General features: G+C 46.8%; 1 long non-coding RNA gene across 2 annotated transcripts; it reads left to right on the top strand.

Moving 5' to 3' along the window:
- Positions 1 to 23,525: 23,525 nt before the first annotated feature.
- On the top strand, positions 23,526 to 58,321 carry LOC111141407. Of its 2 annotated transcripts, none has more exons than XR_002640199.1 (4): positions 23,526 to 23,796; positions 24,450 to 24,570; positions 31,376 to 31,447; positions 58,046 to 58,321. It is a non-coding gene; the product is annotated as an uncharacterized LOC111141407 (long non-coding RNA). The 2 variants fall into 2 exon arrangements; XR_002640200.1 differs by lacking the exons at positions 23,526 to 23,796; positions 24,450 to 24,570 and adding exons at positions 26,838 to 26,920; positions 31,113 to 31,207.
- The last annotated feature ends 13,768 nt before the right edge of the window (positions 58,322 to 72,089 follow it).

Below are 72,089 nucleotides of genomic sequence, written 5' to 3'. Positions count from 1 at the left end.
AGGTGACTGTGTCTTTCATCTGCTAATCTCCCCAGCAGTGACAGAGCGTGGAGCAGGCCTGACCCAGTGCAGGCACGGAGACTCCTAGAGAAGGAGCTCCTGATGTTAGCCTGGCTCCTGGATTTAATAGGCCGGGTAGCCAACAGTCTATGGCCACAGAGTGGGAGACAAGTTGCCCTGTCCACCCAGGGTTGGCTGGCTCAAGCCAGGTCTTGCAAGTAAGGCTAGAGAGAGGGGGTGTGGAGCAGACATTCAGGGTTCTGAGGGCCTGGCTGGGGTCTTCATCTCAAGCCACCTGGGCTTGACTCCTCCCTTTACCCCACCTAGCGCTGTTCCCCGTAGCTGGAAAAGGACGGTTTTCCTGGTTCGGGTAGCCCTGTGGATGTGTTCTGGGCTCTAGGCTGGGCTGTATTTCAGAAGAGTTGCTGCAAGGGAAACTTAGCCTGTAAGTCAAGCACTTTAGCTCTCCAGGCATGAAAAACAACACTCTTTATCTCTGGCCATGCCTGGCTTTGTGAGCTATGTCTAACGGCCGTGGGGGAAATATACCACAACACTGGCAGCCTGGTCCCCAGACTCCTGTTAGCAGGAGGCCCCCTGTCCCAAGGTGCAAAAAGTGCTAGAGTCAGACCTGACCTGTAATATATTTGTCTTGAAACAAATGTCTTTTTTTAAAAATAATATATATTTTTAAAGATTTTATTTATTTATTTGACAGACAGAGATCACAAGTAGGCAGAGAGTCAGGCAGAGAGAGAAGGAGGCAGGCTCCCTGCTGAACAGAGAGCCCGATGTGGGGCTCGATCCCAGGATCCTGAGATCATGACCTGAGCCGAAGGCAGAGGCTTTAACCCACTGAGCCACCCAGGCGCCCCTTGAAGCAAATGTCTTAAAAAAAATGTCATCCAATATTAAATAAAACAGGAAGCAAACAAATAAACAAGCAACAACAACAAAAGGAAAGAAAACCAAAACAAATCACTATTGGATTTGGGGGCAGGATTAAATCATAGACTTAGAATCATGCTCACTCCATGCTAAGGGTTCAACAGATATTAGTTGCTGGTCTTATTATAATGATAATGATTTTGCCATATATGTATTTCAGCTCTGTGCTTCCCAGCCCGTGCCGGTCCAAGTCCATAGACCTGGATCTGCCCCGGTCCATTTTTCTTTGCTGCTTAGAACGGGAACCCCCCCACCCCAAGCCCTCTCCTCCGCCCTGTTTGGGCCATGCTACCAAAAGCAGATAACCCAGACCTGTGCCGCTACAGTGAAGGTCTGAATATCACCAAAGGAAAAGTGTCGCCCAGCTGATGCTTATCTATGCTCTCAGCCTGAGCTTAAGCTTCACTTCCTCCAAGAAGCCTTCCTGAGAAGCATCCTCCTTTCTGCTCCAAGCCTTTTTTTTTTTTTTTTAAAGCCCCAGTGTATAGAACATCATATTTTCGAAAGAGGGCGGCAACAATATTTTCCATCTTGTATGCCCCTTTACAATGTGACTTTGTCCCTCTCCCCAGAGAGTGGTGGGGGCTCTGTCCACTATTCTTGAACCTGGGTGGGCTTTCGTGATGGTCTTGGCCGATAGGAGACTGTGGAAGTGATACCGCCTGCTTGCTGAGGCTGGGTCATAAAAAGGCCAGGCAGCGCCCGCCTTGGTGTCTTGGGACGCAGCCACCTTGCTGAGAGGGAACCTGGATCAGCTCCAGCTGAGAGGCCACATGGAGAAGTCCCCTTCCTGTTCCAGTTGACAGCCCAGCAGGTGTCCAAAAGGCTAGTCAGTATCAATTGCCTGTCATGAGGAGGATGTGCCTGCAAACCAGGGGGTTGGCAAAGGATTTCTGTGAAAGGCCAGACAGTAAGTGGTTTTGGTTTGTCAGGCCACACAGTTTCTGCTGTGGCTACTCGAGTGTGCCATTGTTGTTCAGAAACAGTGTGGCCAGACTTGGCTCTCGGACTGTTGTTTACCAGTCCATGCCCTAGGTGATTCCTACCCTGGCCACGGAGTCACTCTCATCCTTCCATCATCCCAGTTGAGCTCCTGTCTGAATTCCTGACCCACAGAAGCCATGAGCATCATAGTTCGTACACAGCAATAGTACTGGATCAGTGCCTGTCTGTAGTGCTTTATGATTACCTGTCAGTGGGCTTGTGTCTCCTTTTAGTTTGCAAGCCCTACAGGGATGGGCACTGGATCTTTGTCCTCTTCCTTCTCTTCAGCAGATCTGGTTCTGAGCGCCAGGTGTTGTGTGAAATGCTTCACTCGAGTTTTTGTCTTCCGTCTTCCATACCGTTTCTGTATCTCGATTGTACAGATAAACAGGGTTAGTGAATTACACAAGGTCACTCAGAACTGTGATCTCCTTGATTCCAGGGCCCAGGATCTTAACCATAATGCCATCTGGTCTCAGGGCTCATTGTATGAAGTTGAGGTGAGGGAGTTTGAGGAACATCAGTTAGATTATAAGGAACTTGGTATAAGATGCCATGCTTGTCTAGGCTCTATTCTCCACATCCAGTGCCTCACAGAGTTCCTGGGGTCTCGTGATTACACAGTCATTTCTGGTTGGACAGGGAAATGAATGAATGGGTGACTTGCACACGTTAGGTTTCCCCGCTGGCTGATATCTTACCCAGCTGGGCTAATAGTGGTAGACCATTTACTCTAGTGAATGAGTTTTGTGTAGATATGATTGGTTCCCTGTCAGTACGTCCTTGATCTTCTCCAGCTTCCTGTTTCTGCTGGAGGAGTTCCCTGTCTGAGGGCATGGCTTAGCCTACAAATGGGACTGAAGTATGGGGGAGTTAATGCCCCAGGAGCAGTCCTCAACCAATGGAGAGTGGGTGGGAGTTGGTGGAGAATAGCCCAGCTCTGAGCTGTGCTCCCAACAGCATCTCTAAGGAGCCCCAGCGGGACTGAGCCCCATTTCTGTTGCTTGTTAACATAGCCTTCTTCTGCTTTTCTCCCTCTCTGTCTCTTGCTCAACCCTCAGTATTTTTTGAAATCACCTCTCAAACTTGTACCCAAGACCATTTTAGTCTTAAGCTTTGCTTAAAAGCAATCCTAAGGGATTTTCCTAAAGGGAGAGTGAAACAAGGAAAAGTATGTGCTGGGAACGGTGTAAACAGGGGTCTGCCTTCTAGGAGACACGTGCATGGGACAGATCTGCATCAAAAAGTCTGACTGAGTGAAGAAACATCATTATTGATGATATTTTCGTGGGTGTAGTTTCCTTAACTTTGAGTATATATAGTAACTGGAATCAGGCCAACCAAGATTTGCTTATTATTTTAATCAATAAATAGGAACGATTTGTAATCAGCATATCAATTGCATTTAAGTAATTGGTGCCTTCTGAAATACTTGAGGGAGATTCAGAATGGTGCTATCTTGGGTGGTTTTAATCATCTTTCCCCAGTCTTGCTGGCTCTTTAAATTTCTATCAAACCTCTTCTGCATGGATCCAGCAAGATGCACTGCCATCTAGGCCTGACCTGGCTCTGTCAATTCCTTGCTGGCTAGGGGGAAGGAGGGACACATCCTGGGTGAGTTCGTGTTAGTTGGAGCTTCTGGCCTCACATGTGGGGAGTCCAAGTGTTGTCCTAGGGATCCTGTTGGGAAATTATTTTGGGAGAATATTTGTGGACTGGACTGTAGGCACATCACTCCAGAGAATATCTGTGTATGATTTGGGCTCATCTCAAGGGGCTATGTGGGGTCACCATGCACTAAATTTATGGCTTATGGTTTCTTTTGGGACCACTGGGAGCTTTACTTCGAGCTGCATGGTCGCTGGGGGTCTGGCTTGTGGTAGCACTGTTTTAGAACTCTAACCAGTCTTGCTCTGCTCAGTGTTGAGTGACTTTTCATTCAGATCTTCTGGGGGATGTGGGGGATTGGTATTTGCCTTTTTATGGACAGTCTTGACCTTTGAGGCATAAATGTGATGAAGGAGGGTCTCCATATAGACTCACAACCTTGAGTGAGCTTGGGCTTTGTCTTTTGTCCCCTACATTCCATGAGGCTGTGAAAATGGAAATTTAAATGGTCCAGGTTTGGCAAATACCCTCAGGGTAAAAGCTTCTTCTGCATTCCACACTTCTTAGGGTCCAACCTTCCCTTAAATTTTGGTCTGATAATTCCCATCATGGTTTTAGGAAGATTTACAAAATATATTTGACTTAGTATTTTTAGTAGTTAGAAAGGAGTCTCACTCCAATACTTATTCTGCCTTATTATAGGAGCTGGGGTTTTGCCCCAGGGATCTTCCATAGAAGCCCTCATGGCTGAGCTTTGGGCAGAAACCACTATTTGGAGATGAATCTTGAATTTAAGTGTTGGGAGGTCTCTAAAACATACCTCACCAGTCATAGCTTTAGACGTTAGTCTGAGGATGACCCTGTTTACATGCAACCAGGAAAAGACCAATCAGTTGGGGAATCATATACCATTGCCTTGGGGACCAACAGGGGTTGGAACAAGTTTGATCTGTCTCATAACAGAGGGCTGAAGTCCTGATTCGGTGCAAATATTCTGCTCTGGCTCCCTGAACATTGCTACTGGTTAGCCTTGACTTCCTTACTCTGGAAACAAAAGAGTTCTAATTCTTTCTTGAACTTTAGATAGGTCTGGTATGGAAAATTCTACCTTGTCTCCCAAGGGTTGACTGGAACCTTTTCTAGTCTACTTGTCTTTAAGAAGATTCCCATAGACAACCTAGCCACACCCAGTTCATTCATGCAGCCATTCATTCACCCATTATCTGGCAAATGGGTATAGTAGAAGCCTGCTCTGAGACATGCTTACAGAGGAGAGTGGAAGGGGGCAGTTCACAGGCATTAACAAGACTCCCCTGAAGGATTCGAGGTAGCAGGATGCCCCCCTCACAAACTTCTCCCTAGGCAAAGTGTTGGACCTAACATCTTGTCGTTATCACAAACAAACTGTTGCTAAATTTTGTATAAAAACAAGGGTGAGAGACAAGATCATGTGACAAGAAGAGAAGGATATTGAAATAGGTAATTCTGGCCATAGCTAATTTTGTAGTATTCTAATGGGAAAAGACCCCTTTCCCCCCTCTCATATTTCTTTGTGTTCTCCACTGGAGCAAGAGGTGTGAGAATAATGTCCTTCAGGAGAGAGAGCCTGCTCGAGGAGGCTGTGTAGCTGTGACAAGTAAAATCCCGATCTCAGGGGTGCACTGGACTACAAGTTTATTTCTCACTTATACAAAGTCCAGTGATGGAGTTCCTGGTATTTGTCTTTGACTCTGGGACTCAGGATCCTCCTATTCTGGGATGCTACCATTCTTAACACTATCAAGCATTTTGAACCCATCGACCTTTATTTGTAGAATACTCCCTCCAGCAATAGCAGAAATCACATTCTTTTCAAGTGCACCTGGAACATTTACCAAGATAGACTATATTCTGGGCCATCAAATGGATATAAAATCTTGATAAATTTAAAAGGATTCGAGTCATACATACTATCTTTTCTGACCACAATGGAATTAAATTAGAAAGCTGTAACAGAAAGATCTCTGGAAAATGCCCAAATATTTGGAAACTAAATAACCACACTTCTAAATAAACCATGGGTCAAAGAAGGAAGTAAGAAAGTATTTTTAACAAAGTAAAAATTGAAACAATATACATAAATTTGTAAGATGAGGCTAAAGCAGTACTTAGGGGGATACTTAAAGTACAAAGTGTCTATATTTGAAAAGAAGAAATGTCTAAAGGGGCACCTGAGTGGCTCAGTGGGTTAAAGCCTCTGCCTTTGGCTCAGGTCATGGTCTCATGGTGCTGGGATAGAGCCCCGCATCAGGCTCTCTGCTCAGCGGGGAGCCTGCTTCCCCCTCTCTCTCTCTGCCTGCCTCTCTGCCTACTTGTGATCTCTGTCTGTCAAATAAGTAAATAAAATCTTAAAAAAAGAAAAGGAAGAAACATCTCAAATTAGAGACCTCAGTTTCAACCTGAAGAAACTAGGGGAAAAAAGGGCAAATTTAACCCAAAATAATCAGATGAGAGGAAATAATGAAGTTCAGAGTGGAAATCAATGAAATTAAAAAGTAGAAAAACAATAGAGAAAAATCAATGAAATTTTAATAGCCCATATCTATTCAAGAAGACATTGCATTTGTAGTTAAAAATTTCCACAAAGACTCCAGGCCCAGATGGTTTCACTGGTGAATTTAATCAAGCATTTAAGGAGGAAGTAATACCAGTTCCACATAAACTCTTCCAGAAAAGTTAGGAAGATTCCCAGGTATAACTTTTTCACACTGAGCTCATTCACTCATCTATCACCTAACAAATGGCCCATAGTAGAAGCACAAGAGAGTCAGATGTTTCCCCTGAGAGTCAAACCACTCATTAAAGTCTACTCCACATTGTGCTGTGGGTTCTTGACAGTGCAGTTTGGCAAGAAAGAATCGAAGGAATCTGATTGGAAAAGAGGGAGTAAAACTATCTTTATTCACAGATGACATGTTGTTTATATAGAAAACCCCATGGAATCTATAAAAAAAACTATGAGAGTTAACAAGTAAGTTTAGTAAGGTTGGGATACAAGCTATGAAACACTGGGGACATGTGATAATGGTTTATATATTGATATAAAAATCAGCTGCATATATATTAACAACTGAATAAGTATAAATTGAAATTAACAAGGCAATAGCATCTACAACAGAATAAAAACTATGAAATACTTGTGGATACATATGATAAATGGTGTGAAAGATCTATACATTGAACTATAAAATATTGCTAAAAGAAATAAAAGAAAAATCTAAATGAAGTGATAGACCTTGTTCATGGGTCAGAGGTCTCAATATTGCTAAGAAGTTAGTTTTTACCCATGTGGTCTATAGATTTAACAGAATTCTGATCAAAATGGACACACTGATTCTAAAATTCATATGGAAATGCAAAGGATCTAGTGTAGCCAAAGTACCCTTGAAAGGAAGAACAATATTTGAAGGTTTATACTACCTGATTTTAAGATGCATTATAAAGCTACAGTAATTAAGCTGGTAAGTATTGGCATCAAGATAGATAAATAGAGGACGAGAGGAGTCAAGATGGCGGAGAAGTAGCAGGCTGAGACTACTTCAGGTAGCGGGAGATCAGCTAGATAGCTTATCTAAAGATTGCAAACACCTACAAATCCAACGGGAGATCGAAGAGAAGAAGAACAGCAACTCTAGAAACAGAAAATCAACCACTTTCGGAAAGGTAGGACTGGCGGAGAAGTGAATCCAAAGCGACGGGAAGATAGACCGCGGGGGGAGGGGCCGGCTCCCGGCAAGCGGCGGAGCAACGGAGCACAAAATCAGGACTTTTAAAAGTCTGTTCCGCTGAGGGACATCGCTCCAGAGGCTTAACCGGGGTGAAGCCCACGCAGGGTCAGCGCGGCCTCAGGTCCCGCAGGGTCACAGAAGGATCGGGGGTGTTGGAGTGTCGCAGAGCTTACAGGTATTAGAATGGGGAAGCCGGCTACAGAGACAGAGCCGAGGAGTAAGCTCTAATCTTGGGGTTACCTTGAACCGGTCGCAGCCTCGGTCAGCTCGGAGCGCGGCCGGAGGCCAGGGTGACGGGAGTAATTGGGCGCTGTTCTCTGAGGGCGCACTGAGGAGTGGGGCCCCGGGCTCTCGGCTCCTCCGGGCCGGAGACCGGGAGGCCGCCATCTTCATTCCTGCCCTCCAGAACTCTACGGAAAGCGCTCAGGGAGCAAAAGCTCCCGAAAGCAAACCCGAGCGGATTACTCAGACCGGGCCCCGGGTAAGGGCAGTGCAACTCCGCCCGGGGCAAAGACACTTGAAATTACTACAACAGGCCCCTCCCCCAGAAGATCAACAAGAAACCCAGCCAGGACCAAGTTCACCTACCAAGGAGTGTAGTTTCAATACCAAGGAGAGCAGCGGAATTCCAGAGGAGGAGAAAGCAAAGCACGGAACTCATGGCTTTCTCCCCATGATTCTTTAGCCTTGCAGTTAATTTAATTTTTTTTTTCTTTTTCAATTTTTTTTTCTTCTTCTGCTAAAATTTTTTAACTTTTACCCTTTTCTTTTTTAACATTTTTAAACTAGTTTATCTAATATATATATATATATATATATATATATATATATATATATATTTGCTTTTTATATTTTTCTTTATTGGTTTTGTTTTTAATTGTTTTTTTTTTTTTCTTTCTGAACCTCTTTTTATCCCCTTTCTCCCCCCTCACGATTTGGGATCTCTTCTGATTTGGCTAAAGCATATTTTCCTGGGGTTGTTGCCACCCTTTTAGTATTTTACTTGCTCCTTCATATACTCTTATCTGGACAAAATGACAAGGTGGAAAAATTCACCACAAAAAAAAGAACAAGAGGCAGTACCAAAGGCTAGGGACCTAATCAATACAGACATTGGTAATATGTCAGATCCAGAGTTCAGAATGACATTCTCAAGGTTCTAGCCGGGCTCGAAAAAGACATGGGAGATATTAGAGAAACCCTCTCGGGAGATATAAAAGCCCTTTCTGGAGAAATAAAAGAACTAAAATCTAACCAAGTTGAAATTAAAAAAGCTATTAATGAGGTGCAAACAAAAATGGAGGCTCTGACTGCTAGGATAAATGAGTCAGAAGAAAGAATTAGCGATATAGAAGACCAAATGACAGAGAATAAAGAAGCTGAGCAAAAGAGGGACAAACAGCTACTGGACCACGAGGGGAGAATTCGAGAGCTAAGTGACACCATAAGACGAAACAACATTAGAATAATTGGGATTCCAGAAGAAGAGGAAACAGAGAGGGGAGCAGAAGGTATATTGGAGAGAATTATTGGAGAGAATTTCCCCAATATGGCAAAGGGAACAAGCATCAAAATCCAGGAGGTTCAGAGAACCCCCCTCAAAATCAATAAGAATAGGTCCACACCCTGTCACCTAATAGTAAAATTTACAAGTCTTAGTGACAACAAGAAGATCCTGAAAGCAGCCCGGGAAAAGAAGTCTGTAACGTACAATGGTAAAAATATTAGATTGGCAGCAGACTTATCCACAGAGACCTGGCAGGCCAGAAGGAGCTGGCATGATATATTCAGAGTACTAAATGAGAAAAACATGCAGCCAAGAATAATATATCCAGCTAGGCTATCATTGAAAATAGAAGGAGAGATTAAAAGCTTCCAGGACAAACAAAAACTGAAAGAATTTGCAAATACCAAACCAGCTCTACAGGAAATATTGAAAGGGGTCCTCTAAGCAAAGAGAGACCCTAAAAGTAGTAGATCAGAAAGGAACAGAGACAATATACAATAACAGTCACCTTACAGGCAATACAATGGCACTAAATTCATATCTCTCAATAGTTACCCTGAATGTTAATGGGCTAAATGCCCCAATCCAAAGACACAGGGTATCAGAATGGATAAAAAAACAAAACCCATCTATATGTTGCCTACAAGAAACTCATCTTAAACCCGAAGACACCTCCAGATTTAAAGTGAGGGGGTAGAAAAGAATTTACCATGCTAATGGACATCAGAAGAAAGCAGGAGTGGCAATCCTTATATCAGATCAATTAGATTTTAAGCCAAAGACTATAATAAGAGATGAGGAAGGACACTATATCATGCTCAAAGGAACTATCCAGCAAGAAGATCTAACAATTTTAAATATCTATGCCCCTAACGTGGGAGCAGCCAACTATATAAACCAATTAATAACAAAATCAAAGAAACACATCAAAAATAATACAATAATAGTAGGGGACTTTAACACTCCCCTCACTGAAATGGACAGATCATCCAAGCAAAAGATCAACAAGGAAATCAAGGCCTTAAATGACACACTGGACCAGATGGACATCACAGATATATTCAGAACATTTCATCCCAAAGTAACAGAATACACATTCTTCTCTAGTGCACATGGAACATTCTCCAGAATAGATCACATTCTTGGTCCTAAATCAGGTCTCAACCATTATCAAAAGATTGGAATCATTCCCTGCATATTTTCAGACCACAATGCTCCGAAGCTAGAACTCAATCACAAGAGGAAATTTGGAAAGAACCCAAATACATGGAGACTAAACAGCATCCTTCTAAAGAATGAATGGGTCAACCAGGAAATTAAAGAAGAATTGAAAAAATTCATGGAAACAAATGATAATGAAAACACAACGGTTCAAAATGTGTGGGACACAACAAAGGCAGTCCTGAGAGGAAAATATATAGCGGTACAAGCCTTTCTCAAGAAACAAGAAAGGTCTCAGGTACACAACCTAACCCTACACCTAAAGGAGCTGGAGAAAGAACAAGAAAGAAACCCTAAACCCAGCAGGAGAAGAGAAATCATAAAGATCAGAGCAGAAATCAATGAAATAGAAACCAAAAAAACAATAGAACAAATCAACGAAACTAGGAGCTGGTTCTTTGAAAGAATTAATAAGATCGATAAACCCCTGGCCAGACTTATCAAAAAGAAAAGAGAAAGGACCCAAATAAATAAAATCATGAATGAAAGAGGAGAGATCACAACGAACACCAAAGAAATACAGAAAATTATAAGAACATACTATGAGCAATTCTACGCCAACAAATTTGACAATCTGGAAGAAATGGATGCATTCCTAGAGACATATAAACTACCACAACTGAACCAGGAAGAAATAGAAAGCCTGAACAGACCCATAACCAGTAAGGAGATTGAAACAGTCATCAAAAATCTCCAAACAAACAAAAGCCCAGGGCCAGACGGCTTCCCGGGGGAATTCTACCAAACATTTAAAGAAGAACTAATTCCTATTCTCCTGAAACTGTTCCAAAAAATAGAAATGGAAGGAAAACTTCCAAACTCTTTTTATGAGGCCAGCATCACCTTGATCCCAAAACCAGATAAGGATCCCATCAAAAAAGAGAACTACAGACCAATATCCTTGATGAACACAGATGCAAAAATTCTGGCCAAAATACTAGCCAATAGGATTCAACAGTACATTAAAAGGATTATTCACCACGACCAAGTGGGATTTATTCCAGGGCTGCAAGGTTGGTTCAACATCCGCAAATCAATCAATGTGATACAACACATTAATAAAAGAAAGAACAAGAACCATATGATACTCTCCATAGATGCTGAAAAAGCATTTGACAAAGTACAGCATCCCTTCCTGATCAAAACTCTTCAAAGTGTAGGGATAGAGGGCACATACCTCAATATTATCAAAGCCATGTATGAAAAACCCACCGCAAATATCATTCTCAATGGAGAAAAACTGAAAGCTTTTCCGCTAAGGTCAGGAACACGGCAGGGATGTCCGTTATCACCACTGCTATTCAACATAGTACTAGAAGTCCTAGCCTCAGCAATCAGACAACAAAAGGAAATTAAATGCATCCAAATCGGCAAAGAAGAAGTCAAACTATCACTCTTCGCAGATGATATGATACTATATGTGGAAAACCCAAAAGACTCCACTCCAAAACTGCTAGAACTTGTACAGGAATTCAGTAAAGTGTCAGGATATAAAATCAATGCACAGAAATCAGTTGCATTTCTCTACACCAGCAACAAGACAGAAGAAAGAGAAATTAAGGAGTCAATCCCATTTACAATTGCACCCAAAACTATAAGATACCTAGGAATAAACCTAACCAAAGAGACTAAGAATCTATACACAGAAAACTATAAAGTACTCATGAAAGAAATTGAGGAAGACACAAAGAAATGGAAAAATGTTCCATGCTCCTGGATTGGAAGAATAAATATTGTGAAAATGTCTATGCTACCTAAAGCAATCTACACATTTAATGCAATTCCTATCAAAGTACCATCCATTTTTTTCAAAGAAATGGAACAAATAATCCTAAAATTTATATGGAACCAGAAAAGACCTCGAATAGCCAAAGCAATATTGAAAAAGAAAGCCAAAGTTGGTGGCATCACAATTCCGGACTTCAAGCTCTATTACAAAGCTGTCATCATCAAGACAGCATGGTACTGGCACAAAAACAGACACATAGATCAATGGAACAGAATAGAGAGCCCAGAAATAGACCCTCAACTTTATGGTCAACTCATCTTCGACAAAGCAGGAAAGAATGTCCAATGGAAAAAAGACAGCCTCTTCAATAAATGGTGTTGGGAAAATTGGACAGCCACATGCAGAAAAATGAAATTGGATCATTTCCTTACACCACACACGAAAATAGACTCAAAATGGATGAAGGATCTCATTGTGAGAATGGAATCCATCAAAATCCTTGAGGAGACCACAGGCAGCAACCTCTTCGACCTCAGCTGCAGCAACATCATCCTAGGAACATCGCCAAAAGCAAGGGAAGCAAGGGCAAACATGAACTATTGGGATTATATCAAGGTCAAAAACTTTTGCACAGCAAAGAAACAGTTAACACAACCAGAAGACAACTGACAGAATGGGAGAAGATATTTGCAAATGACATATCAGATAAAGGGCTAGTGTCCAAAATCTATAAAGAACTTAGCAAACTCAACACCCAAAGAACAAATAATCCAATCAAGAAATGGGCAGAGGACATGAACAGACATTTCTGCAAAGAAGACATCCAGATGGCCAACAGACACATGAAAAAGTGCTCCACATCACTCGGCATCAGGGAAATACAAATCAAAACCACAATGAGATATCACCTCACACCAGTCAGAATGGCTAGAATTAACAAGTCAGGAAATGACAGATGCTGGCAAGGATGCGGAGAAAGGGGAACCCTCCTACACTGTTGGTGGGAATGCAAGCTGGTGCAACCACTCTGGAAAACAGCATGGAGGTTCCTCAAAATGTTGAAAATAGAACTACCCTATGACCCAGCAATTGCACTGCTGGGTATTTACCCTAAAGATACAAACGTAGTGATCCGAAGGGGCACGTGCACCCGAATGTTTATAGCAGCAATGTCTACAATAGCCAAACTATGGAAAGAACCTAGATGTCCATCAACAGACGAATGGATAAAGAAGATATGGCATATATATACAATGGAATACTATGCAGCCATCAAAAGAAATGAAATCTTGCCATTTGCGATGACATGGATGGAACTAGAGGGTATCATGCTTAGCGAAATAAGTAAATCGGAGAAAGAGAACTATCATATGATCTCCCTGATATGAGGGAGAGGAGATGCAACATGGGGGGTTAAGGGGGTAGGAGAAGAGTAAATGAAACAAGATGGGATTGGGAGGGAGACAAACCATAAGTGACTCTTAATCTCACAAAAGAAACTGAGGGTTGATGGGGGGAGGGGGGTTGGGAGGGGGGGTGGGGTTATGGACATTGGGGAGGGTATGTGCTATGGTGAGTGCTGTGAAGTGTGTAAACCTGGCGATTCACAGACCTGTATCCCTGGGGATAAAAATATATGTTTATAAAAATAAATAAATAAATTAATTTTAAAAAAAGTATATAATAAAAAAAAAAAGATAGATAAATAGATAATGGTAACAGGACTGAAGAGTCCTGGTGTGGATTCATGCATATATGGACAACTGATTTTTGACAAAAGTATAGGTAATTTTATGGAGAAAGGATAGTTTTTCTAATAAATGGTGTTAGAGCATTTGGATATCCATATACAAAAAAAATAATGATTCATAACTTATCACATAGAAAATTTTTATTTTTTTATATATTTTATTTATTTATTTGAGAGAGAGAGTGAGAGAGAGCATGAGAGCTGAGAAGGTCAGAGGGAGAAGCGGACTCCCCACAGAGCTGGGAGCCTGATGCGGGACTCGATCCCGGGACTCTGAGATCATGACCTGAGCCAATGGCAGTCACTTAACCAACTGAGCCACCCAGGTACCCTAGAACATTTTTATTAAAGTGGATCATGGATCTAAATTTAAAACATGAAACTATAAAACTTCTAGAAGGAAACAGGAGAAGATATTTTTGACCTTGGATTGGGTGATTGTTTCTTAGATAAGACACCAAAAGCATGATCCATAAAAGAAACAAACGAATAAATTAACTTCAAAATTTAAAATATTTCATCTTCAAAAGACACTGTCAAGAGAATGAAAAGACAAGCTTCAAATGAAGAGGAAAGCTTGCAAATTATGTATCTGCTAAAGGACTAGTATCCAGAATATAGAAGGAACTCTCAAAACTCTACATGAAGGGAACAAACACCCAGCAGAAAATTAGCAAAAGATTTGAACAGAGACTCTATCAAGAAAGATCAATGGGTTGCAAGTAACTACATGTATACGCTCACGTGTCAAAAGTTAACAAATTGTACCCTTTAAATACGGATATGTGGGGTTTATCGTATGTCAGTTATCCCTCAATAAAGCCAGCAAATACAGGCTCTTTGGCTGTGTGGTTGAGAAGAAACTGTGTGGGAGCCTATTCGGAGGCCAGGAGTGTAGTAGTCCAGGTGACAGATGATGGTGGTACAGCCAAAGTTGACAGGAGGCAACAGGATCCCAGATACATTGGATAGGGGCTGCCCGAGTCAAAGGCCTCAAGGCTTGGGCTGCTGCTGAAGACGACTTTGGAGTCATCTTTCCCCAGTCCTGCTGCCAACCAGGGGCTGGGCCAGGAGTGAAGCTGGGATCAGCCAGGGTCCATGGAGGTCCTGGAGAGTGAGGGTTCCACCCATTTTCTCTGTGTGGTTCCTGAGGCGAGGGGAGATAGCGAGTGGGTTCCAGACCCTGCCTGAGGGGTGGAGGCATGTGCATGGGCTGCTTGGGTGCTGGTGACGGTGTGACAGGCAGAGGCCCAGCTTTCCAGGAGTAGGTAGGGATCTGGGAGATTCATCCTGTCTTTTGAGCTCAATGATGGGTGAATCTGGGGCGCGAGGTTCCTGCCTCCTTAAAGTGCGTGGGCCCTGTGGCCCCACTTCATGCCAAGCTTCCTTGAATCCTGGGGGGAGGGAAGATGAGCCAGGGCAGGTCAGGAGGAGGGCAGAGCAGATGAACCAATAAGGTGGACTCAGGACAGCCCTGACACATTGAAGGTGGAGGATGAAGGCCCCACTTCTCCCTGTCTCCAACCTCAAACCCTGCTACACCCAGTGCACCCGAGCTTTGTGAGCCGCCAAGCACCTGTGGGTGTGGGCGTGGTACCCCAGAGTTTCTGGGTGTGTGCCTATGTGTAGACTGACCAACTCAGGCTGGTTTTCCTGGAGCCATCTAGGTCTTAACCCTGAAAGTCTATGTCCCATGAAACCTCTCAGTCCTGGAAAATGGGGGTGGGGTGGTTGGTCACCCTTCCTGTATGTGTGAGTGTGTGTGTGCGTGCGTGTGTGTGTGTGTGTGTGTGTGTAGTGTGTGGGTTCTTGGGTCTGTACAAGTGGGTAGATCTAATTGCATGATACATAGTTACATGAAAAAGGACGGTCAGGGAGTGTGTGCCCATGCAAGGGTGTCACTGGGACTTTGTGTATATCTAAATGCAGGTTTCTTTATCTCTTCCCTTATCCCCTCCTGCCTTTCCAGAAAGGATCTGAGGTGGTTCTCTGTGATGGTTTGTCTGTAAGGAGGTCTTGCTTTCAGGGGTCGAGAGGCTGAATTTAGAGTTGGCTGGATCTGGGGCCAAATGCTGCCTCAGCCTGGGTTGGCTGTGTGACCTTGGGCAGATGAATTTGCCAAGGTTTTATGGAGTGTTTTTGTTGGTGTGAAATGGATATAGGAACCCTTTATCAGGAACATAAAGGAGCCAGGGCTTCTGGAGGGCCTGCCACTGGTAGTTGTTACTGTTATTTTCCTTGTAAGTCTGGTGAGTGTGGCTAAAGGCACTCTTACGGTGTGCATATGTGTGTGAATGTGCATGTGTATTACTGTGTGAGTGGGAGTGTATGTATAAGTGTGCATGTGTGTGACTGTGCATGTGCATGTATATTACTGTGTGGCAGGTAGTGTGTGTATAAGTGTGCATGTGTTTGACCGCATGTGTGTGCATTACTGTGTGTGTGGGAGTGTGTGTATAAGTGTGCATGTGCATGGTTGTGCATGTGCATGTGTATTACTGTGTGCCTGTAAGTGTGTATATGAGTGCATGTGTGTGACCTTGCATATGTGTGCATTACTGTGTGCGTGGGAGTGTGTAAGTGTGCATGTGTGTGCTATGCATGTGAGTGTGCACAAATGCATGAAGTTCTACATGTATGCATATGAGTGTGTCAGTATGCAGGCATGCATGTGGGTGTGAGTGCACACATGTGTGCGAGGCTCCTCAGCCGTGGGTGGGTGGGTGGGGGAGTCCAGGGTGTGGGGAAAAGAGGTTCCCAAACCATCACGTTTCTCTGCCCCCAGCTGTGGTGACTGTAGATCCCTCAAGCGCTTTGCCTCAGTTCTCAGCCATGTGCTTTGTGTAGAGTTGAGTTCTGTATTGTACAACCTGCCTTATTAAAATATATATTGTGCTTCTATGAATCTTTAATGTGAAGCACTCAGTGAGGAGTCCATAATCCCTTCAATTGAGCTATTTAAAGGAGGCCATTGGGGAGATGAACACTTTCCACAGAGGCTGCAGTGAGGAGGGGCTGCTGGGGGTGGGGATGGAAGGTTCCCACAGATGAGGGAGGAAGTTCCCACAGATAGGGGGAGGAGGCTCCCACAGACAGACAGCAGGTTTCCACAGACTGGGAGGAAGCTTCCATTGACAGAAGGAGGATGTTCCCACAGCTGGAAGAAGGTTCCTGCAGTTAGGGAGGAGACTTTCACAGACAGAGGGAGGAGGTTCCCTCAAAGAGGGAGGAGGCTCCCACAGACAGGGAGAAGTTTCTTACAGACAGAGAGGTGGCTCCCACCAACAGGGAGGAAGCTTCCATAGACAGAGGGAGGAGGTTCCCATAGACAGAGGGAGGAGGTTCCTATAGACAGGGAGAAGATTCTTAAAGACAAAGAGGAGGCTTCCACAGGGAGGAAGCTTCCATAGACAGAGGGAGGAGGTTCCCACAGATAGGCAGAAAGCTTCCATAGACAGGAGGTTCCTGTAGCCAGAGGGCTGTGGTTCCCACAGGACCATAGAGAGTACATGGTTAAGAGCCGTCAAGAGTCTGATTCCAGTTTAGCTCTTGGAGGGAGGTTGACTCTAAAAAGGGAGAGGATCCTTGTATTTTACTGGCATCTGGTCAAGCTGGCAGGAGGGTGAGGATGGCCTGGTAGGTGTGATGCACTAGGACTAGAGGGTCTCTTCTTGGAGCCAAAGGCCAGTGTCTTTTCTGACTCAAGCTATAGATGGCTGCAAGCCCGCCAGAAGGCTCTCCCCCATTGGCTGCCCATGGCGCGCACAGATAGCTCCATTCTTCTTTCAGGTCATATTGCCTGGACTGAGCGGCATGTGCTAAAACCTGTTTGTCAGTTGTCAGCTGAGAAGACACTTGGGTCCCCTCTCAAGAATTCAACTTGGAGATGTAGAGACAGGAGTTGATGGTGCCAGGCACTCAGGCTGAGAGTTCCTGTCCAGTTGGGGCTAAGTTGGTGTCTTGACAACTTAATTTATTTGAATTATTGCATGGCAGGTGGGAGGTTGGTGGGCAGACACATACAGTGGAGGAAGCCAGTCTGAAGGAGGAGGATAAAGCAGATTGCAAAGAAAAGTGGAGGTCAAGGAACAGAGACAGAGAAAGAGCAGGATAAAGATTTCCTTCTTCTCTTACCTGGAGTGGGTTTGAATGATTTCAAGGCCCTCCCAGTGTTGAGCCCCTGGGTCTTGTGTGCCGAGTCCTTTCCAAGGCAGGCATGGGATGGACGTCCTCCTACTGGATCCTCCCCAAGGCCCTGTGCTGTGGTTCCAATTACAATTGAGGAGACAGAGGCTCTGATTGATGACCAGTACCTGGGGTTCACACTGGAAGAACACAGAGGCAAGACTGAAACTGCTCTCCCAGAGGCCCCCCCACCATAGTCACACTGGTTAGTGACACCCTATCCCACCTTGGAATCCCAGGACTTGCTGTCCCTTTGCTGTGACTCTTTTTCCTGACATCCATGTGGCTGGTTGTTTCTGAACCTTCAGCCCTCAGCTTAGTGTCACCTTGAGGAGGTCTCCTGGTCACACTGCCTGCAGGACCTCCCCCCCATTATCTCATAGTGGAGCCCTCAGGGGTTCTGTCACCATTATTTATGCATGGATTAGTTTTTGTCCTCATTGCATTTATCACAATTTGTCACTTTCTTATTTGTGCAATGGTTTGATAATTTGTGCCTTTCTTCTCATATCTACTGTAAGCTCTGTGAAGACAGGAAATGGCCTGTATTTTCCCCGTGAAATGTCCATGCCTTGCTTGGCACTCGGCATATAGATGGTGTTCAGTAAATGCTTGTTGAAGGCCTGGTGGCCTCCCTATTTAACTATAAAGAAATGGAAGCACGGAAAGAGTAAGAAATTGCCCAGGTCTCTGCAAAGACAAGTAGCCATGGCTGGGGTTGAACCGGTTAGATCCAACTCAAGTCTATACTCTTCCTTAACTCTCATGCTGGGAAATTCTCCATGTTCGATTACTCCTTTGTGAAACGTGCCTTTCCACTGGGCTGGAAGCTGTGGCAGAAAAGGCTGCTTCCTTCCAACCTGAGCAGTGGGCTTGTGCCTGCCATTCTGTCATTCTCTGACATGAGCCACCATACAGGGAACCAACGGGGTCAGGACAACTGGCTTTAAGACCCAGTGCTGCCCTAATTTGCCCTGGGAACTTAGGTAGATCAGTTTCCTATGTGTGTCTTACCTCCCTGTGTGTTGGTTAATTTTATGTGTCAACTTGGAAGGGGTTTTTGGATGAGATAAACATTTGATTGACTGATTGATTGATTGGGATTGGGATAAACATTTATATAGGTGAACTTTCAGTAAACCAGATAGCTCTCCATAATGTGGGTGGGTCTCACCCCATCAGTCAAAGGCCTGACTAGTACAAAACGACTGGCCTCTGTGATCAAGGGGGAATTCCCCAGCGGACAGCCTTTGACTTCATCTACACCGTTGGCTCCTGGGTCTTGCTGGCTCACACTACAGATCTGGACTTGTGATCCTCCTTAATTGTGTAAGGCAATTCCTTTGTCTGTCTATCTATCTATCTATCTATCTATCTATCTATCTATCTATCTACCTACCTATTTTTCTTTCTATCATCTATCTATTTATCATCTATTTTCTATATCCTATCAGCTGAGTTTCTCTGGAGAACACTGCCAGCCACGGGATTGAGGTTCCAGGATATCCTGTGCTGACTTCAGATAGAGGTACTGTGCAGGGGGTATCGAGGAGCTTGGTATGTGTCAGTCTCCTCATGCCCTACCCCTTCCCCTGCCAGATTTCACTGTCATAGCTATCAAGCTTCCTTGTTGCCTCCAAACAGGCAGGTTGGAGTTCCTGGGGGTAACGGGAGGGAGGGATATCAAGGTTTGAAAGGCTTTGCCTTTCAATGAGGACGCTGCTGGCCATATGCACTCTGAGAGGGGGTTGGGGGTTGCTTATACTCTCAGAGGCAAGAGGCCAGGCACTGGTGTGGGGAGTGAGGGGTGGGAAGGGTTGCGGCGGTGGAAGGAGAGAGCTCTCAGTGTCTGGACATGGAGGGGGGATCCGACCTCCCTGTCGCTGCTGCCCAAAGCCAGAGGGGCGCACTGTGGCTGCTCCCGGGCTCTGACTCCCTGAACGTCGGCTCAGCCATGGTGCAGGAGGCCCCTGAGAGGGGGCTGGAAGGCTGTCCTGCTGTGTGTGCCTCCCCCGAAGCTGCTCTAGCACACGCAATTATAAGACAGTGGGCAGATGACAGAGTTAGTTAATGTAACAAGCCCTTTAAGCATTTAGCCACATTCGAGTGTTTAATCAGCTGTGTAAAGTGCAATATCTATCTTTCAATTTTATGCCATTAGGGGAGACAAGATTTTGATTAGGTACTTAATCTGTGCACGGAAAAAACAGGCCCACAGCAAGCCCGTGACGGGGAGGGAAGGGGACATTGGGCGCGGGATTCGATAAAGGGGAAAGACAGAAATTTAACATAAAAGAGAATTAGTGCGGCTCCTTTCAATTTAGTGCCCAGGCTTTATGGCCTAATCAATTAGAGGCCTGGCCAGGGCTGCTGGGAAGCCGCTCGGCTGGGCTGGAGGCTCGGCCATATTAATTCCCTTCATTATGTGGGGGTCAGGCGGAGGGCTTTGCGGGGGCCCTGCAAGGAGTGGGTCACTTCTCGGGCATCAGTTCAGGCACCAGGGAAGAGATAGAAGGGTGCCAGTCTAGATAGGAGTGGTTCTGGGGGCCATGGGGAGGCTGGGCTACCACGGGGGTGGGTCTAGGTGGCCCCTTGGAGGGTGTCAGTCCACAGAGCAGTGGAGAGCAGTGGCTTAGCCCTCCGGGTCTAGAGTAAGAGAGGCCTGGGTTTGCACGCTGGCTTTGACCTACTGGCTGTGTGATCTTGGCACATTGCAATTTCCTATAGAACCGCAGCTAAGGCTACCCCAAAATGTGGCCACCAAGAGAAAAAGAGAAAGTGGTCTGCAAAGAACTTGGCGTAGTGTGTGGCATTGAGTGGAGGTACAATAGCTGTTGTTATCACAATTATTATCTTTATTTCTGATCTTCTATGTGTCGCTGAAGGTCAATTATGATAGAGGCACCCACTTTAACCGTCTCCCTACATTTACTCAGTGCTTACTCTGGGCACCGGGCATCGAGCTAGGTGCTGTCTCTGCTATGATCAGTCATTTCTTTAGGCCGATGCTGTTACCTGCAGAAGGGGGAAACTGAGGCACAGTGAGATTAAATAGTTTGCCCAATGTCACACAGTATTGGAGGCTCCAGAATCAGCTCTTAGGCCTTCCCTGGCATGGGGGAAAGGGGGTCATCCCCTGCCCCATGGCAGAGTGATGTGGTGCTGAAGTCCGTGGAGGCGGAGGTCACTGGGAGAAAGCTGTCATCTCTAGACGTTCTCAGAGGACTCTGGATCTCAATAAATCACATTCTGGTTCCTGAGGAAACTCTAGAAATGTACCCAAGGCTGGGCCAGTGGTCTTCCCAGAAGACTCAGGAAAGGAGTTGCTATCCTATAGGTTTTCTGAGAGGTGAAGAGATGGGGGGAAAGACGGAAATGAGTACCTGGCTTCTCCTTTTTGTCCCACTGCATCCCCAGATGTCTGAGCAGGAGCCGAGGGCCTAGAGAACCCAGCTTGAAACTGCCGGTGCTGACAGGGAGCTACCTATGTGGTCTGGTGAGGTTCTCTAGTGGGTTATGGAAGGAAGGCTCTTGGAGAAGCAGGGACCATTGTGACCAACAGGTGTGTTCACTGAAGGGAGTGTTCTTCTTCAACAGATACGGGGGGTGGAGAGGGAGCAAGCCAAGACTTATTGGACCCTTGGTGGCTGACTTCTTGCTTCACAGCTATGGGACTTTGAGTATGTTAGTCAATCTTTCTCTGCTAGTTTTCTCAGCTGTACGCCGGGGGTGATCACAGTTCTGGCCTCACAGGCTGGCTTGTGAGCATTGGGAGGTACCGAGAACTATACAGAACTATATGACCAGGTATTTGATAAATATTAGCCATTATTGCCTCTGGCTGTTCTCTTGGCACTTTCTACCAGGTCCAGGCCCAGTCCTGGGGACTCTCTGAGCTCAGTCTCATGGAATCCCTGTGGCTTTGGTGTGGATTGCTGGTACAGCACACAGGCAAGAAGTTTAAATTCAGTGAGATTAAGTGACTTGTCTGAGGTCATAGAGCTGTTAGACAATAGGGATGAGACCACCTCTTTGACTTCCCGTGGCTTCTAAAGGCCCTTCTGGAACACAGTGCTGCATTGACAGGCAAACGGCATGGCCAAGTGAATCTAAATTCCAGCAGGATGTTAGGGAAGTAAGTTCACTCAATATATATTTGTTGAGCGCCTATTATGTGCCATGTACAACAAGCCCCGTGAAGGCGGGAATCGCATCTGTGGTGAGCACTCCTACTGTGTAATCCCATAACATATGTTTAACATACATTTATGTACCGAAGGAATGAGTGAACAAATGAATGTTTCTGAGCCAGATCCTTAGTATCCTTGAGGGTAAAGTGGAGAAATGTGAGGGATATGATCCTCCTGTTAGATGAAGTCATCATCATCTGAGTGGGAAGCAACGTAATAGAAGGGAAAGAAAGGACAAACTCCGGGTTGGAACTTTCATTCCGAGTTGCTTTCATTCACCATAGTATACTAGGTGATCAGCAAATGTAGGTCAAATGACTAAATGGCCAGATGAGTGACAGAGATGGCCTTGCTGTCCTGTGATGGATGGACGCAGATGGACAGGACAGGGTCTACTGTGTGACAATGACGGGACTTCCAAAGCTCTCGTCAAGGGGTAGTGACAGCTTGAGTCTTCCAGAATAAAATTTTGGGTAAAAACGACAGCCCTTGTGCTTTGGTCCTGAGAGCCAGTTACTCAAACACAAGGCTGATAGAGAAAGACAATATGCCTTGGTCTCTTTTAATGTTATTGTCATTTGGAACACAGGTCAGCACCATTTTTTTGTAAAATGCCACATTTGTAAAATGTGACAAACATTAGTTTTGGAGGACCCCACAGTTTTTGTTGCAACTACTCAATGGCATCACTATAAAGTAAAAGTAGTTGTAGACACCATGTAAGCAAATGAGCGTGGCCGTGTTTCAATAAAACTTTATTTATAAAAAGCATCAGCCCATGGATGTGGTCAGTTTCTATTTCAGAAGGCATATCCCTGGGAAGTAATCTTTCTGTGTGCAGGTTCACGTTCATTTTATGAATGTCGATTCTCAGGAACTGTTGTCCCTATTTTATAGAGGAGAAGCCTGAGTTGTAGGCAGGCAGAGAGTCTGCGATAGAGCTGGTCTGGGCAGGCAGTTGTTCCAGACATGGCAAAAAATATCGGCTACTGCTTATGGAACCCTTCTTAGATGTTGCACACTTACTATGCATCATTCCGTGAAGCATTCTCAGCAACCCGGGGATGTAGCGCCTGTGATGTTTTGCCCACTGGACTACTTGAATAAACTGAGGCTCAAGGAGGTTAAGTTTTAAGAAGACTTACTGAGCATCTACTCTCTCCTAGACACTTTCATGCGGCTGGGGATACAGTGGACCCCTGTGCATTTAAGAAGACTTACTGAGCATCTACTCTCTCCTAGACACTTTCATGCGGCTGGGGATACAGTGGACCCCTGTGCATCCTGTGCTTACGTTGTACTCGGGGAAGGTAGATGATAAACGTGCTCAGGGAATAAACAATATAGGATGCCAGAAGGGGATAAGGGCCTGTCGGTCAGGACAGGTTCAAAGCAACAAACCTTCATGACTTAAAACAAGGTTCAGCAAACCATGGGCCGTGGTCCAAATCCGGCCCGTCTCGGGTTCAGTCAGGCCCCCCTGTCCCTGCCTACTTTTCTGCTACACTCGCAGGGCCAAGCAGTGGCAACAGAAACCATCTGGCTCTCAAAGCCCCAAAAGCTATGTGACTGTTTTCTGAAACCAACCAAGGTTTGTTGCTAGCTCAGGCTTTGTGTCCTTGCAGGTTGGCCTGGAAGAAGCTGCTCATCCGTCATTCCAGGACCCAGGTCTGTGGGCTGCCCACCATCTTGACTGTTTATAAGGAAGAGAAGGATTCTGAAGAGTCTCCTGTGGATGGTGACAGGCCTGACCCAGAAGTGACATGTGTCATTTCTGCTTAGAATTTATTGGCCCCGCCCACTGGAAGGGCCCCAGCTTGGCTGCAGGCTGGGGTGATGGAGAGGGCCAGAGCCACTTGGTGAGCTGCTGTGATGACCCCAAGCACTCTGGGAAATGAGCAGTCAGGGTAAGTTGCTGGGGATGCCAGGGCCTTTGTACTTTGTACCTAATGCAGCCAGGGAGGGTATGGAGGAGAGCTCAGCTGGGGTTCGAGCTCTGTTCACCTTGAAAGAATGCCCTCTCAACCTCTCTGCTATGCTCCTGCACTCATAGAAAGTAGGTGCTGGGAAGGTCATTGCATGGTCAAATAAGGGGAGATTCTCCCCTGTGAACTCCTGCCAGGGGTCCCACCAGCTCTGTCCCCAATGTCCTTACTCCAGCCTGGCATTTGTGCCTCTCCCAGGTCACACTCCACAGCGGTCACAGCCAGACAGACTTGCTGGCCAGCCCTGGAAGAGATGGGCCGGGGAGGAGGGTGTAAGGCCTGTTCTGTGAGGCTGTGACTTCACGAGGCACTACATTAACGTTATTAATAACCCTCTCAGCCTTTATTGAAAAGATGCTCTCTGCGTCTGAATTTGCCACTATGGCAACCCATTTATTAAGGCTGTAAGAGCTGGAGTTGCTTCAGACCATATTTATTGCCATGATTTGCTGAGGGAAGGCTCTGGTCCCAGGGCTGGGGCAACTGGAGGAGAGTTTGTGTTGTTGCTTGCAGGGAAGGCCTGGGCTCACCTTGCCAGGTCAGTGAGAGATGTACTTTCTGTCTCTTCCACTTAGGTTATATTCAAATTGCATGTGTGGAGTTTGGGGCTGACTGTAGTGATGACCCTTTCCCTGTGTGTGCGGGGTGCTAACCAGTGCACCTGATGTCCTCCCCAGGAGGATCCCAGTGGGGCAGGTGAGGCATGCATCCTTGGCCTTAATGCATACGTGAAGACAGTAAGTAGAACTCAGAGTAGCCATCAGAGTCACCAGGGTCACAGAGCTAGTGGCCAAGTGGGCCATCGTGGTGGCCCCAGGGCCCTGGGCTTGTTTTTCTATAAAAATCTGAACAAGTGCTCTTGGCTCTGTCTTTCTCTCTTGAGCATCAGAAAACAAAACAGCATGCGGTGATAGCACCACCGCCACCACCCCCTAACTCACTAAGCACGGAGCTAAGAGATTGATTCAAAGAGTCATTAAGCTCTTTGAATCCTCACCACGTTCCCGTCTTGGTATTAGTACTGCCTTCATGTTGTAGGTGCGCTGAGGTGACTTGTCTGAAGTCACACAGCAGGTCAGTGGCGGAGCTGGGACTCGCGGCCACTCTGTCTGATTGCAGAGTGCGTGTTCCTGTCCCTGAGGCCACACCACCTCCTTTCTTCCCTTTGCCCCATTTTCAGGGGCTGGAGGAGTGGCAAGCCCATGCACGTGGATCCCTTCTTCTCCAGTAACTGTTCCTTTGGGCCCAGGCTTTGCGTGTCTCCGACCCCTTCCTCTGGGATCTTCTCAACAGTACACTTGGCCAACTGGCTGGGATTTGGATTCGTCTGCTAGGGCTGCAGAACCAAGTACCACAGAACGGGGAGCTTCAAAGACAGAAACTCATTTTTATCACAGCTCTGGAGGCTGGAAGTCCTAGATCAAGGTGTTGGCAGGGTTGGTTTCTTCTGGGGTCTCTCTCCTTGGGTGCAGGTAGCCACCTTCTCTTCATATCTTCATGTGTTCCTCCCTTTGTGTGTATCTCTCCTAACTTCCCCTTCTTATGAGGACGCTGTTATATGGGATTAGGACTAATGATCTCATTTATCCTATTAAAGACTTAATCAAGTCTTTAAAGACCCTCTCAACAGAGACGGTCACGCTCTGAGGAACTGGGGATGAGCATTTCGACATAGGAATTTTGAGCAAACACAATTCGGCCCCTACCAGGATTCAAACAAGGTCAATTTCCTGGTCCCTGAAGTTCTCTGGGGTCAGCCTAGGTCACTGGAGTGGCTCTGTAATGGAGGTATCACCAGGAATGGGCTTCTGTTGTCACTGAGGATGACCTATTGCCAAGACTCCCCTGCTGGAGTGCACTTTGGGACCACCCTTTCAGGCACGCTCCGGTGGCCCAGATCCCCAAGGCCTGGAGCTTTTGCTCCCATGGTGGCTGCTTCCTTCACAGCCATCCTGCTGTTGTCCATTTCAGATGAGCTGGAATCTTCCAGCCTTAGAAGCCTGCTCGTCCCATAGCACATGGTTTTGCTTTTCATCTCCTTCAGCCCTTCCCATGACTAACTATATCCTTCCTTCTGTCCATCTGTATTTTTTTTCCTTCCTATTTCCTTCTCTCTTTCTCTCCCTTCTTCTCTTTTCCTTGCTCCTCCTTGTCTGTATGCCTGCTCCATGCTGGACACAGTGGGGCTGCTGGGAAGACACCAAATGTCTGTGGCAAACGTCGATGCCAAGTGGGCGCCTCTTTGAGGTAGACCCTGTCCTCATGCATATTTCCCAGTGACAGTGTCTCACAGAGCTATAGTACAGCGATCCATTGAAACCAGGAAACTGACATTGGTATGTTACTATCAGCTACACTACAGACCTTATTTGCTTTCCACCAACTGACATACCCGTGTCTGTATGTTGTGTGTAGTTCCAAATTAATGACTTTAAGTTTTGGAAGGTGTAAGACAGAAGAGTTTAGGAAACACTGCCGCCAAACTAGCCTCCTCCATCCAAGTACACAAGAGTTTCTTGGATGGAGGGAAAATTAGGGAGAAATCCTCAGAGTTAGAGGTGAACGCTTTGCTCCAAACAGGACAGCATAAAGCACATGGAAAGCTGTCACGGGGAATATGAACAGACATTCAAATGAACGAGAAAGAGCTGCTAGCATTGCTTCGATTTTGCAATCGAGCTAACAGGACAGTTCAGCGCCCTGATGCGTGCCAGCAGCAAGCAGGCTGAGGAGCCAGGCGTCCTTCCCACCTTCTCCCCCCGACTCTGCCTGCTGCTCTTGGCCTCTCTGTCTCCTACTCCTGGGGCTCTTAGGACAATAAGTACAAACCCATAAAGCTCCCTTCAGTGCATCTTGCTTACCCGCTCTTATCAGAACAGAGGAGAACTGAAAGGGCTTTCAAAAGAGCCATCTGTTAGTTTTCATAAAGACATTATCTGCTTCCCATCACAGGGCTTTTGCTGTCTCTGACATGTGTCTGCCCTCCCTCCGATGTCTGCGAGAGCAGGAGCGCACTCTCCACTCCGTCTGCGCCTGGCTGCTGGAGGTGGGTTGCAGACAGAGTATTTATCTAAAAGTGAAGAGATCTGACTTATAAGCAAGCCCGATATTAAATGTATAAATAATGCATCCTGTGGCATTATTTATAATGCAATAACATCCCTATAATGTAATAAAAGTATGCAGGTTCCCAGCACTTTTCTTAACCCCTTCGTGTCTTGGAGGATGCTGCAGGTTGACTAGCCCCTGAGTCCTCCAGGACTTTGGAATGGGATGCTATCTAGCAAGCCCTGTCTGCCACCCAGCTTCTGCCCAGCTGAGTCTTGGGACAACCCCCAGCAGGAGAAGGTTGGCCCTGTGGAGTAGTGATTTTCAAACTTTGCTGTGAGTCTGAGTGCAGGTTTCCCATCTTTAATCTACTGATCTGGAATCTTTAAGCACTGGGTGGGGGAATTTGTATGCTTAACCAGCTCTCTGGTAGATTCTAAGACAGGTAAATGAGCGCTTTTGGGTTAGCCCTGACTTGGAGCAGGATAGACCATTAAGCTTCCCAGCTCATCGCTCTGGGACTCAGAGTCATGTCAGCCTTTGAGGACTGTGGCGCTGGCCTTGTGCCTTGGTTCCAGGTCTTGTTTACCTGTCCAGCAGCCATGTCCTTCCTTCCATTGGCTGCCAGCTGTATGTCTGGGCCCTTATGACCTCCTTGGTACAATCTGGCACCTACCTGATCATCTGAGTCTAACTGGCTCCTGTATCTCCTCATTTATCCAATGGCAGAAAATTCTGGTAGACCACCAGAGACCAGTGATTGCTTGGTTGCTTGGGCTGGGTGCTTTGCAAATTCCTGGTCTCCAGCCTGTCCTGGGCTCTCCATGCTGCCGAGAAATCTGCCTCTCTGTCTCTCTCCTTTTCTCCCAAGTGTCCATGTCCTTGGTATCTGATGTCTTTCAGATGTCCAATCTCTTCTTCTTCTTTTTTTTTAAGATTTTTATTTATTTATTTGACAGATCACAAGTAGGCAGAGAGGCAGGCAGAGAGAGAGAGGATGAAGCAGGCTCCCCACTGAGCAGAGAGCCCAACTTGGGGCTCAATCCCAGGCCCCTGGGATCATGACCCGAGCCGAAGGCAGAGGCTTTAACCCACTGAGCCACCCAGGTGCCCCTGTCCAATCTCTTCTTCACCATGAACAGGCAACCTCATATACTGGGTCACTGAAAGACCAATTACAATCGAGTCAGAGGAAGGATGTGCTGTGAACTTCCTGCCTGCCCACCTGTGAGCGTAGCTCTGCCTGCAGCCATGTGTCTTCCTGCCCTAGTAGAAGAGGTTGACTGCCTCCAACATGAGACTGATCCTCCCGTTTATGCTCTCGGAAACCCCAGGTTTCCCAGGTAACCCTCTCCATCAACTTGTCACTGAATCTCCGAACGTTTTTCCTACTGATTTTCCAGCAGCTCCTAAATAGGTTCAGCATCTTTCGGCCATCCACCCTCACTTTGTCCAGTGCTGCTTCTAGCTCCTACCCTGTCTCCTTCCCCATGTCAACCATATTTCCTAATAATTGTGCTGTGCCTACAGGGACTCTTGTCAGAAGAGTGACAATACATAGTGAATGTGCTAACTTGCTTAGTACTAGTAATCCTTGCAATAACCCGGGGATACATTAATACTGGGTGAGTCGACAGCTAATTAAAGCAGAGGGAAATTGGGTAATGTGTCCAGAGGCACACAGTACTGTGGGATCTGGTCTCAGGCTTACTTCAGAGCATCTACCCTTGCTGACACTGTTCCTGCCCCCGCAGTGACTCCTCCACAATTTGGTCCCTTCTCCCAGGTCAGCTTGACCTCTGTTTTGTTACATCCAGTGGAAATTTTGGGACTTGATTTCACCTGGCAGAGTGCCAGATGGCATTGACCTCTGTGTGCAGTTTTGGAAATTCCCATTTTTCTTGATTCTTAGGGCCCCGCACTCTGTTCTCCTTTTACCTTTCGGGTCTCTTTTCAGTCACATTTTTAGGCTTCTTCTCTCTGGGCCCAAGACCTTCTATTTTGGGGAATGCCCCAAATGTATATCCACCCTAAGCGTTGTCCCTGCTAGATCCCGAGAACCACCAAGTCTTGGTTCTGATCACTAGATAAGGTCTAGTCTATTGGCCTAATTCCTGAAACAGACATATTTCTCACTTAAGTGATTATTTGCCCAAGTCTGTCCCTCCCTTCCTCCTTCCCCGCTTAGTCAATGGCTACCACCCAGTGGTTCATCCAGTTCCCTAGCTGAAACTCACATGGCGTTTTGGTCTTTCTTTCTCTTTCCTGCATTATCTAACCAGTCTCTGGTCTCTCTTGATCTTACCTGCTAAATTGCCCCACTACTTCCTCAACTCTGTCCACTTCACACACAGCTCCTGAGACCATCTCAGTCTGTGTGCTCCTGTCACCTCCTCCCCATGTCCCTACAACTGATTCCTAACTGGCCTCCTGACTTGAATCTTGTGGCCTCTGATACATCTTTTCATTTAAAAAAATTATGAATATTTAATATAGAAAATGACAGACAATGACAGAACACACATCCATTTATCTACCACTGAGATTTAACAAACATTAGTATTTTGCCATATTTGGATGAATTCGATGGAAGATAAGATGTCACAATACAGTTAAAGAAGTGGGCACCCCGTTCTTTTCTCCTCCACCTCCTAACCCAGAGTTAATCATCCAACTGAAGTTGGTATAGAGTCTTTTCATGTTTTAAAAATTGACTTGTATAATCTGTATCTACCAGTGGCATAGTGTTTTGAATATTTAAAATTTATATAAATCATATCGTATAATGTTGAAAAGTTTTAACGAACGTCATATCTTTGAGATGTATCAATGTTGATACACAGAGGTCTAAGTCCTCTGTTTGCTCTTCTTTTTAAAAATTTTTATTTTTTTATTACATTATGTTAGTCACCATACAGTGCCTCATTCGTTTTTGATGTAGTGTTCCGTGATCCATTGTTTGTGTATAACACCCAGTGCTCCACGCAATTTGTGTCCTTCTTAATACCCATCACTGGGCTGACCCATCCCCCCCAACCCCTTCCTCTCTAAAACCCTCAGTTTGACTCCCAGAGTCCATAGTCTCTCATGGTTCATCTCCCCCTCTGATTTCCCCCCCTTCATTTTTCCCTTCCTTCTCCTAATGTCCTCCAGGCCATTCCTTATGTCCCACAAATAAGTGAAATCTTCTACACGGAACTGTAGCTATATTCTGTCCTTTCCTTGTTCATTCCTCTGAACTTGGTTGTGTCCAGGGTTTCACTATTATAAAAAGTGCTGCAGGGGTGCCTGCGTGGCTCAGTGGGTTAAGCCTCTGCCTTCGGCTTGGGTCATGATCTCAGGGTCCTGGGATCGAGCCCCGCGTCGGGCTCTCTGCTCAGCGGGGAGCCTGCTTCCTCCTCTCTCTCTGCCTGCCTCTCTGCCTACTTGTGATTTCTCTCTGTCAAATAAATAAATAAAACCTTTAAAAAAAAAAGTGCTGCAAAGAGTCTCTATATTCACGGGTCCCTGCATGTTGTGTTTTTTTCTCCTCTGCAAGATGCAGATCTACAATGGGAATAGCTGAGCCTTCTGGGGTAAGCATCTTTACCAGATACCGGCAGATTTTTTTCACAATGGTTATATCAACTTATACTTCCTCCAAGAGTTTATCAGAATTTTCATTTCCTCACATCCTTGCTGCAAACTCATAAATACTTAAAATATGAAGAGTGAGAAGTGGTGCCTCATTGTTTTAATTTGTATTTCCCTGATTGCTAGCGATTTTGAGAATTGTTCACATTTGTCATTGGTGTTTTTTGTAAATTGCTGGTTCCTATCCTCGCACATTTTTACATTGTTTGTATTGTTTGAATGACTTTTAAAATTAATTTTAGGAGTTCGTAAACATTCCAGAAACCAATCCGTTGTTGGCTATGTGCTTCCCTTTTACTTTGTTTATGGTATTGTATGTTCTTCCAATGATTTACATTTTAATATAGAACACTCTCCATCTTTCTTATTTTGCTTTGTGCTTTTTCATCTTGTTTGAAAAATCTCATTCTCAGGATGTTATAAAGGTATTTTTGCTATATTTTCTTCTGAAAGTTTGAGTTTTTATTTTTTTTACACTTAAGTTCTTCAATTTATTTGAAATTCATGTGTGTAAGTGGCATGCTGTGCGATTAAATTTTATTTTCCTTTTCATATAGAGAGCCAGTTGTACAGAGCCGCATTACAGGTTAGAGCACTTCTCCACTGATCTGTGATGTCAGTGCAGTCCTATACCCGCTTCCTTTATGTGGGGGTAAGCTTCAGGACTTTATCTTTGATGTGTTCATCCCTCCACCAGCACTGCATTTTTTAGTTGCTACGGCTTTGTAATTACTGTTTTTAAAAGTTGAGATTATAATGAACACACCATAAAGTTCATCTTTTCAAAGTGTATTATTTGGTATCTTTTGTATATTCACAGATTTGTGCATCCATCAACAATCAATTTTAAGGAATTTTTTTTTTATCACCCTGGAAAAAACCCTTCTACTCCGTAAGTTATCACCTCCACATTCCACATCCCATCCAGCTCCCTTCCCACCCAGCCCTCGGCTGACACTAATCTACTTTCTGTTTATAGATTTACCTATTCTAGATATTTCATACATATGATGTAATGTTTTCAAGATTCATCCACTGCTTTTTGTGAGTAACATTCTATGGTATGGATACACCACAATTTATTTATCCATTTATTAGTCGATGGGCATTTGGGTTTTTTCACTTTTTGGCTATTACGGATACTGATATTACAAATGTTTGTGTACTATTTACATTTTTGAGTGAATGCATGTTTTAAATACTCTTGACTGTATACCTAAGAGTGGAATTGCTGGGTCATATGGTATTCTATGTTTAACTTTTTGAGGAACAACAACATTATTTTTTAAATTGGCTGCACCATTTTACATTCCCTCCAGTAACATATGAGGATTTCAACTTTTCCACATCCTTATCAGTGCCCATGAATTTTCCTTTTCTTGATTATAGCCACCCTAGCAGGTGAGAAGTGATCGCTCACTGTGGTTTGGATTTGCATTTCTATGATGACTAATGAGGTTGAGTATTTTTTCACAGGCTTATTGGCTATTGTGTTTCTTTGGAGAAACCTGACTTCAAATGCTTTACTCATTTAAAAGCTGAGTCTTTTTATTATTGAGTTGTAAGAATAATTGCTATCTATATCTAGTAGGAGAAATTATTCCTTCCACCCTCATTCTCTTCCTTCTTTTCTTCCTTGTTCTTCAAAATTATTATGGCTATTCTTTGCTCTTTACTCATCTTTATGAATTTGGGATCAACTCATTGTATGTCACTATTTATGTTGGCAGATTTTTCACTGAATTTAGAGATTGATTGTTTCTGGAGAGAATTGCCAACAGGTTATTGTCTTCCTATCTATGAACATGGTATATCTCTCCATTTGTTCAGATCTCCTTTTTGTCATATTTGGACAGGCTTCAGCTGCAGTCCCTTATGGAGAAAGTCCCTGCTGTTCACTTATGCACATGACCTTGCAAAACCCTCAGTGTTGGGTCCATTTAGCAAGACTTCCATTTTCCTTACACTATTTTGACAACTACTTTTCCTTCTCATGTGTTCTTTGATAGTTTCCTGTCCAGATTTTAGATCTTTAGGAAACTCCAAGAACTCTTAGACTCCTGAGCTGGGGAGAAGTGGAAAGGCAGTATCATCTTCTCTCTAGATGTCCCAGATTTTCAGGAAAAAGCCTGGGTTGGAGCTTAGGATAGAGAAATTGATGGGTTAAAACTTGCCTTCAAAATGTCTTGGCATGCCTTGAAGGAGGCTAACCTATAAACAAATAATTATATCATTTTCAGATAAGTAACCATTTGGGTGATGGTGAGAGACATTGCCTCCTGAAAGTTGAACACTGCTTCTGAGTTATAGGGAGGGATATAAAGTTATCGTGAAGAAAATCTCTGGGAAGAGGGATAAGAGTGTACCATTTTGTTAGGAAAATCTCAAGTGAAGGGGTAACCAGTGGCTTTGGAAAATGTTGCAAGCAGAAATTTGTGGTTTCACTAAGTCCATACTTCTGAGTATCTGAAATTAGAAAGCTATGAGGTAGGGGATGGACAAATATTCTCATAGGGCTGTGGAGCATCAGAAGGAGCAGAGTGGTTTGGCTTTCCAGGTCCCACATGAGAACTGTGGTTGAATAAGATAGACAGGCAGATGTCAGTTGGGTAGGAAGGGCACAAAGGCAAAACAAAAATAGGATGGTGGTGGGGAGCAGAACCTGGACTTGTGATGAGGACCTAGAATGCGTGATGGAGACTGAGAGCCTCTTCTGACCCATCATCCTCAGATGGACGTGTGTTGGGCATGATGACTGCCATGATGGCATCCTGCTTGCCACCAAGAAGGCTGCTTCTGGTGCCTTCTTTTTCTGAGAGTTGTTTTGCCTTTTGGTCCCTAGGTGGTGCACCTGAGTTCATGCTGCTCTACTCAGAAAAGAGCAGGATTAATTAATAGAACTGGGGGTTATCTGGGCCTGTGTGTGGTTCAGTCAGTTAAGTGTCTGCCTTCAGCTCTGGTCACGATCCCAGGACCCTGGGATCGAGCCCCGTGCCAGCTCCCTGCTCAGTGGGGAGCCTCCTTCTCCCTCTCCCTGTGCCTGCTGCTCTGCCTACTTGTTCTATCTCTGTCAAATAAATAAATAAAATATATATTAAAAAAAAACAAAAACAACTGGAAGTTATCAAAAAGCAGTGGTGCAGTGGTCCTGAAAGAGGAGAAGGACATCCTCAGAATACAGAATGCAGAGCTCAAGCTAGTGTTTAATCATAATAAAACCCCTAAATCCCAGAGGAGTGAAGCAGGTCCTATCAGCTACAGTGATAATAGGGAGGGTTGATAATACAATGATAATAGAGAGGGTAAGGACATTAAGTTGTCACTCAGCACATATTAACTGAAAGTCTACTAGAAAGTGTTATAGGTGCTGGGTATGCCCAGAACAGTCACCAGAGCAGAGCCCCTGCCAGCAGTCTAGTTGGAGAGATAGGCAGAAAACCAATAAACATGTTTGGGTGCAAAGTGCAGAGGAAGACAAAGAGAGGCTGTAGGGGTTGGGGTTTGCAAGAGTGAGCAAAAGCCCACCATGCAGAGCCAGCCAGTAGGGCTGGGATAGAAAGAATGATCTGCTCAACCAGATGGACCAGTTGGGGGGGGGCAGTGCGGGCAGCTGCCCCAGGGCTGTCAGAGGAGGGGTGGGGGGCCCACATTAGCGTGGAGTCAGTGGAGATGGAGGGAGAGAGGTAGGCTTCACTGAATTTGGTGACTGATTGAATGTAGGTGTGGGTACAAACGGAAGTCAACATCCCTGGCCTGGCCCCTGGTCTGGGTGACTATTCACATAGCCTGAGATGGCTCCCTGAGCCCCATGCAGGCATCCTCCTGACTCCAAAGTCATTTTTATTATTTTCCAGTGTGCAGAGTACCCGGAACTGAACTAATAAAGAGCAGCAGTTCTGCTTTAATGAGCAGAAAAGAGTAATTTGTAATTAGCATACACATTATTTGTACCTAACGAGTGCTTTCCAAAGTCCTTGTGGGGGTTGTTTGTCTTCCTAAGTATTTAAAACCCCCTCCTCCCAACCATCTTGTTTATGCTGTTTATTTGTACTGTTCCTAAAAATACGCGCGAGGACACACACGCACATTTGCACTCCCATTCACCTGCAGCCACGGTCGACTGTTGGCAACCAGAGGGGCACCCACAGGACCGAGCGGCCACTGCGTTCACTTCTTCATAAGCGCAACCCGACACTCGTGTGTCAACGCAGGCGCACAACCTCACGTCTGCGCGTAAGTGTGTGCCTGCACGTATCTATACGTGGACCTTTCCTGGTCACATGCCCAGGAAGTATGTATGCCCAGCCCATGTGCACTCGCATAGGAAGAACAAAGGAGGAAACATGCACCCATCAGTGTCCTGGTACACGCATGGGGATGCGTACACGCATGCACAGGCACTCACCCCCAGGCTGCCAGTGGCCAGGGATTCCTCTCTTCAAGTAGTGATGACATCAGGCCTTTATCATTTTGGCCTTGTGCAAAGAGTTGAGGTTCTGAGGCTCTGCCCTCTTGCTCACAGCGCCTTGCCTTGTACAGGCGGATCAGGTACCATTAAGTAATGCGACCTCCCAGTTAGGCTCCTGGCTACCTGGGCTCATGAAAGGTCTGGGGAAGACAGGTCCGACACACACCGTACCTACAGACCTGCACAGGGAGGTCAGAGGTGGACGTATGCCTCCTGGGGTCAGGGTTCGGCTCGGGCAGTTAGCCCGAGGTAAGTAACACCACATTTTCTGCTCCCTCCCCCCAAGCAAAAACTGCACAGTGGTAAGGAAGAACACCAACAAATCCGTCCTAAACACTGATCATGCCGTGGGATTTCACCCACGTTGACACATAGACTCCTTTGACCGGAATATTGAGGTCAGCCTTATTATCCTTGTTTCGCAGTCACCAACCCAGGAGCTCAAAGGAACACCAGTATTTGTGCAAGGCCCTCCACAGGAAGGCTTGAGCCTAGATGAGTCTCTTGCGGGATTTGATCTCTGCTTCTCCTCAGCAAAGCACCCCTGCCCTGCCAGCCCTGCCCCGCACAGGGGAGGCTGGAGCAGGTAGGAGGGGATGACAGAGCTGCCCAAGGTTCTTGGTGCCTGTGACCTCCCACCAGGCATTCCCTGGAAGGCTGAAGAACAAAGAAGAGGTACTCTGTTCACCCATGGGCCAGAGACAGTCCTTCCTGGAGAAAACACAACTCATTTTTTCTGACCTTGATGTTTGATTTTGGTGGGGTTCCAGCAAGGCAGCAGGTCAGGTCTTCCTTTGTTGGAAGATGGCAGTGGTTGGTCCCTGATGTCAGGGTCTGTCCTGGGTGCCAAGTTGCTAAGATCAGGTATATTGGGTCTGCAAATCTCAACACTGAGATACTATCCCAAGTGAAAAGGGAAAGCACCAAACTTTTTTTATGTTAGAAAATGCCACATTCCTTAAAAGTTGCTAAGTTGTGTGGCTGGTTACCTGCCAGTCTTTGGCCTCTTATCCTGGGGCAGGCTCTGTGCTGGGACCTGGGTGCCCGCTCTGCTGATGAAGGCCCCAAACCCCTTTCGGCTCACATCATTGGGAACATTCTAAAGAAAAAACAAGTACAAACATTCTTACTGCTATTCTGTCATTTGAGCTTTAAAATACCTTACAACGGAAATAAAAATACTACAGTAAACAGTGACAACAGCTGGTTTATTGAACAGCTACTCTCAGCCGGTCCCACGATGGCCTCAATGTGCTCGATGTTTCACAAGCAATGGTCTATTCACTTCTCACTGGGAGTCTTTCAAGTTCTGGTCCGAGAACGGGCTATCATGGCTCTGGTTTTCCTGCTGAGAAATGAAGGATCAGTGCGGTGATGTGACCCGAGCAACATCTGCAGGTCCAGGCCTGCTGACTCTTAGGACCGATCTCCTGTCCCTGCCAGGATGGACAGAGTCGGATTAGGGTGCCAGGAAACATGTGCCTGGTGTATGCTCCCAGTCTCTGTGCCCTAAAGCTGACCCAGCAATGCTTTCCAACCCAGTCATCTGGGTGTGTTGACTTCTAGCCAGGGACTGGGAAAGGGGGCCATGCTGGTCCTGTATGTTTAATAGTTTGCCAATTTCTGGGGCATTACACCCTGGTCAATTTCAGCTACCTCCTGGAGAGCAGGAGGAGGTGGGAGAAGGATATTTAACAATTGCATGTTTAATGCCTGGCTCTCTGGCTCCAGCCCATTGTGGAGCCCAAGGTCCCAGCAATTAACCTTTTGCTGCTTCTGGGCTCAAAGAGGGCCAGGCCGTGGGAACAGAGCACCAGAAAGATATTTCAAGGTATTCTCCATTGCCTCAGCCTGGATGGGGCTGATGGTGTTTAACTTCTTCCTTTGCCTCCCTCAGGAGAAAACAAAGAGTGGATCCCAGAAAGGCGGGGACCTCTAATCTCTCAATAAAAGCCTTTGAAAGGAGGGGAAGGTGGCTAGGTCTGCCACAGAGAGCTGGCAAGCCCAGGTCTCCAGGGACCAGGGCCAGGGGTTCCGTGCGCGACGATTGGAGCAGTGCTGGCTGGCTGGGAGGAAACAGCTGGCGGAAGGCCTCCCAGACCCTCTATCCTGTCTCTGTCACTCCCACACAGATTAATGAGCCCCAGGATGCCCTTGGTGTTGGGCAGCCATGCTCGGGGCCTCCCCAAAATAGACAGGACGCCGGGTGCCTCTCGCCACTGTCCCAGCTATTGTCTTTATGAGCCTGGTGGGTTCAGGGATCATATCCTAACACTTCCTCTTCATGCTTAATCACTATCCTGATGGATAGCCACTCACACAGAGAGCCTGGGGGGTGTTGAGGGCAATGCAAACTCTGGGCAGCCAGGCCTCTGTCGTGTGCATCTGAGGGGAGCCGGTATGGCTGTGGCTGCATCTGGAAAGGGGCAAATGGGGCCTGTTAGCCTTAAAAAATAGAAGTCATTTTGCCAGCAAAAAGGGGTTTATTTGGCAATAGCAGAGAATTACAACTGGGGACGTGCAAGCTATGGCAAAAACCACAGGCAAGTCCGACAAAGGAGAGGAACATTATTTTATGGAGAAGAAGGAGGAAGTTGGGAGGGGTTGTTTGAAGGAGAAAGTCCTGTGGAGAAAAGCAGTTCGGGGTGATGATGGTTTCTGACTGGCTGAGTTGCAGGGGTGGGCGATTTCCTATAGGGATTCAGTTACACCTTTCCCTGGTAGGACCCGTCCTTGAGGATTCTTTCCTGTTGAGTCTCTTCTGTTGGGGTCTGTAACTGATCATTCTTCCTGTGATTGATAAAGAGTGGAGTGGCTGCCCCTTCCGGCCTCCCTTCTCGCCTTCCTAGTCCGCTTTAATAACGTCTCCCTTTATTATTTTTCACAGACCATTGTGGAGATTCTTTTTGGCCTAGGCTGACTGAGGGGGGCATCGGGATCCAGTTGGTTCCATGGGGTGGGGGCGGAGCGTGGGCCAGAGTCAGCCACTAGGGGGCAGGCCCAGACAGCAGGTGGACCAGGCTCACCCCCATCAAAGCTCAAAATGACTGGAAGGACAGCCACACAAAGTGGCCTGCTCTGGGTCTTGTCAGCTCCAGAGAGAGCCAAGGCCCAGGGAAGTCTGGGGGGGTGAGTACACTGGAGATAGGCAGCCATTGGTAGATTGCCTTTGTCTTCCCTGTCTGCAGTAATGGGATGTTGATGGGCTGCATCAGCGTCTGGACAGAGATGGGAAGTGGCTTCCCCATGCTGTGGAAGGGGTCAGGGGCAGGAAGAAAATCAGAGACAGAGAAGGACAGGTCTGGGTCAGAGTCAGCAGCTGGAAGCTTCAGGCACGAGTCACGAGACAAATGGGGTCACCCTGGCTGGAGGGTATAGAAGCCCCGAGGGCCTTTTGTGGTTGTGTCCTCTTGGGCCTGCCTGGCCAGGCGTGCTTAGCTCTTTTCCAGTTTCTCCGAAGAAGTCCCTGTCCTCCCTGTTCTTAGCCTTGGTAGTTTGTGAGCCCTCTGAGCCAGCTACCTGTCCAGTATAAAGCTTTCCAAAGAGGTGCTAGTGGACTGAGGCTTGGCGTTCATAGCGAGGAGAGAAGACTGCGGAGCCCAGACACAAGTGGGAGGCCTGAAAGAGCCAGGGGCCTGTGGCTGTCTGTCCTGTCCACCCATCCCTCTGTCCATCGTTCATCGATCTGTTCCGCATCCATCTATGAATCTATTCACTCAGTATATGTCGTATACCAGGCCTTCTTCTAGGTCCTGAGAATACAGCTGTGAACATGACAGAGAAAGCCTCTGGGGGGCGTCTGGGGGGCTCAGTGGGTTAAAGCCTCTGCCTTCAGCTCAGGTCATGATCCCAGGGTCCTGGGATCGAGCCCCGCATTGGGCTCTCTGCTCAGCAGGGAGCCTGCTTCCTCCTCTCTCTCTGCCTGCCTCTCTGCCTACTTGTGATCTCTGTCTGTCAAATAAATAAATAAAATCTTTAAAAAAAAATAAATAAAGAAAGAAATCCTCTGGCCTCATGGGAAACGGCATTTGAATGGCAGTGTCCCAGAGAGAAGCCAAATCACTAATTGTGGCATAAGGATAGGAACAGGTTGGTCTTCTCTTAAACTCTCAGGGCAGCAAGTGCCCCTCACCTCCCGCCCTGATATAGGCAGATGTTTACGATATATACAGACGTAGCTGAACACCTGCATACCTTATATATACACTCACAATGCCTTCCCTTGGACACCAGCATGGCCAGAGTTACAGCGCGTGTACCCATTCGCACTTGAATGCATAGCTATCTAAATACTTGTGCACACGTGCACACAAATTCTCACATGCACACATCTGTGGGCACATGAGGACTTGCACATGTTTGCATAGGGTATGCACAGGGTTGACCACACACAGGTGCACACTCGTGTGCCCACTCACCCAGGCACACTGGCATGTAGGCACATAAGTACATACGAATGTGCACACTTGGGACAGTTGGGATCTGTAGACACAACACACGTGCCCATGTGTACACCCATCCAGGCCTAGAGGTCACAGGCCTGTGAGCAGACACAGGTGCACGTGCATGTCAACGTCCCCTCTGATTTTGACCTTTTCCCCAAAGCCCCCCACACCCTACCATTTTCCCAGCCTATCCTGGGGAATTACCCATATCTCTGACAAGAGAATGGGTTACTAATGCAGCCACAGAGCTGTTTTGACACTTTTGACGAATAACATTCAATACTATTAATTGGAACAATTGCTTTTCATTTAACTAAATCACGGGAATTGCTAAACTAAATTGAAACGGAATGTAATTTTGCCGCGCGCTGCTTTAATATGGGCCTCTAAATGTCTTCTCCCTGAAGGATTAGTAACTTAATCACCCACCAGTGATAACTGCTTCCCAGGCTCAGCTGGGAGGCTTCGTGCTCAGCAGCAGCCTGGCTGGGAACGGGCCGGGCTTCCTGTCCTGCATTATTCATGGTGAAGAACATGGCTTCCTCCCTTCTCTGATTCCAGCAGGACCCTCAGAGATCATCTCCATCGTCCCGGGACTCTGTCCCTCTGTCTGTGATCTGGCCCGGGGGTCTGTCATCTTGGGAGTCTGAATGTGGGCTTCTCGGAGCCTGGAGGAAATTCTTTGTCCCCAGAACACTGTCCCTGGAATCCTGGGGTCCTCTGGACTCCAGGAGCAGCCTGGAGCCCGGCCTCGCTCTGAGATAGGTTGACATGGGGCCCAGTCTGCTGCGTGGGAGAGCAGGAAAGGCCCCAGCCCGGTGGTCTCCTGGAAGGTGACTAACTATCCCGGTTCACTTGAGAGAGAGGGATTTTTAAGACATGAAACTCTCAGTGCCGAGATGGGACAGTCCCCAGCAAATGGGGGCAGCTGGTCACCCTAGCTATGGGGCTATCTGTGCTTCTAGTCAGAAGTCTTCCTACTGAGTGCTTACTGTATGCTACGAGCATGACATACATGATCTCATTTCATTTTTGAAACCACTTTATGGGGATAAATTCTGTTAACATACTCGTTTAGAAATGAAAAAGCCGAGACTCCGTTTTTGTAGCCTTCTCTAAGATCTCGCAGGTGTAAACTTAACACCAGTGATAATAACCGCTGGTATTTATAGGAGCTTTCTCCATGACAAGCCCCTGTGGCTAAGAGCTCAACATGCATGTCCCCAGCAACCTTGAAGATAGGCCTCATTTCTATCATTCCCATTTTATAGATAAGAAAACTGAGGCTCACAGGAGTCAAGGTGATTGCTGGCCAGTGCCAGAGCTGTGCTTCTAGATGCAGGACTGTGTTCCCCCCCAATGCCCACTGTATTGGCTTATCTTTCAGGCCATCTGGGGGCCTCCTAGTTTCTTCTACCTTAGACCATCTGGGGAGACCCCCCCCCAGAGGGCTTCTGGAGTTGAGGCCCCCAGCATATTGTCAATGACTTAAGTGTGGCATCCTATAGGCTCAACTCCTGCCTGTGGGTATCCAAACTAGACATGGGCACTCCCTGGATGAAGGTTTCTAGAACTGCCACTGCTTTCCACATCCAGTGACATGGAGGCTCCCACTGGGTCCTGGAATGGATTCTACTCATGACTATGGGTTCTTGAGTTCTTTTAGCCCGTCTCCTCGCCCACCCTGCTGAGCTTAGGCCTATAGCACCAGCCTCCTCATAGGCCTCTGGACCTACCTCTGCATTCCCTCCCTCTCCCCTGCTCCGAGGTTGCTGGACATTTCTAAATGTGTCTCTTGAGTTGTCCCTCCAAAATGCATGCTTAAAGAGGAAGGCGCCCATTTCATGAGGGAATAACGTTCCCAAGCCCCGATGAAGAGCTAGACACTGTACCAGGCAACTGGTATCTGTTCTCATCGAATCCCACAGCATCCCGGGGCTGTCATTATTCCCATTTCATAGTTCAGAGAACCGAGGCACTGGAGTGAAGGCATTGCCCAAGTTCGTGCACTGGGTTGATGGCAGGCTGAGCTTTCGGAATCAGGCTGTTTGATTCCATACACCTGATTCTCTCTCTGGGCCGGGACTACCCTTCTTTGGCGTGTGGCTTTTGGGAGTTCCAGCTTTCTCTGGGTCCCTGGAGAGGCAGGGTGGCGACGCTCTCAGGATCTGTGCACACATGCATGCGGGCAGGGAGCTCCAGGGGGTCCTGTGGCTCATGAGACCTTGGGCTGAGATCTGTTCACCTTCCTATGTAACATGGGGGTGCACGCCGTCCCCCCTTTGCAGCCCTGTTGGCTGGTTGCAGGAGGAGCTGGGCTCAGGGCCTGGCTCAGAGCAGAGGCTTAATAAATGGTGGCTACCATGATTATTTTATTCTTTCTGACGGTTCGGAAGGAGGTTCTCCAGAGTTCAATTGTACTGACTGTCAAGCCTTGCTTCCCCGCGCATTTTACGCTGCCCGTGCCCTTGAGTTTCCCATTAACTTAATAGGGCTGGACATAAAGGAGCCAGTTGTTCATGGGATCCCAGAGTCAATCAACAATCTACCCTTCACTGCTCCCATTCACTGAAATCGATATGTATTGATTGAACACCCAGGCCGCGTGGGGCCCGGAGGCCGCCCTTGAGGTGGTTTCATCCTCCCGCTGAGCCAGGAGGAGGAGCCATGAGAGCGTTTCTCCAAAGTGTGGCCCCTCACCCACAGCCCCAGCGGCATCTGGGAACATGGGATAAAACACGAATCCTTGCAAATTCCAAGCCCTACTGAATCAGAAGGCAGGATGCAGGCACTGGGGTTTAATGAGTATTCCAGATCATTCTAAGCCACACTAAGGTTTGGGAAACATTGTTCTCAAGACCAGAACACAGCTGTTTTCTGAGAGGGACCGGTTGTGGGATCTGGGGGAGAAGATGGAAGCCAGTGGGTGGGACCTCTGGGGAGTGGGGTGGGGGGGTGCCTTGACCCATGAACTGCTTTCCCTCTCAGTCCTGGGCCGAGGGGAGGAACCGGGTTGCTACTTGCTCACAAGGTACCCACTGTGAGTCAGACACAGGTGTCCCTTCCTCTGGCTGGAAGCTGCTGGTAGGTGCAGCAGGGCCTGGATTTCCATCTTCATTCACTCCCTCTGTGTACCAGGCTCAGGCAAAGCAGGAGGAGGGCCTGGAAGCACCATGCCTCTCCTTGCCCGGGGGGCTGGCCTCCGGGGTGCTGGACCTGTAGCCAGGGGGAGTCTCCCTGCTGCACAGACTCTCCCCGGGCCTCAGGCCTCAGCGGTCCCTCAATGAAACAGGCTATAGAGACCAACACCCTAGGGGGAGACAGGGCAGTTGAAGCACAGTTATGAAGACAGCAAACCACGGATTGGAGGAGACATCCCGCCCTGAGCCAACGCTAGAGGAAATAAAACAGGCGTTTGATAGGCTCTCGACATGCAGGTCCCTCTGGAGGCCGGTCCTCTTGCCAAAGACAAGTCAGCGAGATACTGATGGAGAAATCGAACAAGCCGCGGAGTGTGGCCGGGGAGTGAGAGAATGTTCGGGGCCCCCAGCTACCCTAATCAGCACCTGACAGCAACCTTCTGCCTCCTCCAGGGGACCCTCTCAGGCCACACTCCCGTCCCCCCCAAAAAGGCCTACTTTGGGCTTCACCAGTTCTACGTTCTGGCCTGCAAGGAGCAGCCTTCCCCCCTCGGAACCCTCGGTCAGCCTTGCTCTCCTGTTCTTAGGGCTCTCGTACTTCTGCATCCCAGAAGCCTTCCTGGGTTTCTGCTTCAGCTGGTCATCCAGAACATGGCTTTACTTGTTCCTGGGGGCTCAACTGGGGCCATTCTTCATCCATATTCCCCTCTCTTCCAGAACGTGACTTCCTGAATGTAGGGGACTACACAAGTGTCTTCGTCTTCTGTCTTCCCAACCAGGAGCCTCTTACAAGGCCAGGTCTCTCTCTCTGTAAATGAGTTTCCCTGCTCTAACATCCCGTGCTATCTGTTTTCTACTAAGTAGAGGGAGTGAAAGCCCTTCCTGTTCCCAGAGGCCCCTAGACTGTCCTTGAGGGCACCTGCTCACACCTGGGGGCCCACTGCTGCAGCGGGTCATTCTGGGGCTGCTACTCATCTCACCACCCCAGACAACAGTCTGGGCCTCACAGTCCCTAACACATGTCAGAGAGCCTGCTCCCTGCAAGGCCAGCTCCTGGAGGGAGAGCCTTTGGAGACTCATCAGACTTGTTTCTCTTGTCTCCATACTGAGGATGCACCAACTGTCATTTTTCTGGCTCAGAAGTGGATAACGCCCCAGTCCTACATCCTCTTTGGTATAACGAAGAGCAGACAGATGGCTCAGAGACTGATATTGAAGATGGAAGTGGAGCTCTCGGGAGAGGGAGTTTCTCAGGCGGGCTGTGAATGGGGCTCTGGCTAGTGGCAGTTCCGTTAGAAACTTGTGCTCTGTCAGCCCGAGAACTCTGTGAAGCTTGTATTTGCTTTCACATTCCTTGGTGGTCTTCTTTAACATTTAACATAAATTTCACATAAACTTTCTTCTCTTGGGTCACAACTATCTTCTCGCTCCTAAGACCAGGTAAACACAAATCCTGTCTTCTCTGGGTCCTGGGACCTCTGATGCCACGAGGCACTGCTCTCCTGTCTCTGCCTCCTCTCCTGCCCCTCCCTGAGCTCTGCCTCTCCTTTCACATGGACACCTTCCAAGGATGCCCTTCTGGGCTCCTTGACCTCTCTCCCATTTCTCTTGAGCTCTTCAGCCACCCCCATCACCTCTGCACATGGCTCCCATATTCTCCTCCCTGCTTCCTGAGAGCTCCATTCCTGGGGATGTTTCTAAATGTGGTCTCTGCCAGGACGTCAAACCCAGCACATGCCCAAACTAAACCCTGTGTCTTCCTTCTCACACCAGCTGTAGCTTCCAGCCTCCCTCTTTCTGTTGAAACTAGTTCTACCTAGACTTGAAAATGAGTCACTAAGGTTTCTTTCTTGCCTCTATTTCCATCTCTTCCAAAAATCTGATTGGCACCTCCAGAATTTCTCTGCCATGTCTTTTCCTTTCCTTTCCTAGTTGCCCTTCCTGAGGTCTGGCTCCTCATTTCCTCACACACTTGCCCCCTTGAGGTCTTCCCCCCATGGGTGGCTTTCTATCCCGTGCACTTGACACCAGTTGCCAAGGTCATTTTTCCATTGTCTGGGCAGGATCATGTCACTACTTAACAATTCCTTAGTGCAAATGCCAACTTCTCTTTGAATCCTCTTGTTGGGGAGGGTCACATGAGGGCAGGGCATGCATTATGGAGCCAGAAAGATCTGTGTGACATTCTTTTTTTTTAAAAGATTATTTATTTATTTGAGAGAGAGAGAGAGACAGAGACAGAGAGAGAGCAAGCAGAGAGAGAGGGAGATAAGCAGTCTCCCCACTGAGCAGGAAACCCAATGCACGGCTCAATCCCAGGACCTGAGACCATGACCTGAGCTGAAATCAAGAGTCAGATGCTTAACCAACTGAGCCACCCAGGTGCCCCTCTGGGTGACATTCTGACTTAAGTGAGCACCCAGGAGAGTGAGAGTAGCCCCCAGTAAAGATGGTTTCCTGGTCAAATTCAAGTATAGGTAATTTTATGATTACTTCTTATAATTTCCAGAGCATCTTCTCCATCTCATTCTCTCTCTCTCTCTCTCTCTTTTTTTTTTCCTTGTATCTAACTATTTTGGTATATGCCTTCTCTTTCTTCTTCATTTCTTAAGTAGAATCAACTTGGATATTTTTAAAAGCATTAAAAACTAGAACATGTCAACTTGACTGATTTCAGTGGCCACAGCTATAATTAGATGTCAGTTCATAGCTATCACTGCCCTTCTTCCTACTTGGGTAGGAGATAGCCTACTGACCATCAGAACCCACCCTCTCTTTTCTCCTTTGTCATGGAAGTACTGGGTACATGGTTACCCCCTTAAACTTAATCTCCTTTTTTCCCCTTTGAGTTAGATGGGATAATGTGACCAATTTATTTCTGACAGAAAATGAACAGAAGTGTTTTGAAGCATTTCCAGGCCTGGCCCATAAAATGCCCTATGTGTGTTCTTCTGTGTTCGTTCCCTTTTTGGCTGGTTGGGATAGCATTAAGTCAGGTGGTCTAGGAAGCCATGTGTTGAAGATGACAAGGCCACCATTAGCTTGGATACCTGAGTGACTGTGTGGAGCAGAATTCCACTGACCTGGAACCTTTACCCTGGACAGCTCTGTGTGAATGAATATATCTTTTCCTTCTTAAGCTACTGAAATTTGGGGGTCTGGTACAGCCTGCTAACTTGTTCTACCAAATATATTACTTGTTTCATGTGGTAGGCACAATTTCTAAAATAACCCCTAAAGATACCCCACTATAATACCCAAAACTTGTGAGAGAGTATGGTGAAATACTACTCCCAGATTATGTTAAGTGGCAAATTGATCTTAAAATATGGAGATTATCCTGGATAATCCAAGTAGATTCAGTACAATTATATGGCCCTTAAGAGTGGTGAACTTTCCTTAGCAGTTAGCAGTAGGGGAACCCAGAAGGAGTCAAAGCAAGAGAAAGACTCAGTGTGCTGTGGCTAGTTCGAAGATGCAGGGGCCCACTGCTAGGGGATGTGGGTGGCCTTTAGCAGCAGAGTGTCATCCCTGGCTAGCAGTCAGCAAGGAATCCAGGACCTCAGATCGATTGTGGCTGCAAAGAACTGGATTGTACCCTCAACCTGAATGAGCTTGGAATTAAAATTTTCCCCAAGCCTCCAGATAAGTGGTCAGCCTGGCTAACAGTTTGACTTCTGCCATGGGAAACATTGACTAGAGAAGCAGATGAGCCCATTTGGACTTCTGACCGCTATTCTGTGAAATATAAAGTGGGCATTGTTTTCAATCACTGAGATTGTGGTAATTTGTTATTCAGCAATAAAACCAATACAATCCCTTAAAGGCAGTGGCTCCGATCTTATTTGTCTCAGATAAGTATCTGGTCTCTGTGAAGTCCAAGGATAGTGTGTGGCATGTGAGGGCTTGTATAGTTTTGGTTGAATGAATAAAGGACTTCGTGTGGGAGGTGAGTGGGAATTCTTAGGGGTAGGTCAGAGATCTGCCTCCCTTTCTGTAAAGGGCCAGACCATAAATATTTAGGCTTTGTAGGCCCTTTAGTTATCTACTGAACTCTGTCACTGTCGGGCAAAAGTAGCCAAAGACAGTGTGTAAACAAATGTGCATGGCTGGGTTCCAATAAAACTTTATTTAAAACAGATGGTGGGCCAGATTTGGCCTGTAGGCCATAGGGTACTAGCCCTCTTAGAGAGCGCTAGATCTTTGATCTGGTATTTGCACCTAAAGATATGGGATCTTTTGCATAGAACCCCCTGTTTTGAAGGAACGTTTTATGGACAGAAACAGTTTCTAGAAAGCAATACTTAGTCAGTATTCCTGCAGGTTGCCTTTTCTCTCTGTTCATTATCTCCTTTGCAATGTAGAAGTGCTTCGGTTAGTTTGATGTGGTTCCATTTGTCTAGTTGTGCTTTGGGTGTCATATCTGAAAAATCATTGCCATGATCAACATCATGAAGATTTTCCTCTTTGTTTCCTCCTGGCAGGATTGCAGTTCTGGGTCTTATGTTTAAATCTTTAATCCGTTTTGAGTTGGCTTTTACATGCGGTATGAGATAAAGGTCTAATTTCATTCTTTTGCATGTAGATACTCAATTTTCCCCAACACCATTTGTTCAAGAGACTGCCTTTTCCTTATTGTCTATTCTTGGCACCCTTGGGGGAAATCGGTTGTACATATATGTGTGGATTTATTTCTGGGCTCTCTATTCTGTTCCATTGGTCTGTGTCTGTTTTTGTTGTTATTGTTTTTGTTGTTTTGTTTTGTTTTGTTTTTGTTTTTTTTTTGCCAGTATCACAAAGTTTTAAATGGGAGAAAATATTTTCAAGATATGTATCTCATAAGTGATTAATATCCAAAATATATAAGAAACTCTTTTTTAAAATATTTTAATTTATTTGACAGACAGAGATCACAAGTAGGCAGAGAGGCAGGCAGAGAGAGAGGAGGAAGCAGGCTCCCTGCTGAGCAGAGAGCCTGATGTAGGGCTCGATCCCAGGACCCTGAGATCATGACCTGAGCTGAAGGCAGAGGCTTAACCCACTGAGCCACCCCGGTGTGCCATATATAAGGAACTCTTACAACTCCATAGCAGAAACACCCCCCACAAACAAACAACACCTTCTAATGAGCTGATTAAAAAGTAGGCAAAGGACCTGAATAGACATTTCTCCAAAGAAGACATACAAATAGTTAGCAGACATCAGAAAAGACGTTAAGGATCACTAATCGTCAGGGAAATGCAAATTCAAATCACAACAAGATATCATTTCATACCTATCGGGATGGCTCTTACCAAAAAACCAAAGTTAAGTGTTGGTGAGGATGTGGAGGATGTGACACCCTTGTACACTATTAATGGGAATGCAAAGTGGTGTAGTCACTACGGAACACAGTATTGTGGGTCTGCAAAAAATTAAAAATGGAATTACCGTATGATTAAGTCATCCCACTTGCGAGTATCCAAAAGATTTAAATCAGGATCTTGAAGAGGTATCTGCAGTCCGTGTGTATTGCAGCATTAGTCACAATAGCCAAGAACATGGGAACAACCAAAGTGTCCATCCACAGATAAATGGATAAAGAAAATGTGGCCTGTACATGGAATGGAAGGTAACTCAACTCCAGAAAAGAAAGGAATCCTACCACGTGTGATAACATGGGTAAGCTTCGAGGACATCTTGCTAAATCAATGAAGCCAGTCGCAACAGGACAAAATCTGCGTGAGTGTATTTACAGGAGGTATCAGAAATAGTCAAATTCATATAAAGAGAATAGGACGGTGGTTGTCAGGAGCTGAGGGGAGGGGGACCCTGGGATTGCTAGCCAGAGGGTGGAAAGTTTCAGTTACGCAAGATGAATGAGTTCTAGAGATTAGTTCATTGCTGTGCCTATGGACACTGGATTGCACACTTCCATTTCTGGTAAGTGGGTAAATCTCATGGTGACGAGTTCTTAGCACACAAGAAAGAAAGGATATATTTGGTCAGTCTTGATAGTCATTGTCATTCCAGAACACAGGGAGCTTCTTGGTTTGTAGGGAGATGAATCCCATGTGAAAAGGTCCCTTAGCTTTCTTTAGCTTTGGAGAATTCTTCCATCAACATGGCCTTAGCTGGCTCACCCTCTTTCAGGGAGGAGAGTCCAGCCTTACTGCCTGCAAGCAGGTCCCAGCCTGTGGTGTTGGCAGGGTGGGAGGGCTCCCTCCACCTGCGTTCCTCTGAGCCCCCCACCCCGTGCCTGCAGCCTGAGTGAGCTCCCCCAGCCAGCCTCTGGCAGAACTGGTACATTGCTTCTGGGCCTGCCTGCCCATCCTTCATGAATTTTTATTAAACAAAACTGTAAGCAGATTGATTTTGTCCTCTTTTATTGCATTTTTATTTAATTCCCTTCCATGGTGGAGGCTCCATCATGTTACTGCAGAGTAAATCACTCTGGGGCATCAGGCCAGCGCCGTGGAGAAGGGCAGGGTCTGGCTTCCCAAGAGCACATTTACCGCATAAGAACCTTTATTAGCGGAGAGTCATTGATTTTTTTTTTTCTTCAGGTCACAGCCCCTTCGCCATCCTCTAAGTAAGAGAGTATCACAAAGTTATAGGGGAAGAGAGATTCTGTGAGGCCAGCATCTTGGGGTGGAGGCTTGTCTCCAGGCCTGACAGCACCTGCACCCCCCACCGTCCTGGACTCCCCCTACTGTGAGCCGGGTGTGGGCGTGCGAGAAGCATGGAGGAGGAGGAGCGTGGCTGGATTAAGGGGTGGTACCTGAGAGTGGAAGGGAAGATTAAGTCCAGGAACAAAGCAACTTTACATCACTCAAAAAAAAAAAAAACAAAAATCTAGACTGGTTCCTGTTTAGCCACACAACTTTGCATACAAAATCAGAACCACGAGAATTATAAATCAAAGCTTCTCCTTCGGTTTGGGGTTTTAGTCTTAGGAACTGGAGAGTTTGGGAGAAGGTTTTGGAGCAAGGCGATAGTAAGTGTTTATTCTCTTTGCTTCAGGAGGCTTCATCTGGTAGTGGGATGTAAAATGGATTTGAGAAGAGTTCAGGGATGGGGTTGGAGGCTAGAAACCAGGGCCTCCGGTGAGGGGCGAGTGGTGTAGGCATAAGGCCATGGGAACCTGAAATGAAGTGGAGGAATGGTAGAAATGGCCAGCGGGAGACACATTACCCAAGAAGGGAGCCGTCAGAGGCGACTCTGGGTTTTTCTGGTCACCTGCAGAAGGAAGTTACAGCAGAGAAGCAGGTTCGGGCAGAGGAAACGGGGAGCTGAGCTTTGTGCACGCTCGTTTAAAAAGTAAAAGAGGTGCATGCATGCTTGTTACTGCAAAGTAAGGCAGGCAGGTTGCAGAAACATGAGACAGGTCTCCTAGAGAACATATAAACCATCTTCAGTCCCTCCGCCACAATTTGCCTTTGCTCAGACATTTTCATATGTATCCTTCTAGGTAGATAAAGAAAAGGAATCACGCGGCCCAAGTTTCTTCAAAAATACGATTCTTTTTCTTTTTAAAGATTTTATTTATTTATTTGACAGACAGAGATCGCAAGTAGGCAGAGAGGCAGGCAGAGAGAGAGGAGGAGGCAGGCTCCCTGCTGAGCAGAGAGCCCGATGTGGGGCTCGATCCCAGGGACCATGACCTGAGCTGAAGGCAGAGGCTTTAACCCACTGACCCACCCAGGTGTCCCCCAAAATACGATTCTTAATGGTTGTCTATTACCTTATCATCTGGATACACCGAAATTGATTTCGCTGTCCACGTATTGCTGGACTCTGACTTGATTTATGGTCTGTCTGTCCTATAAATAATACTGTCTTGAACATCTTGCTGCATGCATCTGTGTCTGTATCTCTGATAAATTTCTAAAGTAAAATTACTGAGTTAAAGGTTATAATCTTTTTAAAGGCTCTTAATTCATATTGTCAGACGCTCACTAGACACTGATCTAGTGTCCACGCGTGTTCATTTCGTAGCACATTTATCAACACTGAGATTATTTTGATTGTTTTAAATCTTTGCCAGTTTTGTAGTAAAAAAGCAGAGTATACCACTGTTTCTTCAATTTTTCACTTTTTGGGTTACTAATACTTTTATGATAATTTTGGGTGTGCCTGTTGGTCTTTGGTTACTCTATTTCTTCCCTTTTGAGATTTGTAAATCTTTTGCCTATATTTCTACTGGAGAGTTCCTTTTCTACTTAATGATTTATGACAAGTTTTCTTATTGAAGGGATTAGAGCTTTGTCACACATGTTGGAGATTTCTTGTTTTTTTGTTTTTTTGCTTTTTTTTCTCTCCATTTATCATTTATGTTTCAAGTATTTCTGTGGTTTTTTTGACAAGTAGAAATTCTGACGTTTTTTATGGTCTTTGCTATTAATCTTTTCTTTTCTTTTTTTAAAGATTTTATTTTTTATTTGACAGACAGAGATCACAGGCAGGCAGAGAGAGAGAGGAGGAAGCAGGCTCCCTGCCGAGCAAAGAGCCCGATGCGGGACTCGATCCCAAGACCCTTGGATCATGACCTGAGCCGAAGGCAGAGGCTTTAACCCACTGAGCCACCCAGGCGCCCCGCTATTAATCTTTTCCTTGATTTTTTTTTCCTACTGTTACATTTTGAAAATTCTCATAACGAGACCAGGTAAACATTTACCTATAGCCTCTTCTAATTATTTGTGATTTTATTTCTTCAATTTATTTCTTTAGTTGACATCAGACTGGAGTTAGATGGATTTGAATTGGGGTCCGGATTCCCCTACTTACTAGCTATGTAATCTTAAACAAGTTACTTAATGTCTCTGAAACTCTTGTTTCAGATCTGAAATGGGGTTGGTGTTTATCTCATTGACCTGTTGTGAGCATTGCAGGAGAGGAGGCACGAGAAGTGTCTAGTACAATGCCTGGCAGACAACAGACGTCCCAGGGAAACTTTGTGGTGGTAGAGCTCTGTGAAGTGTGTACAGTCTAGATTTCTGTGAGGGTTGAGCCCACGTCCTGTTTATCTCCATATTGCGTCTCACCAAGGACATGTCTTAAAGCGTATTATCACCAAATATTTGATGAATGGCTGAGATGAAATTAACTGATTGCATTTTATAAGGGCAAATAGATGCCAGCTTCTGGGAATCCACTTTAAAATGTTGAACTCATTTAGAAATGACCAGAATTGTGATATGTGTGTCTAGAATGCAGGAAAGAAAAAAACAAAAAAAAACAAATGAACGTTGTGTTTTCATTATCCGCAGCTCACCAGCCAGGGCTGTGGGTGTGTTCTGTCACCTCTGACCTCTGACTTCTGGCCCTGACCTCTGCAGGCAAGCCACGTTTCACTCTAAGTCGGTACCTAGAGAATTGTAAGAGCTGGTAGGGCCCTTTGAGGTTATTTTGTTATGTGGACTTCCAGCATTTGTTTTAGCTGCTAAACACTTTTTTCTAAAGAATGTTATCTTGAAAGCTCAGTATGTGCAACAGACCGGTGTGCAGATGGTAGGTTTGAAAGATAGGGTCAGGAGGGCATACTCCTTCTGCTGGGGGGCTCTGCACCTGCCGCTCCTTCTGACCGGAATGCAGTTCCATTCTCCCCTGTCCCACTTACCTAGTGAAGTATTACTTTCCCTTTGGGTCCTAGCTGAAATAACACCTCCTCCAGGAAGACTCCCCTGATCATCCTCGAACCAGATGAGTCCCTCCTGCTATATATAGATCCATAGCCCTACGTACCTCTATTTGCTAGCACACACCCACTTGTAAATTTCCATATATCACCATTCTCTTCCTTCTACTAGACTGTGAATAAAATAGAGGCAAGCATCTGATGGGTTTGTTCACTGTTAACGTCCTGAACGCTGACTGCAAGGCTTGGCACACAGTGGTTTTCACTTAATATTTGATGCCTCGCTGAAACGGCAGCTGATCCAGTCCCTTCCTTTTCCAGATATTTTCCATGCCCACTGTGTGCCAGATCCTCTCCTGGGTCCCGGCGGTGCCCCTAGGAGGGAGAGAAACGGGCTCCCTGCCCACAGGGACTGCCCGTCTCATCAGGATGGCAGGCAACTGAGGAAGATTTGCTAATTCCAATAGTGGTAAATACATCGGGCCTCTATGTAAGATTTCACTGGAACATAAAGTTCTTTTATTTTTCAATAAAATAATTGGCGAGTTTCCGGCCCAGCACATTTTGTTGGTGATAGAGGCGGCGAGGAAGAGTGGAACCCGGGAACCTCTCTCTCGGTGGCTCATTCAGGATGGGCGTGTCTCTGAGGCCCAGCCATCCTGTCGGGATGGAGGATTACTCTCTGGTGAATCCTGGACTCGTCCCCTCCATCCAAATGGTGACATCTAGGAGGGCAGTTGGGGAAAGAGAGGCCCTTGAGGGATTTTTCCTTGAAAGCAAATCCCAACTCCTCACTAGGACCTGCGAGGCCTGTGCTGATCAGGTTCCGTCTCCCCGCCCATCTTCATTCTGTTCCACTCGCTCTCATGTTGCAGGTGTCAATTTCAGGTCCGATCTGAATGATTCCCGATGGCTAATCAGGGAGGTTACTGACGGATGCGCCGTCCGTAAATGCTGTGAAGGTCTGTGACATGGGTTCTGATAGCAGTTGTCTCCCACTTGGAGCCTGCCTCTTCACCCATCCCTTCCAGAAGACGCTGGCCCACGGCTTGTTCCTTGGCAGGCCCCAGTGCCAGCTCTGGCTGGGCCACCAGGGCACCCCCTCCCAGAGGAGTGCTGCTGAGGGCACGCGACCCCAGCAGACAGCTCCCGGGCTTACTTCTTTTGCAGTGCCAGGCTGCCAGTGCCAGCTGAGGAGGAGGCCCCCTCCTGCCTCTGCTTGTTTGCCGTGATTGTTATGTAATGTTCAGCAGCAGGAGGTAAATTCCTCTCCAATTTCCAGGCGTTACAGCGCATGAACCCCACCATGGGGAGCCACAGTGATTGAGCTCAGCAGCCAGGTCCCATGCTGAGTGTCATAAATCAGGCCTATTACCCGCTCCTCCTGGCAGATGCCACCGCCAAGAACCTGCACACTCCGCAAGGAGACCCAGCCACCTCTACACACTGTAAACCAGGGCTGGCGTATCCCCCGGGAATCTGGGGCTCCATCTGACATCCTGCCTGGGGGCTGCCCTGAATGTTTCCCTGAAGGGATGGGGGCCCTTGCTGGTGCATCTCAGACCTGAGGTCCCACAGCCTCAGGCTCGAGGACCAAAATCACTGCGTGCTCACCGGCTACCTGGATTTCCCGGGGTGGCGGCCTTCCATGTGCTTCAATACACATAAGAACCTCCAGGGGACTTGTTAAAAACATGCATTTCCCGCAGTGCCTGGGTGGTTCAGTGGGTTAAGCATCTGACTTTTGATTTTGGCTCAGGTCGTGCTCTCAGGGTCCTGAGAATGAGCCCTACCTGCGTCAGGCTCTGTGCTCAGTGTGGAGTCTGCTTCAGATTCTCTCTCGCCCTCTGCCCCTCCCCCTACTCCCCCCACCCCGTCTCTAAAATAATAAATAAAATAAATCTTTACAAAAAACTACACACGTTTCCTAGCCCCATCCCCGGAGATCCATTTGGCCCTAAGTCCTCTGTGGGACATGGGAATCAGCATGTTTACAACTGTCCTGGTGATTCTGCTGCAGGTGGTTCCTGGACGGTCCTCGGAGGAACACGGCTTTAAGACCGACTCTACCCCCAAAGCAATGCCTGTAAAACGAATGCCTATAAATCTAATCCTTCTTTTCCATTTCCTTCTATCATTTCGCTGAAGATGTGTGTCCCTGGGGAAGAAGATGTGGGTTTCAAAAATCAATGGCAATCACGCTGAAGAATGAAGCAAATCTTTGACTATGACATATTTAACGGGCACTAATAATGCTAATAGTTGGCGGGGGGGGGGGGAAGCCCTCCGGCAGGATGTTCTGCTGGGATTTAAAATGCTGCCGGGGGTTGTTTTCCACTGGCTCTACCTAGGGCTGGGGTGACCCGGTGCTCTGTGTACACAGTCCCAGTTTTTACAGGTTGTCTCAGAGCAATTTTTAACACTTCCCCTTTGACTCTCAAAAAAAGTCCCAGCTTGGATGACCAGTCGTTACCCTATTGATGACCCATGGGGATGTTCCCCTGGAGACCTCCCATTTCCTTCCAAAGGGGTCTGCCTTGTGGGTGCCTCTGAAGTGTTTTGTGTAATTGATCCCAGGTCTGGAATTCACACCAAAGGACACCCTGACTCTGAGCCAGGATAAAAGGCAGAAAGACCCTTTTTGCTGGGGAGATCACACCGGGGAGGAGAGACTTGTCACCTGGTGGCCAGGGTAACAGAGATGGGAAATCAGGCGGCCAGGGCAGCCTTCTTCGGGGGCCCAGTTCCCATGTTGGGTGTCTGAGCTAAGGCTGCATTTTCCTGTCAAACATCAAAACTCCAAGTAATAATAAGCCACTTGTCTCACAAAGCACAGTGAACCAAGGGCAGGAGTGTTCTAGCGTGGGGGCTGGATTTGATTCCAGCACTGCCTTCTTTCCAGTGGATCCATGACTTCAAGCAGGTTAACCACATAGAGCGTCATCTTCCTTATTTGCAAAATGCAGATGATAATCTTCAATCTGGCAGAGGACTTGAGATAATGTATGTCAACAGTGAACATTTCATGGGTAATCAATACACGGTGACAGTTAATAGAATCATCCTAATGATGCCAGTATTACAAAATGAGGTTTAGTATTCTAAAAATGTTTTCCAACATATTTTTGGGAAGTAATACTTTTATCTTATTTCTTCATCAGTTTCTTCCCTTGGAACTTCTGCCATGAAGGCTAAGCTATGAAGCTTCCCAAGAAAATAAAAAAGATTCAGTTTAGAATAAAGATGTCCAAAAAGTGGCCATAAAACCCCAGGATGTATTAGAAACAACCAGAAATTTCTAGGGGAACTCCAGGATTTATTTGTTTTTTAAGGATTTTAGTGTTATGGGGGGACTGTCCAAACCCCTTAGAGAAGTCTCCAGTTCAGTAAGGTATTAGAGGCATGACAGAGTGGCTATATCAGAAACCAGAGAGGGAAGAATTCAGGGGGATATAGCCAGGATAGCCGCCTCCAGCTCTGTGACCCCCGAGAGACTCTGCATGCCCAGGGATGAGACCGAGACCCACGTCCCATTGCAATGATGCGAGTCTGCATCTGTCCTTTCGGAAGGAGCAGGGGCCACAGGGTGTTTTAAAAATGTTCCCAGTCACTGTAAACTTGGCCCTTCCACATTTACACTGCATGCATATGCCAGACATGCCTTGTTCTGCACAACCCAATCACACGCCTGAGTCACCTTGCCTTGGCCTCCTGCCTCCCTTGTTACCCACCCACCCACTCTTTCTCAGAGTCGTTCTCACAGGGATGCATTTTTTTTTTTTAAGATTTTATTTATTTCAGACAGAGAGAGAGAGAGCAAGAGAGCATACAAACAGGTGGGGGTGCAGAGGGAGAAGCAGACTCCCCGCTGAGCAGGGAGCCCAATGCTGGGCTCTGTTCTCGGACCCGGGGATCATGACCTGAGCTGAAAGCAGATGCTTAACCAACTGAGCCACCCATGCGCCCTGGGGATGCACTTTTATAATACAAACCAATCAGTCCAGAGTCCATACCCTCCATTCTTCCTTATTGGGCTTTCACACTTCAGGCTGCTATCCACTTGCCTTAATGGTGCCAGGACTAGGTACCAGACAACTAGGGGCAGCCCCTGGGCCCCAGAAACCAGTGAAATGATTTAAATTAGCCAATCCTAAAACTGCTTGCCCTGCCTCATTGACAACTTCCTATAGAAACCGTAATAGAGGTTCCTGTCCATAGTTCCTCTGCCTCCAGACCAGCCCTGGGGCTTTTGTGTGTGTCCCCTGCCCCCTCCCCACCATGGTGTGACATGCTTCCTCCTCTTGGAAATGGAGTAACACACTCTTTTCAATGTTGATGGCAATTGTCTGTCTCCTGACCTGTTGCCTTTACTGTACCTCCACTTTTCTATTAATACACTATTTCTTTAAAACAGGGGGATACAGAAGGTGGCAAAGAGCCCCAAGAGGGGATTTGAATTTTACCTTGACCAAATATGCTAAATGAAAGAGACTTTATTTACATATGTGTTTTAGTTTTTGAGATTTAAATGTCTTTGTCACAGTACTGGATATAACAGAACATTGTAAAACACCCATACGTTCAAAAACAGGCAAAGAGTTAAGTAAACATTAGTCTAACCATATAATGGATATAGGAGAAATTATTTATTTGAGAGAGAGAGAGGGAGGGAGTGAGAGAGAGAGTGAGAAGGTCAGAGAGAGAGGGAGAAGCAGGCTCTCCGCCGAGCAGGGAGTCCGACACAGGGCTCGATCCCAGGACCCTGGGATCATGACCTGAGTGGATGGCAGACACTTAACCAACTGAGCCACCCAGACATCTACCCCTTATAGGAGACATTGTTATAAAATAATGACTTGGAAGGAAAGATTACATAATGTTAACTAGTTAAAGAAGTGCCCCAGAGCTCTGAGTTGCATAGGATAGGAATCTCCTCAGAGCTGCTAAAGTGGGAACAGAAATGATAAAGTGTCTAAGTTCAGGTTCCTGGAAGCAGAGCCCGAGACAGGGATTCTTGAGGAAATAATGTAATGAAGGAGTGCTCTCAGGGAAAGAAAGGGAGAAAGGAAAAGGAAAGCAGGACAGGGCAGGGGAAGGAAAAAAACCCCACAAGGGTGTGATTTCCAGGTGGAGACTAGTTCCAGCCTGATCCTAGGGGGGTGCCCTGCTGTGTCAACTGTACCATGGAATTGGTGTCACTGTGACGCCTTATGCAGAATGACTGGAGGATGGACGCATCAGCCTGATCCAGGGGACCCGGATGGGGGACCGGTAGCACCAGCTACATAAGGTGATGCACAGCTGAGAGGAGAACCCAGAGTGCATGTGGGCTTTACAGGACTTGGAGGACCTGAGAAGTCACTTGTGTCTCGGTTCACAGTTGCTCTTGGCTTCTCTTCTCTGCATCTCTTTTCTAGTCTCTCAGATTTTAGTCATGGTTCCGTTGGACCCAAACTAGACTCGTGAACTTGAGGCAGTTCACGTACAACTTGGTCAGTTAGCTCTCTGTGATTTGTCCTGGCGAACTGGAAAGGAGTTGGACCCTCCCGGATTCCTTTCTTCACAGTTAAGACTTGCAAAACTGAGTTATGGAACTGAGTTGAGTGGGAGCTGGACTAAAGCGTCAAGAAGCAAGCAGGGGCGGCTGCCCTGGTCAATTTACATAGTTAGATGAGAAAGGAGGAGAGGTGAACAAGATTGGACTTGGGGTCTGCACAAAGGCACCACTTCTACCCAGCACCCCAGCTTTGCTTGGGGTTTTGCTATCATAGACATGGGCTTTGGGGATCCCCAAGGAATGTCTTTGTACACTGGTTGACAGGTGCTGAGAGAATGCCCAGAGTTATTTGGACCGTTATAGTATAAGAATGCCAACAATGCCAATGATCTTCATGCCATCAATCATGAAGATGATGACGGAGATGGTGGTGCTGCTGATGCTGATGATACAAGGAGAGATACAGAGATAACGGCTCATAGTAAGGACTTGTCATGTGCCACGAACAGTCTTAAGCATCTTTCCTGTATATTATTAGATAATTCTTGCTGTGGCCCCACGAAGTAAGTACTATTTTTTTTTTTTAAGATTTTGTTTATTTATTTATTTAGAGTGCGAGCAGGGAGAGTGGCAGAACAAGAGGGAGAGGAAATCTCAAGCAGACTCTGTGCTGGGTGCAGAGCCTGATGCAGGGCTTGATCCCACGATCTTGAGCTCATGACCTGAGTGCAAACCAAGATCTGGATGCATAACTGACTGAGCCACCCAGGTGCTCCAAGTGCTATTATTCTCCTCATATTACAGATGAAGAATCTGTGATCCAGAGAGATCAATAGATTCTTCCAAGTTCATTTGGCTAGTTGGTATTGAAGTCAGAATTCCAGCTTAGCCAGTCAGCCCCAAGCATGCCATGTTATACCAAAAATACACACTCCTCCCACACACAGGCTTCCTGGATCCATACAACTCTTGAGTAAAATCCCTCTTATTCTTATTCTGCTTGAACGAGTGTCTCAAACTGTCTTAGACACCATCTCCTAATCTGAAAAGTGGGCTTGGAATTCCTAATTCACCTGGCTGGGGGGAAGGTTAGGCAAGACAATATGGAGTAGCTGCTTGGTAGATGCCTTGCTTCTCCCAACTCTGTTTTCAGGTCTGCTGGAGGGTCAGATTCCTCCCTTCCTGTAGGAGGAGGAAGGTGAACACTGGAGCTTTGTCCTGGGTTTTCTACCCGGGTACAGGCAGCACATTTCAGTGGGGGCTCCTGGAAGGCAATTTGGACCCTGGATGGCACCAGTGAAAGTCTGCACAATCCTGGCTCTCCTGGGGACTACAGGAGGGGAACACAGCCCCCAGTTTCCACTGGCTGGATACAGGAAGTCCGGGGGAGACAGGGAGATGAAGAAAACTCCAGAGGGCCAACAGCTCCAACTCTCACAGGGCTGAGTGGTAAAGACACTGTCCTTGGGGTGAGAAGGTGCCTCCCTCCTGCTTCTACTCCCTTACATCCAGCCCTTCCTTGTCACTTTGTCTGTCCATGCCTCCCTCTCACTCTTGTCTTCCTCCCACTCCTTTCCAAGGCCCCCTTTCTCCTTCCTGCCTTCCATCCTGTTCTTTTTTTCCCCCTTTCTTTCATCTTGCCGTCTTCCATCTGCCCCTTGCTTCCATCCCAACGTGCCCATGGCTTGGCACATGCCCATGAGGGCTTTGATGGTCTTTGGAACAAGGCTTCTCTCCTGGATAACCACTTTGCCTCTATGGGACTCTGGTTTCGTCATCTATAAATTGAGGAGAGGTGTGGCACTGAACCAAGAGAGATTATCCAACTTGGTTGTTTTTCCTAGAGTGTGCATTTTCCACACTACAGAATACTATACAGCAAAGTGATGAACTATTTACGACCATAACTACAAACATGACACCAAGCAAAACATACTTAGACACAAGAATTCTTCCTGAATGATTGCATTTATACGGAGGTAAGAAACAGGCTCGATGAATCTATGGTGTTAGAAATCAGATGGGGGCCCTTGGGGGGCTCAGTCGGTTAAGCGGCTGCCTTCGGCTCAGATCATGATCCCGGGGTCCTGGGATCGAGCCCCACATTGAGCTCCCTGCCCGGTGGAGACCCTGCTTCTCTCCTTCCCTCTGACTCACCCCCCCTGCTTGCCTCTCTCTCTCTCACTCACCCTCTCTCTCAAATAAAATCTTAAAAAAAAAAAAAGAAATCAGATGGTTACCCTTGGTGGTGGGAGGTATTGTGACAAGAAGGGGTTCTCTGGGTGCCAAACATGTTCCACTTCTTGCCCTGAATGTTGGGTGTATGCATTTGCTCATTTTGTGAAAATTCATGTTAGTATTCTCCCATGATTTGCATAGTTTTCTGTGTGTATTGTAGGAAGAAATTAGGAAATACTTTGACATGAACCAAAAGATTACTGGATGCCTCGAATGGAAATTGAGGTCTTTAACACATCTGTTGTATCATAAAGAATTTGGGTGGTGTTTGTCCCTGGTTCCTGAAAAGGAGTCTGTAAGCCAGGAGGTGATGCATCCTGAGGACCCCAACGTTTGGAGCTCTCCCTGAAATCATCCTATGGTTTTCTTCTTTTGGGTCATTTTGATTTGTTTCCTTTATAATAAAGCCGTTGCTATGGACTAAATGTTTATGTGCTCTGAAATTCCTATATGAGAACCGCACTCCCCAGTGTGATGGTATTTGGAGGTGGGGACCTTTGGAGGTGATTAGATCATGAGGGTGAAGCCCTCCATGGATCTAATGGATCACATTAGTGCCCTTTATAAGAAGAGAAATGAGAGAGCTTACTTCCCCGTCTCTCTCTCCCATGTGAAGACACAGAGAGACTTTCGCATTTAAGCCAGAAAGAGGGCTCCCACCAGGCACAGACTCCATCATCATGTTGATCCTGGACTTCCCAGCCTACATGCCAAGGTCACTGTGAGAAATAAATATTTATTGTTTAACCCGCCTAATCCCTAACACCTTGTGAGAGGAGGCTAAGCCACTAAGGCAGCTGTCATCTGTCATCCCGAGCTGGTGGCTGGTGGCTAGCGTGAGGGTGGCCTGTGGGGCGCGGCACCCTTACTTCCTCTGTGAAATCTGACCCAGCTCCACATAGGGTCAGAACTGTACTCGGACGCCCGGTCTGGGTGATCCGATTCTGGGATGCTTGGTGCCTCTCATTGTCTGTGAGCCCTTTCACGCCTCCGTGGGTCGTAGGTAACTGATAGGAATGCAAATGGTGCCTGTTTGTGGACAAGAAAGTTCTATCTCTCCCACTGAATTCGTGAATTCACTCCAGCCAGAACGGGATCAACTACAAGAGTGTGGTCCTCTGAGATCTCCTTTGAATCTGTCATTACCTCTTACTGGTTCCCTAAGGAATGAGGGAAATAAAATCTCCCACGGATCTTCACTTGGTCTTTGTATCAGAGCCGTGATTATATTGTCTTTTTAAAGTTTGCTCTTTAATAACATGTCCTGCTTCAATAAAAAAAATGCAAAATGCATTTTGCCAAGCTCCACGGCAGCCCTCCTGGGTCATCGCCTCCAGGAGACCCTGGGACTCCAAGGTGTTGTCACCAGCTTCCCTGATGCCCTTCCTCATGGCCAGGTAATGGGGACTCTGCACTAGACAACTGCCAAACACCCTTGTGGCTTTGAACCTCTGGGATTTGAGAACAGATTGTAAACCCCAGGCTTATGATTTTCTACCATCCGTCTCCTTCCTGTTTGGGGGAGTGTCTGGTCAGGATTTGCAAAGGAAATAAAAGGTCAGGCCCCTGCTCAGGCGTGTTTGGAAAACCTTCCAGCCAAGACTCTTCCTACATTTTGCTCTGGAATCCAACGAAAGAGGCTAACCCCGATCCGGGCAGTGCCGGACCACTGCGCGGGCTGCTGTAGACGGGCCTCAAGAAGCCCCACTCACTCTCCTTGAGCTGTTTTTATTAAACTCCAGACCCAGTTTCGTAATGGAGTTAGTATTTTTTCCGTCCTCCTTCCTTCAATTCCTAATGCAAACAGCAATGCTCAGAAAAGCAACATTTATTAAATCAGGAGGATTACAATATCAATGGGAAGTTATCATGCAATAACCTTCTATTGATTTGTGTATTGCCAGTAATGAAATCAACTGGAATATTATTTATTAAACATATTGATTAGCAAAAAATAATTTGCAGGGAAGGAAGCCTGACTCTGCAGGGGATCCCACCGAGCTCTGTGTGGACGTCCAATCTTTCCCTTTTGTTGCGGGGGAAGGAGCCAGAGAGTGCATCTGACCTCACAGAGCACTAGTAGCCCCAAGATGTAGAGTCTTCCAGAGCCTCTGGGGTGGGGGGCAGATGTGCAGTTTGTAGGACCGGCTCTCAGCATCTGTGTGATCTGCCTGGGAGGGCTGAGGACGCTCGCTGGTGTTTCTCCACTGAAAGGTTGGATAAACTGATATGTGGGTCATGTGGCTTCTCACTCCTGCTTTATTTCACAGACGGACGTGGAGTCGGGAACTGAGGGACGCCTGCAGGGTAGAGAACAACATTTTCGTGGTTTCTGAGAAATCCTTGAGAGAAGGATTTGGGTGCAGGCAATATTTTGGGTAGTGACCCCTGAAGCACAGTGAGTGAGAGAGAAAGAATGGGAGACAGGGAAGGGAGCAGAGTCATCGGTGATAGGTAATTGATGGGTGTTGCTGTGGGCAACCAGGACTCAGCCCTGCTGGGGATGATTTGAGAGGCGTGTGTGACACTCCTCAGAATCCCTTACCAGGAGGCAAAGAAGCTGGGGCATTTACCACTAGTTCCTGCCCCTTCTTGGTTGAGAGCTACTCCTGGTGGTCTTAGTTCATCAACATCTCTGGTGTTACTGGGCTGTCCCACACACTGGCAGAGCGTGTTTCCAGGCAGCATGTAGCCTCAGGGGGAAGGATACAGGTGTCCGAGGTCGGGGCCTGCTTGGTATATGGGAACTGTCTAGTGCAGCAGTAGGATCTGGAGTGGGTGGTGTCCAGGGGATGTGAAAGGTGCTCCAACAATGTCTGCCATGGACACACTGCAGGACAATGCAGGGTGGCTTCTCTCCAGAGCTGCCTTTGACTTCACACTCCTAGCTCACGGGATTTCCACAACCTGAATCCTCTCTCTCTCGGGCAGGATCTGGGGTTTTCATGGACGAATCCAGGAGGAGCAATGACGAAATTAATACACCGTGTAGTGCTTACTCAATGTGGCTGATCTCCTTCATCCTCACAAGAGCCTGTCGGTGCAGTGGTTATTGTCCCCATCCTGTAGGTAAGGAGACAGAATGTAAGAACACAGAGTGAAGGGAGAGGTCTGGAATTCAGGGCAGTTTGCCTGATTCCAAAGCACATAATGTGGTTCTGAGCAGGATGGCCACGAGCACACGCTCCGGAGCCGGATGGCCAGGTGTGGGATCTCGGCTTCATTTCTGTTAGTTCTGAGACCTGGAATGAAGCCCTCTACCTCTCTGATCCTCAGTTTCCTTGTCTTCTATGGGATTAACAACAGCCTCTGCCCCAGGGGAAAATGTGAAGCTTAAGTGACACAGGAGAACTCCAGATCTCTCCTGTCCCCAGTGGCCAGTTTTCCTTCAACACCTTCAACACAATGGTGTCATTCCTAGCTCTGGCATGACCTTTTGGTTCCACTGCTGAGGGCTTTGTGCTAGACACAGAAACGCCCCGGAGCGGGGGGGGGGGGGGGGGGGGGGGGGAGTGGTGCACGGGTAAATGGGATCAAGCTAACTGAGTAAAAAAAGTGTCTAACAATTGTCAGTCACCTGCTGTATACCCTCTCTCCGCTCTACACCTCATTTCAGCCTTGCTCATTTTCTCTTTACAATCTAAAACAACACTGGGGTTGCTGTGCCCATTTTACAGATGAGACGGTAAGATGCTCAAGGACGGTTACAGAGCTGTAATTCCTCCAGGTTCTTGCTAGAAGTGGCATGGAGGACATTCCAGTGAGACCTGTCCACATTAAGGCCATGCTAGTGTCCCCCAAGCCGGGGAAGACCTTCCTCTTCATTATCATTCACAGATGTTCAACGCCTATGTCTCTTGTTAGCTCAAGCACATGGGTGATGGCAAACGAGATTGGCTGAAAGAAACATGCTGGCACCTCCCCAAAGTGACCTTGTGGTGAAGAAGGGGGCAGGGCCACTGCTGGGAGCGTGGACATCCCTGAAGATCTTCCATGCCATACTCTGAAACTTGGTGTTATTCTGCACACCAGATATTCACGTGTAAGGCACAATCCCATGGATGGACTCGGATACCTCCATGACACATGACCAGCATGGTGGAAACCTCCATGACAAGTGACCAACATGGCCACTGTATGCAGAATACCTGGAGGGCAGCAGCTCACTGTAGGCTGTGACATCAAGACAGAGACTACCAGGGTTGTGGTTGGAGATGGTGGTGGTTGTAGGACAGGTGTCAGATCAGGAGGTGGGGTCTTTGTCCTTCCCCTTCACTGCAGGCTGTTGTTGCAGCTTCCAAAGCTCATAAGGGACATGAAGCTTTTTCATGACTCTCTTGGGACATGGGCCCTTGTAGCCTTGAACCTCCCCGTCAGAAGCCCGACCATCCCGAAGCTGCCATCTGGAGACACTGTGTGGAGAAACACATAGAGATGGGGCGAGGTGCCCAAGGAACCCCAACTGTCCCAGCCCCCAGCTATTTGAGCCACTGGATGCAAATGAGTGAGGCTTCGGATATTTTCAACTGTATAAGAGAGGGTTAGGACTAGCAGGAGCCCTGTGGGGAATCAGTAGCCAATCTGGACTGAACCATATTGAAACCCAAGTTCCCCCCACCCTCCAAAACACCCAGGGATGATGATCCTGTCTTTATTGAAAATTTGATATTTTCTCCATCATGGATTCTTTCGGTATTGATTTTGGTTTTTTAAAAGACACTGATTAAAATATTGCTTACCTTGATTACTGAGTTTTTTGGGCACATCTCTCCCCCTTAAAATTTGTGCCCAAGAGGAGTGACCTGTTGATATCACCCTCATCCTGGCCTGTGTGAGACCTTCAGCAAGGCACCGCCTAGCTGGTCCCAGTCAGCCTGGAAGAAACGTGCAAGATGGTAATATTGGCCGACTTGTTTTGCAGCAGTACCTAACTGATAGAGCAGCCAAGTTCGCTCTGGTCAGCTCACCCGGATTTATTTGTTTATTTATTTGCTTATTTTGTTTAGGCCTTTAAATGTCCTAATTCTGAATTAATTCAACCAAAGCAATATTATAATAATCTACATGTACACAGAAAGAAGAGGAGGACAGAATTAACTGTGGTGATGAAATTACGATAGGGTATAGAAAAGTATGGGGCTAGCATTAAACCCTATGTGTGCTCTGAACGCAGGTCTGTCAAAACCTAGTATTTCCTTCTTGGCTGAGGATGACAAAATTAAAGGTTAGTTTGACTGGATTTAAATACTAGCTCCACCACCAGTTAGCTGGGTGTCATTGGAGCAGTCAGTAAGCTCACTGAACTTCAGTTTTATCATCTGTAAAATGGGCACAATACCAACACTCTCTTCATGGGAATTTTTTTTTTTTTAATTTGACAGATCACAAGTAGGCAGTGAGGCAGGCAGAGAGAGAGAGAGGAGGAAGAAGGATCCTCGCTTAGCCGAGAGCCCAATGGAGGGCTCGATCCCAGGACCCTGGGATCATGACCTGAGCTGAAGGCAGAGGCTTTAACCCACTGAACCACCCAGGCGCCCCACTTCATGGGATTGTTAACAGAGTGAAATGAAACGGTCCATGTTAAGTGTTTAGCTCACTGTCTTGCATACAGTAAGTGATCAGTAAAGGTTAGCTCTCATTATTGCTGCTTCTGCTGCTATTGTTACCTAGAACTTGAAGAGAGAGCCTGGGCGAGTTGAGCTTGGATGATCACAGGGAGAGCGTGTCTTTCTGTTATCCTGCCATGTCATGGAAGAAGTCTGCCTTCTTGCTGTGTCACTATCCCAAGGTGGGATATCACTGCTGTATCTTAAACCCAGATCGAGGATATTAGCAATCCAAGGGGTTAAATAGAGAACTATCGAATAGAAAAACCCAAGACAAGCCAAATTCTTGGGAAGAACCAGTCTTGGGCTGAGAACCCAAGAGGAGCTAAAAGAGAGCATGTTTTCAGGATTAAAGCAGAACTAGACAGTTGATTCATTCATCTTCCTTCTGGCTGGTGTCACCTTTTAGTTGTGAAATTGAATAAAGGGTGTGCACGTGGGTGAGCGGAACCCGAGTGAAAGCAGGGGTTTCTGGGTTTGTCAGGCACGTTTATGCGTGACTTGTCTGCATGCTTGTGTGTGTGTCAGTGTGTCTGTGTGTGTTGCGAACATGTGTATGTGTGTGTGTGTGTGTGAAGATAAACTGCGAGAAGGTAGGGGCCCCGTGCCTAGCAGGGTTGCTGGTATGGGATAGGCACTCACCGTTTGTTGAATGACTGTACGAATGTGTATGAGTGTGTGTGGGTCCATGTGTGAGTGCAGATTTGGGCTGTTTCTTCCTGAAATGTACAGGTATGGATGTTCCTGCCAGGTGGGGGGTCCTCCATCTGATTGTGTGTTTAGGTCTTTGTAAATCTAGAACTTGGCTATGCAGGGATAACAGAATTTTCTTTCAGACCTCACGGATGCTCCCATCCCCTTCCTTGGGGCTCCCCCTGCCTGCAGGGCCCTCCTTCCCCTGCTGCCCCCAGCCCCCATTTGGACCTTTGCTTCTCTGTATCTTCCGGAGGACACAGATGGCAGGAGCAGAGAATCAGAAGCACTTGGCAATGAAGTAGCAATTCACTCTGCAATCCCTTCGGTATTCATCACAACAATGCCTGCTCTGATGGGCTCCAAGCACTGAATGCAGCTTTCAATGTGCAATCCCGCCGGGATTATGGCGCCGTGTGGCCCTCATCACGTCCGCTTGTTGTCAAGTGTTGCTGAGAGTTCTCCCATTCGGGATGAGGGAACCACTTGTTTAGCAACTGTTTTCCGAAATCTCCTCTGGGTTGGGGTTTCTGCGAAGCTCCCAGTGATGTGTTATTGTTCCTGGTTTGTGTTTTGGACACTAATGTGCTCTGCTGAAGTATGTAAATTGCCATAATGCAAGGAAATGAGATATAAAAATAACTCCAGGGTAGCAAATGCTGGAGGAGCTCTGAGATGGGCAGAGCCTGTCCTTGCTCCGCCTTGGGGCCCAAGAAGCAACTCCTGGCAGCAGGGGTGGGGCGGGAGACCTGAGATGCCCTGCACACGAGGCTCTCTGGTACCCACCCTCTTGCTGCTGCCCGGCAGCCCGGCTGGACAAGGCTGGGGTGACTCCCATCCTCTGGAAGGGACTGAGAAGCTGGATGTTGACTCTCTCCTTTCATGTCATCCATCAGCTTGGCCAACTGAACCGGGGGCTCTGTTGTCATGGGGGGAATCTGCTGCCTGCCTGCAGGGGGCAAATGTGTGTCCTTGTTGGCCCGTGACTCATTTACCTTCATGTTCCTTCTCCTCCTTTGCCAGTCTGGGCTGTTGGCAGGGGGTTGGCCCCATAGGCTCCCAGGTTAGCTGGCTTTGGTTGGGTTTGGTCATTGGGAAACACCGTGGGAACTGGAGGGCAAGAAAGGGGAGAAGGAGTAGAGAGAAGATGCCTCTCTGACTCAGATGGGGTCTCCAGGAGGAGCTGAGTCCTGCTGTAGATCCACACCCCCATGGTCCTGGCTTCCACAGATGGCCCTTTCCTCCAGTTATCTCACTCCACCCTCAAACCTAAGCCTCCTTCGGACCCCAGGCCCAGGCATGGGTGTGGTTCCCTCTAATCCTCTCCTTGCCTCTGGGTTGAACTCACTGGCCTCGGTTTGGCTTCTCAGCCCCTCTGTTACCCGTGTCACAAATTCCTGGCAGTAAAGTTCCTCTGTTTGCAATGCTCAGTGGTTTCTGTTTCTTGTTTAGACTCTGACCGAGATGCTGTCCAAGACAACTTGGACCACCAGATCTTCTTCCATTGCCTGTGGAGGGAATGGATTAAAGGGCAAAGAGGCACAAGGGAAACAGACCATTTCTCTATACAGATGGAACCCAGGGAGAATTAGTAATAATAATGAGAATATCTGACATTTACTGAGTACCACACGTGGGCCAGTGGGACTAGCTCCTCATTCACATTATCTTATTTAATACAATGACCTTTTGCGGGGGAGGAGAGGGAGTATTTCTATTGTTCCCTACTATGGAAGAACACTGAGGCCCAGAGAAGTAGGGCTGACATAGCTAATAGTGTGCCTGTGTGGTCATATTGGAGCCCAGAAGTTTTATTCCAGGGGCCAAGCCTCTGATCACGATGTTCTTCTCCCTTTGCTAGTAGCATCTTCCAAGTTATAGTTGGAAGCACTATAGTTCTACTCAATGTTATGGCAGGGGAGGGAGGCAGGGGTGTGGTCCAAAGGATTGTATGATGTGATGAGCTCGGGGAGAATGACAGGTTCTATTGCCACCTTATTTTGGAGACTTGCAGTGCATATGGCCATATTAAAGGCCATATTAAAGTTCTGTATCACAGAAGCACATTTATTTCAATAAACACAAAGAGTTCCACCACGGAATTCTTGTGGGCTCCCTTTAGAGCATCTTGGAGTGGGGGGTGGACAATCCAGAGAACACAGTTTTTGGAAAACTAGAGAGGGGATTCATCTTGAATACATCCAGTGTATCTTTTTGTATTTTAAGATGAATCAGCTGGAAAATCTATTTGGAGAGCAGAAGGTCTTGAAATTGCAGCTGGAGAAGTAACCTAGATGTAGTCATTTTGGATGCCTTGCTCAGTTCTTGGTTTATTATCTCTCCCCTCCAGATGACCCTGGCCTTTGCCTGGACTCTCCAGGGACTGAGCACCCTCCCTCCCAAGCCGTGCGAGCTATTGTTGGAAGTCTTGGAGGTGAAAGACCTTCACCTTTCTGTACCTCCCATCTGTGGACCCGATTTGTATTCCCGGAAGGTAGTTCTTTTGCTTTTGGGATGCTCCCAGCATGTACACCTTCTGTCTTATGTTTTCCAACTTAAATTGTTTCTGTTCATTGGTGGTGATTTGCATGCCACCCAGAGCACCCTTCTTTTTGGAGGTTGGTGCCCAGAGCTGAACCCATAGAGTTGGGGTTTCTTTAGCTTATTTTAACCACGTTCATGGCTTCAAATTACATATGGTACCCAAATCTTCCACATCTGTTGGAGAAAACCTCCAAGTTACTTCTGCTCATGTAAATTCTGATATCCCTCAGTCATTTCCAATGTTGCATGCCCTAAACTGGACTCATGGTCCTTCCTCTCCAGACCCACCCCTCCTCCCATGTTCCCTAGCTCACTAGGGAAAGAGTGACAAACCTTTCTATCCAGTGCCAAAGTCATATCTGGATATTGGAAGGCATCCAATCAGTGGCTCAACCAGCAGATTTTTTTTCCAGACTCCTGCCTCTCTCTCCTACAGATACTGTTATCTACAGCTTGGCTGCCATTCTCCTTTGCTGAACTAGTTTCAGGAACCACCTGTTATCCCCATTCTTCTGATTTTTGCTCCCCTATAAGCCATTCTCACAGAGCAGGTGGGTACATCTTTCTAAAGTACATATTTAATCTCTGATTACTCTCTTGTTTAAGACTCTGCAATGGCTCCCTAGTGCTTCTGGACAGTGTATCTATCCCTTAGCTAAGGGGTTGTGGAAGATCTTTTAGGACTTCGGTCTTGCATGTACCTCTAGCCTCATATTTATCCATTATACCCTTTGTCCTCTAGTCTCCATCCAAACTGAATTATTGGAGCTCCTGAACATGCTGGGAGGTTCTTGCCACTGGGCCTTTGCACATGCAGTCACCAGATTTTATTTTATCAACACCTGTTAGTCCCTTAGGATTCTGCTCAGATTTTGCCCTTTCCAGGAGAGCTTCTCTGACCTTCCAAGCGTGGGTTAGAAGCTCCTATTTTGTATTCCCCAGGCCCATTATGCTCAGAGAGGATAGAAATGATATCAGAAAGACCTTGTTGCCCAGTGGACCAAATAATCAGATTAGTATCGTACTCTAAAACCCAAGAGGGTTTGGGATGCTTTGGGGGAATTTTCTGGCTTCTATAATGGAATTGGCTCCATTATTAAGGTAGTCTTTAATGACTACATTAATGTTGGGTGGGTTTTTAGGAAGGTATAGTCTATAGCAGAAAGAAATTCTTGTTGTTCAACCACTGACATTACATGGAGGTCAGAGAATGGTGCAAAGCAACATTTTGCTTTTTCAGCTGAGTCTATGATGCACTTGTCTGACATTGCCCTGGATGGAAATGAGAGTTCATTTTCTTTGCTTTCCCTCCTTTTGTCTTTTCTATCATCCCCTTATCTCTTGCCCCATTTCCACTCACTTCCAGATAGAAGTCCCATTCACTTTATTTCAACGATAAGGAGCTTGGAGAAGGGTTGGGATGTGGATTTGGGGACTTTTAGGTTCTAGTGGTATGAAAGAAATGACCCCATCAGGTCTAGCTTTAGAGTGACACACTTACAAGACACATAAAATTTTTTTTTCTTACATTGACTCTGGTGGTTATGCTGGCTGATTCTTTTTTTTTTTTTTAATTTGACAGAGATCACAAGTAGGCAGAGAGAGAGAGAGAGAGAGAAAGAAGGAAGCAGGCTCCCCACTGAGCAGAGAGCCCGATATGGGGCTCGATCCCAGGACCCTGGGATCATGACCCGAGCCGAAGGCAGAGGCTTTAATCCACTGAGCCACCCAGGCACCCCTGATTCTTTTTCCTTCTGACCAATGACCTTTTATATTTCTTTGTCTTGAAAAGGGTCAGAGACTCCATGGGAATTAGTAAGTCCCATAGCCAGGAAGTTGATCAAGGGGCTTCAGGAACCTTATTCTATCATGCTAAGAAGAAAAGAGGACAGAAACAATACCTACAGTAAAGCCAAAACATTTGCTATTATTGTATATGTTGTATATAAAGTCTTGTCATAGACATTCCCACATCCCTACTTTCCCATGATCAAATGAGGCTGAGATGCATGAAATAAATTGTCTAAAGACACTGAGGTCTATGCTTAAGGATTGCTACTCAAGGGCCATGCTTAGTCCAGGAAAATCTGTCGCTCCTCTATAGGAATTTTTCAAAAAAGATTTTATTTATTTGTGAGAGAGAGCATGAGTGATGGGTGGGGGGAGGGAAAGGGAAAAGCAGACTCCCCTCTGAGCAGGGAGCCCAGAGTAGGACTCGATCCCAGGACCCTGAGATCATGACCTGAGCCGAAGGCAGACGCTTAACCGACTGAGCCACCCAAGCACCCCATCCTCCATAGGAATGTGCCCTGCCCACCAACCAGGGCCCCTGGAGACACATGGTCCAAAAATGCTGTGCAGGCTGTGGTAGACTTACCCGTCAGTGGTTCAATGGTGACCAGGGATTCTTAAGTCACGTTGGCTTATACAGAAGGGTGATGGTTGATCATCCCAGCATCCTCATGTCCCCATCTTTGTGGATGGTGATGTTGTGGTCATCCTGCATCTCTGGCCCTTCCACTGAAGCATTCTCCTGCCTTAATTTTCTGACCTCTGCTCTCTTCTACATGGGACAGAAGAGCAGGGGGTCAGGGGTCATGCCAGCACAAGGAGGTCTCAGTGAGCATCTCTGGACTGCATATCACATTATTGCTCGGCCTCCCCACTGAGAAGTAAGTAAAGTTAGGGCTTATTTAATTGGAAATCTAAAGGACAGCACCTGCCACAGCCTACCCAGAATTTATGTACGTCTGTCTTGATGAGCTTGGAGGGAATGGGATGATTCACGATGGGACTGCCTGCCTCCTGATTTACAACCCATCATTTACATGTCGCTGAAGTCAATTAGCATGTATGGAAGGTCATACTCAACTAGAATTGTGCTCACTAAATCTCTGGGTGCCCAGTCTTCTAGGCAAGTCATGCCTGATCCCAGGCCCAGGCTCCTAAGTCCAGAGGAAATGGCAGACGTGTGGGCCAAAGGGTCTCTCTGAGGATGGTGGCCAACCCCAGGGAGCTCTGGCCTTCCAGCTGACTATATCCTTGGGATAACTGAGACCCTGGGCCATCACTAAGTGTGAGACCTGGAGTGAGAGCATCCACTTGTCAGCCCTGTGACCTTGAGGGGAGTCACTTAACCTTTCCTGGTTTTGGTTTCTTCATCTGTAAAATGGGAATGATAATGATACCAACCTCAAAGGATTGTGGAAATTGAATGAGAGACATTAAAGATTTGGAACAGGGCCTGTTGTATGAAGGTACTCAGCTGTGACACTCTAGAGCCTGGA

Source organism: Enhydra lutris, unplaced genomic scaffold (genome assembly GCF_002288905.1).
Source record: "Enhydra lutris kenyoni isolate GAN:26980312 unplaced genomic scaffold, ASM228890v2 scaffoldscaffold6, whole genome shotgun sequence".
NCBI lineage: Eukaryota > Metazoa > Chordata > Mammalia > Carnivora > Mustelidae > Enhydra > Enhydra lutris.
Note: the sequence above shows the minus strand (reverse complement) of the source record. Positions and strands in the feature narration are given on the sequence as shown.